The sequence below is a fragment of the Daktulosphaira vitifoliae genome, unplaced genomic scaffold, assembly GCF_025091365.1.
Source record: "Daktulosphaira vitifoliae isolate Bord-2020 unplaced genomic scaffold, ASM2509136v1 Scaffold_1, whole genome shotgun sequence".
Taxonomy (NCBI): Eukaryota; Metazoa; Arthropoda; class Insecta; order Hemiptera; family Phylloxeridae; genus Daktulosphaira; species Daktulosphaira vitifoliae.
In genome coordinates, this window is record NW_026099572.1 from 38,489,450 (window position 1) to 38,561,538 (window position 72,089).

A 72,089-nucleotide genomic window follows, 5' to 3' on the forward strand; every position below is an offset into this window, starting at 1 on the left:
AGATCAATTATTTGTACTATTTTGATCATTGCTATTCGTTTTTTTCTTAATATCGTTCATTTCTTTTTCAATGTCATCTGAATCATACTTGTTATTCCATTTTTGAACTTCTGAATTTGCAAAAAGAATGTATAATAATCCAGTTGAACAACAAATTGCTGATGATATATAAAAAACTTTACTCCACTGGCCTAAAGTTTGCTGGAAAAAAAAATATATGTTATAGCTTAAACATTAAGGAATCCATTTTTTCGTTAATTATTTACCTGATGATAAGTGAATAATCCAATTATTATGGGCGATACAAAGCCGGCGAATACACCAAAGGTACTGGTCAAACCTAAGATTATACCTAAAAAGAATAGTTGTCATGTGCAATTTTAGGAAGTTTGAAAATAGCTTCTGAAAAGTATTAATTTAAATAATAATAATAAAAATATATTGAAATATTAATTAAATTGATTATACATACAGAGTAATTCTTTTGAATTTAGGTACAAATCGTATTGACGTATATTTGTAACGCATATAAAACCTGAGTTACATACCAACTGTATGTATTAAAATGTATGTAATTCATATTTATTCATTTTGAAAAATGTTATTAACGCATTAATTATTTTTGTATGAAGAGTGTTTATGAAAATGGTTATTTTTAATTTTTTAAATATTTTAAAATTTTAAAAATTATTTTTATTTTTTATTATTAAAAACAAATAATAAAAAAATATGATTTTAATGTAATTTAAGAACGCATAAATTATTTTTAAAAAAATTATAACGAAATTTTGATTGTATCAAAAGTTGTAGGTGTTTCTGTTTCATTCTGTATATTTATCCCTATACTATTGTATATTTAGTAATTTAAAAAAAAATCAAATCTATAATTGAATCAGTCATTTCAAAAAAGGATATAAGTGACCGATTTTTTAATAATGACTTTTTGTCAAATTAGATAATTATACACCTAGTTACGCATTCTGTGTAAAAACTTAATTTGTCAGACTCATATTTAGTACAAACATTTACTACAAGAAACTAGAACCACAAGACATTGACTTGTGTAGTTTTTGCAGTTACTCAAATATCTCACTGTTAGCAATGATTATTTTATATCATATGTTTTTTTTATCAACACCATCATAATAAAATAATAATATCATAAGTTTTAAATTTGATTGAATAAAAATATCTCATCAAACGAGTCAGAAAGTGATCATGAACCCAAAAAAATAGGTCATGCAATATTTCAAATTACAACCGAAATGTTATCAGACAGCTTAAAGTCAAAAGCATTGAACATACTAACTGGAGTGGAAAAATAGTACATAGTAGAAAAACATTCCAAAATTACACGTAAGTTATTTTATAAATGTATCGATATCAGAGCTCCTACAATTGTTCTATACTTAATTCTTAAAATAATGCAGGTTTAAGAATGTCTATTTCGCTTAATTTTAAAATGAAGATTATCAATTCTGCTTTGGTGCACTCAATAAACTTTTGATCAAAATTATTTAAAGTTATGTTGCTTTTTGCCAAGTTAAGATTTGTTTTTTTTTTAATATTATTATTTTATATTAAAAAATTATTTCAGTTTATATCATAATATTATAAATTTTCTGTGTTCATCTATTAAATTTTATTTCTTGATTTAGATTTTTTATTATAAATTTCTATTTTCTGCAAAAACAATACAAGTCAAATATGTTTTATATTAATTTAATGCATTTTGATAAAAGTTAAAGTATTTTAAACTATGGATTATGAATATCATATACCTTAAAAATAAATTAGTAAATAGGTGTAAGTGTAAAAAAATTAAGTTTCTGGAGTAATTCATTTTTTTTGGTTCCGGTAAAATAAAAATTTTAAACGACTTATGTCGTTTTTGAAAAGCTGATTCAATTATTACCAATTATTAGGTATAATTCTACAAAAACAATACATTAACAATATTTTAGTCAACGACCTTATGCAATACATTGACTGGAACAAAAATTACAGATTTTATAAAAAAATATTTAAAAATTATTAATTGTAACATTAAATTTCGTGTTATACATATTTAATAGTGTAGGTAAGGGACCATAGAGAGAGAATTTCTCTCTAATTGATCGTAATCTCTAAATGAAATGACGAACAAAAGAAAATAGACCTCAAAATTGTCTCGTAAAAGAAATTTATAACTGTAGACCCTTATTATGAAATTATGACTATACCTATACTGCACAGGCCTGTATTTTTCATGATATTTCTGGAATGTAAATTCTCTATACGTTCCAAAAATATCAGAACTATATAAAATGTTGGTATTTTTTATCAAGAATTAAAAAGCTTCAACGCAAAAAGTCTTGTTTAATTTTTAAGATAATTGAATTATAATAAATGTACTATTATGTAAAAGTTTGTTTTTTATTAAAGAAAAACATAATTGAATTATTTGGAATTCTAAAATTTACAAAACTAACCAGCATAATTCGGGGCTAGATCTACACTGCCTGCTAGCACACCAGAAGCTGAACAGCCATTTACAATTGCTGTTAAGGTTACCATTGTGATAGAAGCTATTGCATTACATCCACAAAAACTAATTCCTAAAATAAGCAATCCTTGAAGAATATTACCTGAAATATTTTATAATTTCACTAATTTTTAAAGCGATTAAAGAACAAAATTTCTTCTTACAAAAGAATGTAGATAATTTGCGTACATTTGTCACAGACATAGTTTTGGATTTTATTAAATGATCACAAAAAGTACTAAAACCAAATGCAAATATCCATCGATTTATGTAAGGTAAACCTGCCCAAAATCCAGTCTAAAAATAGTTATTTCTTTTAAAAATTAGTTTTATAAAAAGTACTATTTGCAAGTACTGATTAAATGCTCATTTTCCCCATTTATCAATTACTCAAAGAAATGTAATAATTTTAATTACAAAAACGTTCAACTATTAAAATTATTGCAAAATAATTTGCAAAACAGAACTAACCGTTAAAAATGATTTTCATAAAATATTAGTTGATGATTTATTAAAATATAAATTGTAATCTATACTTTTTTATGAAAAATTTAAAATTATTTAACGAATAAATGGGACATTGGTATACTTCATAAATCACACTGTATAAGAGAGTAAATATAATTTTATCTGTAACACTTTATTATTTGTTAGTTTAATTAAAAAAGAGATAAGAAGTAGTGAATTTTTTTCTAATGATGAAATACAGAATCTGAGATGGTGGTATTCTATGGGTATTGGTCCCCACAAAAAATGAAAATGACATATTAGTTTATATAGAAATATATTTAAAGGGAGAAAAATTAATTTCTTTAAATATTTTATTCAATTTACACCTATTTTAAATATTATCTCTTACAAAACTATTCAAAAAGCAAACAAATAACTCTACATAAATACCTGTTTTACACTTAAACCTAAAACAAAATTGAAATACGTTGGAGCTTGTGTTGATATTGTAAAAAGTCCCCACATTCCTCCATTACTTGTTAGTACGTTCAATATAAGAGGTTTTGATGAAAGTAATGATTTCCAAGGTATTGGTAGCTACATTTAAAATACATATAATTAAAATACTGTAAGTAGTTTAGATATAAATAAAAAATATACTCTTTGAACGTTATATATAATATAAATAATTTAATTTTTATAAATTTAACGTTAATAATTTTCAATTTTATTTTGAAAGTATGCAACAATAATTTAAAAGAAAACAGTTAAAAGGTAAACTGGTGAGAAATTTGGGTCAGGAAATTAATGTTTTAACAACTTTCATTTACTACTAGAGTCCACGACTTTTATTATTCGATTGCTTTGTCTTTAATTACAAAGTTTTAGCATTTGTAACATTGTTAATAGGGGACAAAATAAAATTTGCCCTTATAAAAATGTCCAATTATAATTATGGAATAAAAATGTGTTACATATATATTTAATTATATGTGTTTTCTTAAATAATAAATAATAATTTCCATTTTAATTATTATCTCCTATGTTATTTTCAAATATCTTATTTTCCCTCCTAGATATAATATTGTGTTTATATCAGAATTATGAATTTTATAAGTTAATAAAATAGATTTCAAATAGAAATTTTACTGAATTCGAGGAAATTTTAATCATTTTAAAAAACTTAAATGAGTTTTCAATTTTGAACACGTATATACAGGGGGTGGACAAAATAATATGAACACCATGCAATATAGTTACATATTGTTGCAAGTTGGCTACACTGTATAATTTTTGGATAACATGGCGTAAAATTAGTATATTATTACAATATAGTAGTTATTTATAACATATTAGTGTATAACACAGGTTATACTACGAACGTTAAAATAAATTTAAAATAAAATGCGTGACCTCTCGGACTTCCAAAGAGGGCAAATAGTGGGTGCTCGATTAGCGGGAGCGTCTGTAACGGAGACATCTAAACTGTTGAACGTGTCAAGAGGGACAGTATCCACAGTAATGACAGCATACACGAAATACGGAAAAACATCATCGGCGAAAAGTAATAGTGGGCGAAATCCAAAGTTGACTGACAGGGACCGACGAACATTAAAACGGATTGTGACAAGACAACATAAAACTACCGCGGCTAAAGTTACAGCAGAACTTAACGCTCATTTGGATAATACTGAATCTATTCCGCGAAGGATTGAAGCGGTTTTAAAAGCAAATGGATTTAAATGAATTAATAAGCAACATCTTATTAATAAATAAATATTGAGTATATGTCAGGTGTTCATATTATTTTGTCCACCCCCTGTATATAATTAAAACTTAATTTAAAATAGTCAGTTGAAGCAAAATTAGGCGTATGAATTTGTTTTATCCCACTAATAAAATATTATCATTTATAATTAAGTTAATTCTAAAAATATCATTTTTGTTACTTAAACTACATAATATTTGTGATTAAATGATGTTTATTTTATATTTTTAACTCGATTATGTCGTAAGTTATGAATATTCAAATCTTAATGTTCCCGTTTTTCAACTATTACACCCTACTTAATAGTACGCTACCCACAAAACTATAATCTATATTTTATTACATCAGTGCTTATTTCAATAAGTATTACTTAAACTTACATAAATAAATTTTTCAAAGCTAATTTATATTAATTTGAAAAACTTCCAAACATCAATATTTTGTTTTAAACTGCTGAAATTTACTATGTATTTACATAAATTTACTTGGAAGCTTTATAAAATTTAATAATGGAATAATATATTTACTATAAATCGAGGCCTTCAGTTCTGAATTAATCTGATACCTGTATATTAATAATAACTAATAAAATCTCAAAATCTAAAACCAAAAAATACTAAAAATTTCAAAGCCATTATTGTAAAAACCGAATTAATTAAACTAATACCCACAGAAAACAAATTGACTGTATGGCACTACTTCAAAGTATAGTATTTCATGGTAATAAGTAAAAAATGTATTTTACAAATATTAAGGTTTAATTAAATTGGATAATATTCAAATTTCTTTATTTTTTAATTTTTTCAATGAAAAAAAATTAAATCATAAGTCTTTATTTATCTTCAGTGATTAGCTGCAACCCCCATAAAATATTAATAATTCGTATTATGCTTATTCGCACATTTATATTCTAAAAATAATATAACATAATTAAACAGGTGAATTGCGTTTAACTTAGCGCTGATACTGAAATAGAAATAGTCATTAGCTTTTAAACATTAGAGCTAATATGCTTACTGGTTTTGAAGATTTAATTTGTTTTCCAATACTGCTTTCTATGTAAGATTTTTCTTCTTCGGTAATTGTTGGATGTACAGCAGGAGATTCATATACAAAATATGTCCAACAAATGTACCAAAGTAAGCCAATAGCTCCAGTTAAATAAAATACAATTTCCCAATTATATAAATCAATGAGATATCCGCACGTCATGTAAATTACGGCTGTACCAACCGAATTTCCTACATATATAATTAGTAAATACAATTTTGTTTATTTATAGTTCATGTTTTAAAAATGCTTGATGTATTCTATCAAAGACATTAATGACTGTTTATTATATTTAACGATTTCTAGCTAATGACAGTTAAAGGTAAAATACTTAAACACTTAAATTTTGCATATTTTTTTACCTATATAAGCTGAAACAAACCAACTTCGTTCATGTTTTGGTATCCATTTAGCTGTCATCGTATGCATCGCAGGCCATGTACTTCCCTAAGTCATAAAGCGAATACTATTTTCAAATATTGAAGTATTCCTAATTATCAAATGATGAACACTCTGATACATACCGCTATAAACCCTTGAATCAATCTTATGCCAGTTAATGCTTTGTAACTAATTTTTGCGGAAGCTGGTATTGCAAAAGACAATATTGCTGCGAGGCCGTTACATAATCCAAAAACGTATTTTCCTCCATAGTGCTGTGCTAAGATTCCTCCGGGTATTGGCATTATCATGTGCAACATAAAAAAAGCACCGAGAACGATACTTTGTTGATGTTCGTCCCATTCGAACTTGTCATCCTATTAAAACAAATTAAATAATTTGTTTCATTAAACAAAACACGATTAAACTTATTATTATATGTCTTCAGTTATATAATATTTTTTGAAACATTGATTTTATAATGTACTAACATCATTACTTTTCGTTGGTAGAATTACTTGAGAATTATTGTTGTTTGATTCGATGATTGTATTATGTTGAAAACATTCACTTATAAGAGTAACATTGGAAGCTTTGACTGGGTGCTTAATCATTGAAACGATGGCTATATTTATATTCATTCGATAAACGGAATTTAGAGCAAAGCCCCAAAAAGTCATGTACCATAAAACAGTTCTCTCTACAACGAGTTAAATATTATAGCAAATATTTTTACTGTTATTTAGCTTAGTATCACTTACTCTCCATGTATTATTCACAATTATTCTAACGTTTAGAAATAAATGTTACCTAAAAACACATGTAAGACAAAAATGAGTAGATAAAGAACTGTTTAAATAGTCAATTGCAATTTTTTATCATAAAATTATATTCAATAATTATGACGTATATATAGTGTTTTCAATATATATACAATGGTATATTAAACTTTAATTATATAACAAAGTATGTTAATAAATCATTTTGTAAATAATGCATTATAAAATAAAATATAATAAACAATAATTAATTTACATTTTTTGTGGGTAAAAATTGTAGCAATTACCTTTTTTTATCATTCATTACAGCCCGACCCATCTTAAATTTCAAATAATTGTTAATGTGTTTTTTGCAAAAAAAAATTATTTATGAGATATTCAACAATTTGCAATTACAAAAATTGTTTTATTACTCTCCAACTTTTATTTTTTAATTTCGACGCGAAGCTGAAAAGATATTTGTAGCACTAAAACATGATTTTCACTATAAATAATTATTTCATGTAGTTAGTTGATGTATTAAGTACAAAATTGAAACTATTATAACAGTTGTACCCGTGTAATTATACGCAAAGTTCATTCATGTTTTTTAAACTCCACTCTCACAGAAAATAAACTATTCTATAGGTCAGTTGTAAAAAGACTGTAAATATTAATCCAATTAAATTTAAGTACACATTAGTACTCAATATCAAACTTATAAGTGTTTGTATTGTACTTTGTAATAGTATATGACCATCTTATCAGTGGTCAAGATCATTTGGCCTTTATATTCAAGAACAATATTTCATTAATGTCAGATTAAATTTTACAGATTTAACTTTATTGCTTCATCTATAATTACTTTTATTTGTGTTGTAAAATTTAAAAAATATATAATTTATTCACTTAAAGATTGCTACAATTTAATTTAAAAAAATACTTAAACTTAATTATAATTTAGTCAATTTTGTGACCGTTATCCAAGTGATAATTTTTTTAAGTTTAGAAACTCTTAAAATAAATAAAAATATTTGATTTATATGTTTTAACTATCATAAAATATTGATATATTGTATTCTAACATTTATTGAAAAGATTTTTACACTTTGAAGTATATAAAATATAAAATTGATACTGTGAACCTTGATTACTTATCATTTATTAAAAAACTAAAAGATACCAAAACTAATTATCAAAATATCATTGATTTTATTTCTAAGTATCGAGGAACAAAAACATATACATTAGAGAAAATTTATATATATATACAGAGTGATTCATTAAGGGATATTAAAGATACTCATTTTCTCGGATACAATTAAAATTTTAAAATTTTTGTTATGAAAAAATTTGTTTGATTTAAAGAATTCTACAATACGTAGTTAAATCATTTTATTTTTTCACCATTTCAGGTTTAATAACCTTAACATTATTTTTTTTTTTTTATGAGAATGAACCCCTATTTTACCTAGATAATTTGGAAAAATGTACAGTCTTATTCTTATGATTTTTTTTTTATCTGATCAGTCGTCTGTTTCAGCGTGTTAGAGTTTAGTTTTTTTAAACCAAATTTCTATCATTATTCTACTGTTTTGTAGACAAAATGATAAAAGTCATTAATATCTAGTAATAGACGCATACAAGTTTACATTATTGAATGATCAAAGTGAAAAAAATTTTTGATAACTACTATAAAAATATTTTATGGCCCATTGAAACAAATCAATGTTCACTCCAGTAATAATTAGTAATAATAATTATAAAATAGTAATGAATTTCTATTTTGAATCCAATCTTTAAACAATTTAAAAAGATGAACAAAATTTTAAAAATTACAAAAACAAAATTGTTTGTAAAATTTTTTTATCATATTATCAAGATAAAAAAAGGAATTATCATTTAAGAAAATTTATGTTAAGGTTTCGCACTCCTAAAGGTATGAAAAAAAATTATTTAACTACATATTATTGTACAACTTTTTGAATCAAACAATATATTTCTTTAGAAAAATTTTTAATTTTCAATGGATTCTGTGAAAATTAAAGTCATATTCTTAATCTTTCACTCTGTATATAACCTTCTTTTTACTATCAATTGTTATCATAAGAACATAAGTAGGTTATATGGTACCAACACTACAAAATAAATATAATAGGTCATATAATAAATTATATGACCTATTATATTATTATATCATTATTATAAATATAATTAGTCACTTCATTACGGCAATAATGGTATGTTGCTCATATCGAAATACTTAACAAATAAAACAGTAGCTTAAAAAGTTCTATTCTATTAATATTTTACTTTTCCTATAAGAATAATTACTTTTATATACAAGATATTTTTTAAGATTTGGTTATAAATTTAACTAAATTAAAAAAATGATTAAAAATATACAGACTGGTCCACGATGTTTTGACATATCTAATAATTTTTGATCTACAAAATATGTTATATAACTTAATAATCATCAAAATTTACTAAAAACATTAATATTTGATTTTGTTACCAAATTTTTTCTTAAAATCTACTCTACAAAAAGGTTTTCTTGAATTTTTTTTTACATATTTCGTAAATTAAAAGAAAAAAATCCAGCTCAGGGGGGTCGCGGCACAGTGGTGACGTGGCATAGTTGGATCAAGTATAATGATACCTGACAGTGATTAAAATCACTATCAAAATAAAACGCTTCGATGAAAATCTTTAGATAGTGTTTAATTTTAGTAATAAAGTAAATTACATTAGCTTTAATTTAAGATATATATAAAAGTGTCAGACCTTCTGGAACATTTTCAAAAGTTAAGTTGAAAAAGATAATTTTTTGTGAAAAAGTTGTCATTTTAAATCCCCCCCTGTGGGCAGATAAAGGATCAAATTTACAAAAAAAAATATACCAAATGATAAGTAAAGACATCAAGCATCTATAAAAAAAAAATTATATTGATATGTTCATTTTTGAAAAAGTTACGGCAGTTTTTAGTAAAAAAAATTGGAAAAATTTCGAAAATTAGCGATTTTTAAAATTGTAATTTTTTTAGAGGTTTCCCCCATTTACAGGGAACGAGGGAAAATTTTTAATTTTTAAGGGTAATGTCTTCGACTAGATACGATTTGTGATCTAATCGATTTGTGTATAATTAAAATATTAAAGTGTCAATTAAGTATCCTAACCCTAAAAGTATAATAATAATTAAATATTAGTAATGCAAAATATGTAGTAGATCAAAAATGATTAAATATATCAAAACATCGTAGACCACATTTTAGAGATTTGTGGAGAATAAATTTAATTTTCATCTCTTGAAAAATAAGTCATGCACGCACAATATTTGTTTATGTTGTGAATCAAACCACATTTGTGTAATATTTAATATTTAATTATTAAATATAATTATAGGTACAAATTTAATCCATAAAAACAAGTTTAGTTGTTAATATGATTTATAAAACTAATTGTAGCGAAGAGTTTAAATGTTAAAATTTTATATCCAATAACGTAACAGATTGCGACTATCATTTATATTACAAACTATAGTTTCTTATTAATAAATAAATTAAAACTATAAAAATTAATATATATTGAAAATTAAATTATAAGATATATATATTTTTTATTTGGAGTCGAACAATCTGTAATAAGTTTAATTACAATAAACACAAATCATGTTTATGTTAAGCAAATATAAAAAGCAATATACTGTATATATATATATATATATATATAGAGAGAGAGAGAGAGAGAGAGAGAGAGAGAGAGACAGTAGGCTTGATAGAAGAGGCCAACCAGTACTGGTACTTCATGACGTGTGAAAATTTGGATAGTCAATTAATAGATCGCGTCACTAAGTTCTCTTAAGACGCCTTCTAGGGTCATCAAGGATAAAGTTAACGGATACATCAGAAGGTATTGATGGTTTAATGTTTTGAAGTCTAAAGGTTTGTAGAATGTTTTAGCAATATTTTGGATTGTTAGGATGGAGGGATCATTGTGGAGGGTACATTGGAGATGTAAAATGAGGCTTTTGTTATTTGTCGGAGACATTTGTTTTGGAAGGTTTGTATTTTATTGATGTTGAATGATATGGTGGGTCCCAAAAGCTGGATGTCATATGTCCATATTGGTTCAATAAGTAAATTGTATATAAGAAGTTTATTTTTGAGATTGATGTATTGTGATGTGAAAACGATAAGATATATTAAATTATAAATATATACATTATATATAAAGTACTGGACGTTGATGAATTTCGCTACTCGTTAAGTCCTAAATAACTTAATCATATTATGATAGACTATAATTATTTAATCAATATAATATTATAATTAAGTGTGACTTAGGTATCAAAAACTTAAAAACCAATATTATTAGAATTATAGGTTAGCTTATACAGAAAGTTACTTGATTTAGGGGAAAGCAACTAGGTTAGGTATAGAAGCAAAAATAGAGTATGAAGTATCGTTAACAAATATCTTTTAATATGCAATAATCTCAAATTTTTTATTTTTACCTTGGAGTTAATTATAATTGATATTCATCTGTAATAAGTTAATACAATATTTTTAAAAATTAAAAATTATTCACTTTGCCTGAGTACGCTTTCAATTAATTCTAACAAATTTATCTTATTTGAATCTTAAAATCTAGTAAACATCCCTCTTTTATCTTTTATACGCAAGACAGCTCACTTTCTTAATCTCAATTAAATGAGTTGTTAATTGAAAAATAAATTCATAAAAATGTATTCTATTAAGTATTTTAGAAAAAACAATTATTTTTCTCACCATGAACATTTTTACTAAATTATTAAATTATAGAGAATTGATGACTATCCACATGGCCATTAACTCTTTGGAAGCCTGATGTACATATTGATTTCAGCTTAATTTTAGTATGTTTACAAAATTAATTTATGACATTTAGATTTTGAGTTATTAACATTATAACTTTGCTCGGACTTCCCCAATTTATCATAAATAATTCAATCATTAACATATTTATTTATTTTAATTCTAAAATTCAATTCAGCTTTATCATTGTCAATGCCATAATTTAATTTATATCTGGCTTAGACAAAATTTTGGGGGATAATCGTTTCCGCCAAACCTGTATAAGGTCGTTTTTTCGTTTCCGTCAAACTGATCTTCTACCTATCTACTAAAAAATTTGAGAACCATTTAGCTTTATCCATGGTAGGCAGCTTCTCGTACTAAAATGTTCGGCATTTATTAGTTATAGAATTCAATGTTACGTTCAGGTCTGTATTTATAATTTTTGCGTGGGGTATTAATATTAATGAGCAAAATAAAGTAATTTTTTACAATATTTTTTCCCATCGCCATCAATTGACATTTGCCCTCCTTAACCACTCCCTAAATACAGTCACATTGTTTTAGATAATTACTTATTTTATCACATAAGTACACTTTTATAAACAAAATATGGCGTTTTACCAAAAGGTAAATAAATTATAATAGATAACTGTCTTAAGTATGTATTTATATTTTTGTAATAAATAATAAAAATATAGTTTATAAGAATATATAGTCATCAAAACATTGAAATAAAATTCAAATATTTATTATAAGCTTAAAAAATATCTAATATATGTAATAATATAATAAAAAATAGATCTATGATCTATACGTTTTTCGGTAGTTGTTGGAAACTAATTTGACAAAATCATGTCTGCTAATTTCATTTTTATTAAACTTATCAATTGCCTCTTTTGTTTTATTGAAACGGATTTCAATTTTATTCCGTACGCTTATTGAGATTGCGTTATTAGATCTATATATTTTAATGTAATTATAAGATTGAACGTTTTCTATTAAAATTTTTAAAAATATATTAATAGAAGGACGTGTCTTATAAAATTTTTCATTAAAATGTGAATGGAATGATTCACAATTATTTGTTGTCCGGGCCAATAAGGGGTCCATCAATGCCCAAATTTTTGAAGGATATTTGCTTTTCTCAGAAATATAATTGTCGATTAAGTAATCAGCATACTCAATAAAAGCTGTTCCCTCAGATATTGATGTCATGAAGTCATCAACGAAATTTTCTGGATTTAAAAAAGTTAATCCGAAGGTACCTTTTAACTATTCATTGTGAATATATGTTTTATAAGCATTATTCAAACCTAACTCTTGAAGTTTTCTGTACCAAATCTGGGTTAAGTCAAATCTACAACCAATTATAGTAACTAATGGCCACACAATTAGAGCAGCTTTGTGAATAGAAACTTCGAAATCGGCAATTATATTTTCAGGATACAGTAATAAATTTTTTTCACTACATTTATATTTTATAACCCCAAAAGCTTCTTTACAAGTCTCTATAAATTAATTTTTTTTTTTTTTGCACCTCAACATATTATCCAAGTGGTGCGACACCTGGAAAATAAAAATCAACGAACTAAAATCTACCCACATCACCTTCACCCTTCGTCAAAATGTCTGTCCTAACATAATTCTCAACAACACTATTATTCCACAAGCAAGGGAAGCGAAATACCTGGGCTTGCTATTCGACAGAACGATCACATGGGGTCCTTATCTTAAAAGTAAACGGAAACAGCTGTTTCCGTTTACTTTTAAATACTCGTCTTCATCTAATAAGACCGCTCATCCAACACAATCAGCACATATCCTATCGTCTACTTCTTTACAAATTCCTCCTCCAACCAATATGGTCATTCGGTATCGCGCTCTGGGGTGTTGCAAAGCCGTCTAATATAAGGACAATACAGGCGTTCCAGTCTATTTGTCTCCGTATGATAACCAAAGCACCGTACCACGTCACCAACAACTCCCTCCACGAAGACCTCAAAATAGCAACAGTTAAAAAAACTGCACACATATACTACAAAAGACTACATTCCAAAATGCAATCCCATCCAAACCGTCTCGTTACTCAGCTACATTCAACAATTCTCTTCCGGGCAATCCAAACAGGCGCCTCAAACGCAACTGGTCAAGAGACCTTCTCAATATTATTTAACCCACTTAAAATTAATAATACACAGGTGGCTCTAATGTGAGCTTCCTCCTCACCGCCATATCATTGTCTATTTTATTCCTATTCACATATTTACTTATTGTACATATAGNCACATATTTACTTATTATACATATTGTAAATTTTCTAATAAACGTTCTTAAAAAAAAAAAAAATTATTTTTTAATAAACAAAAAACAAGTGGTACATAGTAATTGTTTAATATCCGTGTATAGTAAATAATTGTACAAAATGTTATGGACAATACTGAAAAGTTCCGTCTACATAATATGTATCAATATATTATATTGATTTGGAATTGCAAAGAAATTTGAGGTATGTATCACAAGAAAAAATAATAATATTTTTCTCATGATCGCTGTGTAATAAAAACTGTTCTCCGCGCGTAGTTAATATTTTTATATTATCAATAATTGCATGTAATTCATTTATAGATTCTGGATTAGTAGGAAAAACAGTCGTCTAGTGCGATAAATAGTTTGGCGAATACATGACACATCCGTTGTCGTAAAATTATTATTACTTAATGTTTGAATTTCCCCTAAAATTATTTTTTGCGGTCTTTGGCAAATATCGTCTACGGCTTTGCGTTTACAAGCGCCTGCTAATTTTGTCTCATAATTAAGGGATCAGAACAAGGGCCATTACATGTATGTTCTATAAGAATATTAAAACTAATTTAAAATAAGGTCAGCTTTAATAAATTGAACTAAATATTTTAAAAATACCTGTTTTATCAAGCTCATTCACGTAAATGGTACCTTTGCATTCTTTTACAAAACAACGCCAACGTATGTTACCCGTTTGTATTGCTTTATATCCAAAACGAAACTTAAAATTATTCAATAAAATCATTTGTTGGCCCCGCTTACTTCTGATATATTCAAATGACATTTTAATTAAAAAAGTAAAATAAAAAAGAACGGATGGCAAAATATTTATCGATATACCGATCAATACATTGCTATCTAACTAACAATAATAGAATAGGAAAATGTTCGATTAAATAAAAAGTAGATAATTATTATCGGGTTATTTTGGCAAATATTTTAACTAGTGGTTCTCAAGCTTCTATTTGTAGACAGGTATAAACTATTTGTTTGGCGGAAACGAAAAACCGACCTAATTCAGATTTGGCGGAAACGATACGGTCAATTTTGGCGGAAATGATAATCTTTTATTATCGTTAAATTTACGTTTCCGATTGATTTTCTACCTGACATTCTATTAAAAAATTGAGAACTATTTAACTTTATCCATAGGTCACTACGAAGCAGTGACAGTTTTAGCAACTGCCCGTGCCAAAATTTTTGGCATTTATTTTTGTCCCCATTAATCATGCCCTAAATACGGCCCTGGTGACGTCATTTTGAATAATTTTTTTATTATTTTGGCAAATATATTAACTAGCGGTTTTCAAATTTCTATTTGTAGACAGATATAAACTATCACTCAGCAAAAAAGTGAACGCCCAAAATTTTAAACGGCTATTTTATAATATTTTGGTAAAAAAAATATCCAATTTTCTAAGCTACTAAAAATCCTTGCTGCCTTTTAAAAAATCATTTTGAAAATGAACATTTGAACATTAAACCAGGGACGTTAACTTCTCCGGTCTAAAATATCTTATAAGTAATATTTGTGACTTTCAAAATTATATTTTCTGTAAAAGAAGAACGTTTAATTCCATTTTTTTTTTTTAGGAAAACATGAGTAGAAACAATAAAGTATAGACTCTCTTTATCACTGTACCGCAAAAAAGCCACATATTAAAAAAATATAACAACATAGATTATTAAACACGAATTTCTACATTTTCTATAAATTTATGTAATATTTAGCTTTTACCAAAAGCCTTGCTTACAAATTTCTAAGATACTTAAAATATTCGTATTAATTGAATTATGAAAATATTTAAAACTCTATTAAAAATATGCAACATTTTATGTGCTTATCATACTCTATTATAAAAAGTAGTTAATATAGCTATGTATTAATCAAAATTGTAAAAAAAACTTTATATCATAGGTTTAATTTCTTGTTTGTTTGTTTTGTTATTCCATGATTGCATTTCAGACTTTCCAAATAACACGTATATTAAGCCGGTTATCCAGCAAAATGCTGCCGATAACATAAAAACTTGTTGCCATTGTTCAATAGTCTGCTATAAAAATGTAAAACATTCTAATTATTAGATTATAGTAAAAAAAAATATACTTTAACTTAAAAATGGGGAATTTTTTTACGTTTTATTAAAATAAATTGACGAAGTTCAACATATCATAAAACAGAGTTAAATTCTGTAGTTTGTTATGAAATATATATATATATATATATTAAATATGTTTTACGCAATATCTCTAAAGACTTAAAAGATAACAAATTTTTAGTTTTTAGTATTAAATTAATTAATTCTTTTATCTTTCAATTAAAACTGGAGATTATAATAACTTGTCATTTTAATGAAATCGAGAAATGCGTTATGCATTTATCTAGTAATACCTTGTTAGTATAAATAAGTATACATATATTATAAAATCATATCTGATAAAAATATCAAATTTCATTTGACGACAAAGAAAATTTTAAATAAAATGTGATTAGCAGGCCTATATTAATAATTAAAAAAAGAAATAATTAAATACATTTTAATGACTCTTTTATAAAAAAAGTAAATCATTTTATGAATGGAATATTTGCTTTCGGTCAAAATATTTCCGCACTATTTCTTCTAAACCACCAATATTAGTGAATAAATCTATTTAGCTCTTAAATTTGATTTATACATCACGCATATAATTAATTTTTATTAAGAAAACATTCAACTTTTCATGAAATAACAATTTATTCATTAAAATTATTCCACTTAATTGCATAAAACTTAAACTTATAAGATTTAGTAAAAATTATTAAATCAAATAAAAATAATAATTTTTTTGAAAATTTTGAAAGGTAGCAAAAAAGTCAAGTGGGATTTTAAAATTCTGTTTATGGGCTTAGTTTGAATAATTCGTCTGGAGAGGCCGTTGCATAATTTTAGATAATGGACCCGGCGGGAAGCTTATTTACCTCATTAATTTATCTCTCCCTCTCTCTAAAAACTTCAATTAATTTATGAGAGATATGACTGGTTTATTATGTTTCTATTCTTAGTCTAGTTATGGGGGCTCCACAGCCTCTATGTAAACTATGCAACTGATTATAAAAATAATACAACATAAAAATGGTTTTTTGAGATTTTTTTGTAATTTATATACAAAATAAATGTTTTGTCATATGAAAAAGAACACGAATCAAATTTGAATGTGTTAAAACTTTCATAGATTGTCTTGTTTCTTGAAGTGCTTGAGAATATATCCATATTTACAGTTGAGTCCGAAACGTCAGAACTCAACTGTAAACATGGATATATCCTCAAGCACTTCAAGCAACGAATCAAATTTATCAAGAATGTTTGTTTCCTGTGCTACAAAATTGTAAATTTGCGTAAGTCACTATCAAAAAATTTTTTTATAATAAACCCATTAACTTTTGGCAAAAAGCTACCGAATTATTGTTATACAATTATATAAAAAATTAAGTAAAGAAAAAATTGATTACACTGATAGTAAACAAGAGCCTGGAATACCACTATCTTATTAATCACCTAAGCTAAATTTTAACCACTTAGTTTCTTAAAAACTATTACTTAAAACTAATTATTAACCAGTTAAATTTTTTAGGCGATAATTTTTTTCCTTGCCTTATTCCCAACTAAGGAACCACCCTTATCCTGAACTTTCATTTGACACGATCTTCTACATCATCTACGCACATATCAGTCGTCCTCATTTCGCATTCAATAACATCCCTCCATCTATTTTTTTGTCTTCCTCTAACTCTTCATCCTTCAATATTCATTTCCATAACTGTTCTTATTGCTTCCGATTCGTCTCTCCTCATAACATGACCAAACCATCTAAGTCTATTTTCTCCCATCATATCTACGATTGACGTTACACCTCTACTCCTTCTTATATGTTCGTTCTTTATCCTATCTTCTCTAGTTAGTCCACTTATCCATCTAAGCATTCTCATCTCTATTACAGTCATTCAAATATCTGCTCAATTCTCTTGTCAACTACCCAATACTCTGAACCATCCATCGTAGCTGGTCTCACTACAATCTTATAGGATTTACCTAACTCATTGAAATTCTCATATCGCATAACACACCAGACGGTTCTCTCCATTTCAACTACTCGCATTTAATCCTGTATCTTACATCCTCGTCAATACCATCACTCTTTTGCACAACTGTATCTAAAAACTTAAAACTTTCCATTTCCCCTATCACGTTTTCGTCTATTGTCACTGAACTTCTCATTTCACCTACCTCGTGTTTTCCTTTGTCAAACTCGTACTCTATATACTCTGTCTTACTCCTTCTTACCCTTAAACCTATTTCTTCAAGAGCTAATCTCCACACATCTAGCCTTTGATAAATTTCCTCCCAATTTTCTCCTACCAACACTATATCGTCGGCGAACAACATGCATCACAGTAACTCTCCTTGTATTTCTCTAATTATTTTTTCTATCACTATAAAAAATAATTAAGGGCTTAAAGCAGAATCTTAGTATTCTTCTACACTTACCCTAAAATATTAATTTAATTAATAAAATTACATTCAAAATCCCATTTAATTTTCTTAAGCTCCACTCAAAATTAATAAAAAAATAATATTTTATAATAAACGTAATATTTGTAATAAAAATTAATAAATCTTTATATATTATATTTTAATAAAAAAATTATTGTCTAAGTAAATAAAAAAAGTAGTGTTCTTCATTATATTACTATTAGAGAGTTTTATAAAATTTTAACCCTTAAACAGTCGCGTGGGGGTCTAGCATACCCCCACATAAATAAAAACGGATGTATTATATTGCATAAAAGATGTACATAGATATAAATTTAGAAGATGGTTTTTATAGTAATATTGAATCAATTTTCATAAATAAATACCTTCAAAAAAAAAAAATGTATGACTTAAAATATTCATCAAAATTGAAATGTGTCATATTTACCTCCACGCGACTCGTAACGTTATAGTTTTTTTTGGACTTGTATTTTTTTCAAAATATCGTTTTATCGTAAATGCAATGTTATAATCGATATAATATTATGGAATTGGAATTATGTGGATCTACCACCGACTATGCAATTAAGTTTTAAAAATAAATAATCTATTGAGAATTTCCACTAATCGATGATACGGAACAAATAAAAACAAAAGATGTAATAAATACATCGCGTATATTAAACAGTATGCAAAGATTTTTCGGAGAAAAATTAATATTCAATAGATTCATTTATTTTTTAATTTTTATTATTGAATTTTTATCTATATTTATATATCATATGGTAACAAATAATGTCTTTGAATTTAAAAAAATTAAGATTTTTATACATGTTTTATACTTTTTTAGAAATGGAGTCTGATTGACCTCCACGCGACTATGAACGTTTAAAATAGACATGCGCCTGCTAAAGGGTTAATAAAACTGTCTAGTAAATAATTTATTAATTAATTAGTTTTCTGCAATAGTATAATACATACTCGTTGGTATGTCAATAGTCCTACAATAATTGGAGAAATACTTGTGATGCCCATACTGACTATTCCAACTAAACCTTGTAGAATACCAGCATAATTGGGAGCTAAGTCCACTATACCGGCAAATTGTCCCGAAGAAGCTGCACCCACCATCGCCACAGCTAAGACTAAATTCACTATAGCTAATACATGATTGCAACCTGAATAAGCTAGGCCCAAAATAAATAGACCTTGTGCTAAATTACACAACATGCAAGCTAATTTTCGAACATTTGTTGTAGAAAGCACTTTATTTTTTATTAAATAATCACACACAAAACCACAAACTAAGGAAAACAACCAAGAAAACAAATGCGGAACTCCAGTCCAAATGCCAACCTACAAAATTCCAATAAATATAATTTAAATGAGGATTATTGTGTTTTAATAATAGATAATAGACTTACTTGTTTTAGATTTAAACCTAATACAAAACTAAAGTACGACGGTGCTTGAATTGATAAAGTATACATTCCCCAGGATACTCCAATTTGAGATATAATATTAACTATCAATGGCACAGAAAATACTATTGATTTCCAAGGTGTTGGATGCTAAACGAAAGTGTAATTAATGACACACAGAAAGTTTAATACAATATAATGCACTATGAATGCAAGTAAACAATTATAACGTCTTTTATAACATCAATTATAAAATCTCCCACAACACCAATGTAAATAATGAAAATGTCATTGTTTTAAACACTGTGGTGTTTATATGTAACAAGCCTGATATAAATACTAAAAACAAAGTAATACCCAACGTAACTCTTATGAAAGGTCGAAACTTTGAAATGACTTTTCGAGATTGCAGTCTTGCACTAACAGTGCGATGATAATTTTATAGTTTTACTAACTATTTGAGTTTTCCCTGAAGATCTTCCCAAACTTTTTTCAATATATAAACGTTCTTCTTTTCCAATGGAAGGATGTTCACCTGGTGAATCGTGTACTAACAAAGTCCAAAATAAGAACCATAATATGCCAAGTGCGCCTGTTATATAAAATATCATTTCCCATCCCAAGAAACTTGAAATATAACCGCAAGTTACATAAGTCATGGCAGTTCCAAAAGAACAACCTTAAAAATAAATATTTTCAATCAAAATAATAGTCAATATTTACAAATCTATATTTAAAAAAAAATAATAATAAATAGAGATGAAATGTAAATGAATAATAGGAATTTCCATAATTGTATAATTATTTAAAAAGAAAAAATTATTATTTTTTTTTGTCTATCAGAAATTTCTAGTAATTGTGGTGACTACTTTAAATAATTTGATTTAACAGCTAAATCATTATTAAAAATATTATTGATATTTTAAGTAATTTCTTTATATTTTATATTTTATGTATAAACTTTAAATTTTACATACAAAACATCATAGTGTGTCATGGAAATTTTATGACACACTTAAGTATTAAGTCCTTTATTATAAGCTATTGCTATCAGTATCTTATTAGCTTATATTGCTACACACCTATCGTCTTCGATATTTTTCAATATTGTGAACCCATAGTGAATGGGTTTTCAAAATTCCTCCACATCTTTTGGTGTAGAGGAGTGGTGGCATCACTGCTCTGCATTCTGTAAATTACCAAGAAGACATTCCTCTTCTAACTAATCACTAAATACTATTGGGAAGGGCCCAATGAAAATTATATACTAGGGAACCAAACATGAGTCAAGTCGACACAAATTACTTGTATTAGAGAGAATAAATTAAAAATATAATTTTTATATTAATTAAATGTTACTATTAAAACCTAAGAAGAATATTTATGAACATAAATACCTAAATATGCTGACATAAAGTGACTTCTTTCATTTGGTGGTATCCATTTACCAGTTAATGCATACATAGCTGGCCATGCAGCTCCAGCAACAAAACCCTGAATGATTCTTATAAGCACTAAAGCTCTATACTTAAAATAAGCAGATAATGGTATGAAACAAGTGAGAAAAGCAACAAAGCCATTTGAAAAACCATATATTGTTTTCGCACTATATTTTTGTGACAGTATACCTCCAGGAATTTGCATTATTATATGTAGCCAATAAAAAGCTCCTAAAACTATATTTTGTTGATTTTCATCCCATTCAAATGTATTCTCCTAATAAAAAATTAGTAATCTATTAAAGTTCAAGTAATATCTTAATAATTTAACAAATTTAGTCATAATTTTCGTTTTGTATCACAAAATAATTCTAAAATTTCACAATAATCTAATACAATATTATGAAAAAAAACATATCAAAAGTTTATTTTAAATCATAGACATAAATCATAAGGAGTGGTAGGGTATAACTCCCCAAAACTTGTCTTAGCCTATTAAAATTAAAAAAAAAAAATTAAGCCGCCCAAATTTTTTCAATAATTTACACCTATGTTTTAAATTTCTTTTAAAGAATATCTGAAAATTACTCAGTGTTCAAAATTTTGTTGTGTTTTTCAAATGTTTCAATAATTTTTTGCACAAAAATAATATTGTTTATATTATGATTTATAAACTTACTTTTTGAACCGAATTCATGTTAATTACTAAAAATGTTGAGTTTAAAAATTCATTATTAGGTACTTCTTTGCTAATGTAACATTGACTAAACTTAGTTAAATTCACATGTTTAGGTATTGTTTTAACCATAGATACTATTGCTATATTTAGGTTCATTCGGAGCATGTAGTTCATCGCGAACCCCCAAAAAGTCATATACCACAAAATTGTTCTTTCTAAAAATTGTAGTTAAAAAACTTTTAAGTTATAAAAGTTCTCGATCATTAAACAAATATATTATAAACAATATACTAACTCAACATTATTAGTGTCCAAAATACAAAGTGATCTGAAACAAGTCCAGTAACTAAAGTAATTAACAAAGAACATTTTTACTTAAGTTTAAAAATCAACTGCACTATATGTATAAATTTTAATTACGAATATTACAAAAAAAATATGTATTATTGAATTTAATAAATAAAAACATTGTTATGCATAATAGATAACAGATTTAAAGCCCTTATACGTTTTTCATAGTTATTTATCCCTTTTCAGTAATTTTTTATTATTTCATTATTCTTTAATAAGTTGATTACCAGATAAGTGAATTTTAAGATATTATTTCATAAAAATTTAGTTTTTTAATTGTTAATTTTGTACATGAAAATACCAAAAAAATCATTAAGATAATAGATGAGATAAGGTGGACTATCGATTCTATTATACAACAATTCGAAAAAATAAAACTTTGAATTTTGAACTCTATTCTATTATTGCTGCTTTTAATTTCTGCAACTACTGAAGTTCAGGTGCACAGCATACCTTTCGCAGATGCTCTAAAGGCCACTTTATGTTCATTTTTATAATAATAAATATTTAAAATAATTATAAAAAAACTTATCTAATTATGTACCTGTTTTAAAATAAAATTAATAACTTATGTTCTGTTTTCAAATTATATTGTCAATTACAATGGTGCTTCAGTATTAAGTGGTACTAATTTAGGAATAAAAAAAAGAATTTGTGATATAGTTCCCAGTGCTTCGTATGAATTTTACAACTCACTTTTTTTTTTTGAACTGTTAGGTTGGCTAATACCAATTGGATTATACCAATCCAGATATACCATCCTGTGGAAATTTTATTATATCTGATATTGTCTAAAGCTTATCAAAAGTATCCAACTTTTTTTAAATTCAAAATATATTTATTTTTTAAAATGTGTCCAGATTATTAATCTGGATTATTATCATTATCATTTAGTAATGATTTAATAAATAAAATACGAAAAAAAGTTTTAAATATTGTCTATAATACAAAATGCGAAGCTAGACATTCATCTGTCTGATTGTTGTAGGGAAACTATTCCAATGTATTAAAATCTTTGACTAATATTTTATAAACTAGCAACTAAAGTCTTAAATTAAACAGAACAAAATATCTTTAAAAAAAAATTGAATTTTTAAAGAATGTTTTGTATAGTATTACTTAGGAATATATTTAAAGCGCTTATTTGTGGTAAGTAAAATGTTACAGTTCTCATGAACCAGTATCCATCAAGCTCGTGCTTTTTTAAAAAGTATTAATAATTTAATTAAAAATTTAAGAATAATTATAAAGAATTGATAAAATTAGCAAATCAATTGGTCTAATTAAAATAAAATCGACTATATACGATTTGTGATCTTTTGACGTATCGTTGAAAGAAATTGGTTCGGTGAGAGCTGAGAAAAAGTGGTAACAGACACAAAAAAAAATTAAAAAAAAAAAATACATAATTGTAAAATTAATACCTTTTCAGCAACGCATCGAACTTAAAATGGTAACTAACTTATCAAGAAAATCACAGACACAAAATATGAAAGTAATATATAAATAGTATAAAATATCATAATGTATGTAAAAAATAGTTAGTGTTTTTCACAAAAATATACCTTTTACTATAATAATCACAATAAATAACTTAACATAATAAAAACTGTTGCATTTGATAATTAATATAATTTAAAAACAATTAATAAAATTCATGATGAAATATAAAATAAAAAAACTAATATTGAGAAAAATAGAATTAAATTCATTAGCACTAAATACTATAGCTTTTTAATAATTAAATTATCATCAATTTTAAATAACATTAACAATAATAATAATAATATAACAACACATTCAAAACACAAAATAATAGATTAAAACCCATAAATTATAACAATGTTCAGGTAAATTCAATTAACAAAAATGATAAACCAGGGATATATACATTACAACGTAAATGCAATAAAATTTACAATATAAATTTTACATTGTTACAACAAACAAATATTTTAAAACAATATTTAAAGAACATAAAACTAAAATAAAATAAAATAAATCAAACCCTAGCTCAAACTTTTCTTAATATAAAATTACACAAAATATAGATAAAGGACTTCATAATTAATTATAATTAGTACACTAATCAATAAATATTTAATTTCAGTTTAAGAAAGTTACCATATTCATTATGCAATAAAAAACAATAAAATTCATTAACAATTTAAACATTCAAACAGATAAAAAAAATAACTCATTATTTGAATTCTTATACTCTCTAAAAGATAATACCAATGGTAACATAAAAATAATAGTCAAAATCATTTTTTCACATGAAATAATAATAATTTTTTTACATATTTCTTAACATTTTATATCTGTGATTATTTTAATAAGTCATTTACCATTTTTTATTATATTGTAATATGATAATGAAGTAATGATTCGAAATTAGTAGTTATCAATATTTTTAACATATAATTTTTACGTTTGATTTATATTTATAATTTGGTTGGGTTTATGGTGATATTGATAGTAATAGGATATTGGATATTATAGAGGAAAGAGTTTAAGTTTCAATATTTAAATAATTAAATAAAGTGAACATAATAATATAATTTTATGATTTTATTCAATTTTTCAAAATTAACGTCATATTTGATTTAATTAGACGTTTTTAGTCTTCAAAAAAATTTATAAAAAATAGAAAAATATTGACAATTAAAGAATTATGTTTATGTATAAAAAAACGGTCTATCATCTTTATTGAACTATCTTAAAACAAATGTATTAATATATTAATCAAATAAAAAAAATTGATTTTTATAATAATAACTGTAGCAAAAATATTCAAAATTCATGTTTTGGTTATTAATCAAGACGTAAATAATGTTCTTAATAAAATATTATTGATTACATCATATTTCACGATTACTTGCTAATTATTTATTATAGGTATATAACTTAAAATAAGTGAATATAATAAGTGGATGCGACTTTAAATATAATACCACTAGTCATAGGTGTGAAAAATCTTCAAATTAATTATTATAAAATAAAACACAATACTCATATTATTATTATAAAGGTCGCAGTAGAAATGAAAATCATAATAATAGCGATTCTACTATTATAGCAACCGCTAACGACGAATAGTTCATTCTAAAAATAAATTACTCGATATAGTAATATACTAATATTTTATCGACGCTGTCCAAAACCGTTTATTAGATCGTAATTGAACTGCACCGACACACACACGATTGCAATGCCTCATTTATAATAAACGTTTCAGAATATTTCTCCGACGACGCTGTCGGTCGTCCAAACATTGATCGTGTGTGCATGTGTATCCACATATACAGATGGTAACAACTTAAATGTTCGCACACGACAAATGTATTATAACTATTGTACTATTTAAAACTTTGCATTTTTAATAAAAATATATAATTAAGAATATACAATTAATTTTCTTCTTTCAATTAATTTTAGTAGAGAGTGCGATCGTCTAGTCATCCAAACTACGAGTCGCTACTGTGAATAGGTAATTGAGTATGTTATGCTCAATCCTTCATCGAAGGAGTAATTTTAGCAAATGGCGGAAAAAATCCTAACCAAATTTTTTTTTCAAAAAAAGTTGAATTATGATATGTATAATGACATACTAAAAGTCCTCATTGATTGGAATTGAGCTTTTTTTTTACAGCCTTGCAAAAGTTCAAAAATATGAGCTTTTTTAATTTTTTCAAAAAATATTTAACTTACAAAAAAAAATTTCGTACAAAAGTTGTTTAAAAGACAATATTAAACAAAAAAGGTATCTTTTATTTTTTCATTTAAACAAATATTTTTCGAGTTACATTACATTTAATATGAGTACTAAAATTTATTTTCCATTTTTTCCATTTTACGGATACTTTTTATCATGTTATACTTATATTAGATACAATTTTATAAATGCGTATGTGTGTATGTGTGAGTTTATTTATTTATAGTATCAGTAAAGTGTAGTGTATATTAAGATACAACCGATAGAGTAGGTAATTGATTTGACGCTATATTGTTTAAACCCAACCAAACGCTAAATTGTACATTTCCAAACAACAATTATATTATATCAATTGCCACCGGAATTTCTGGTAATCTTCTTCTTTTTCTTCGCCTTAATCCCAACTNTGATAATGATAATTGTCATAAAGCGTATTGGCCTTTGTTCAGGTGCTGAAGCTGGTAAAAATTGTGGCTGCCGAAAAACAGGACTTAAATGTTTTATTATATGTGAACATTGCAAAGGTCAATGGCGTACAAATTCAATAAAAATAAAGATTGAAGATTAAGAAGATTGTACTTTTGTTGAAGATATAGTCTATTAAAATTTAGAATAAGAAAATGGAAAAAAATTTTGTTTGATACATTTGTCAAATAACTTTATAGAAGAGAAATCCTCCATCGATTACGTACTTAGCACTGGTAATCCATATAACTTGTAATTAGGATATAAATAAGGAAATAGGAGATGATATAGCTTTTATAATAATCCATTAATATTTTAAAATTAAACACTATCTACATATTTGCATCAAGGCGTTTTTTTATGATAATGATTTTAATCACTGTCACATATCATCTATACTGAACCAAATTATACCTACTGTGCCAAGACAATAGAAGTTATTGAAAATAGAGTTATAACTTCATTTGACCTTTTAAATTTTATATCATGAAAGTTATTATCCACCATTGAGTTTACTAGAACAAGACCAATTTTATACACTTTATGACAATTAATTTTATCATTACCAGAAATTACGGCTGGGTTGACAAATGAGAATATGAGAAGATCAGTGACAATAAGTGAGAACGTGATTGGGGAGATGGAAAGTTTTAAGTATTTAGGATTAGTTGTGCAAAAGAGCGATGGTGTTGACGAGAATGTAAATAGAGTATTCATGTATTCAATGTAAGTAGATCAGAGAATGAGTGTAGCAGAGATGAGAATGCTTAGATGGATGAGTGTAGTGACTAGAAAAGATATGATAAAGAACAAACATATAACAGGGAGTATAGGTGTAGCGTCAATCGTGGATAAAATGAAAAAATAGACTTAGATAGTTTAATCATGTTATGAGGAGAAAGAAATCGGAAGCAATAAGAACAGTTATAGAAATTAATGTTTAAGGAAGAAGAGGTAGAGGAAGACCAAAAAAGAGATGGAGGGATGCTATTGAATGCGATTTCAGGACAGCTGATGTGGGAGATCGTGTCAAGTGGAAGTTTAAGATAAGGGTGACCGACCCCAAGTAGTTGGGATTAAGGCGAAGAAAAAGAAGAAGATTACCAGAAATTCCGGTGGCAATTGATATAATATAATTGTTGTTTGGAAATGTACAATTTAGCGTTTGGTTGGGTTTAAACAATATAGCGTCAAATCAATTACCTACTCTATCGGTTGTATCTTAATATACACTACACTTTACTGATACTATAAATAAATAAACTCACACATACACACATACGCATTTATAAAATTGTATCTAATATAAGTATAACATGATAAAAAGTATCCGTAAAATGGAAAAAATGGAAAATAAATTTTAGTACTCATATTAAATGTAATGTAACTCGAAAAATATTTGTTTAAATGAAAAAATAAAAGATACCTTTTTTGTTTAATATTGTCTTTTAAACAACTTTTGTACGAAATTTTTTTTTGTAAGTTAAATATTTTTTGAAAAAATTAAAAAAGCTCATATTTTTGAACTTTTGCAAGGCTGTAAAAAAAAAGCTCAATTCCAATCAATGAGGACTTTTAGTATGTCATTATACATATCATAATTCAACTTTTTTTGAAAAAAAAATTTGGTTAGGATTTTTTCCGCCATTTGCTAAAATTACTCCTTCGTTGACTGGCCTAATATAATAAAATGTAAAATAGCGTATTCAAAGTATTGAGCCTCAAGTCATAACTACATTCAACTTTTCTACATCAAATACGGTTATCCGTCGTTTTATCATAGTTTTATAGAACTAAACCTTTAAATATATAATTTATAAAAAATATCATTGTAAAATCAATACTTAGTCAAATTTTCATCAATATGCCACAAAAATCTATTTAAATATCTTAAGCCTATTTCAATTATATTTTATTAATTTGTACATTGGTTATGTACAATTTATTGGTACGATTTTGTATAAAATGTATGGTATTATATCATTCCTATGTACTCAAATAATGCACTTATATTTAAATATAGAAAAAGAATAATAAAACTATGCAGATATTTATACTTCATTTTTAAGTATTTTATTCTAATAAAATTGAGTGATTAGAAAAAAAGCTGATATTTTTGACGTTTGTATGATTGTTTATATAAAATAAACAAAACCAAATTGGTTTATCATTTTAGCCCAATCATTTTTCTATCATCATTTTAAAGGCTCCAAAAAAATTTGTAATTTATATACACTTAAAATTAAATAAATATGAGAGAAATATGTTTGGAAGAGGATAAATTTATTGAAAATAAATTAATAAATAGATATTTTATGTCTACGAGTTGGTAGATTTAGTTGATAGTTGGTCTATCGTATAACAATAAATATAATTTTTTGAAGTGAGAGAGGAGAAATTCCTAAGGGATTTGAGTTCCTTCTTCAAAGTGGAAAGTGCTTAAACACCTCTCTCATATTGAGCCTGAGGGATATGCATGCGATAAAAATTTGGATATTCCTATGCACGAGTATAAAAAATGTTTGTAAATTAATATTTTTCTTTATTTGTATAGTTTATTACATTTTATATGTTTTAATAGATAACTTCAATTGAAGTTAACATTTTTATAATATAAATTTTTTTGTGTGATAGAAAATCTAATAATATTATCTTCTATTTGACATACTCAAATATTTCTATGAATGATTACTTTATATGACATCAAAGTTTTCTTTTATTTTACAAATGTAGTAAGACATTTATTTATATTTTTAAATTATTTCTTATGGAATTTCTTTATATTATGTATTAAAATATATAATACTATTTTATTAGTGGCAAATATCAAATTCAACGGCAGTATACATTAGTTTAATAATGTTTTTTTGTAAAATTATAAACCTTTGTTATCGCTGATAATACTTAGTAATTATACAGGTCAAAAAAGAAATGATGAACATTTCAAATAACCACAAAAATAATTCTATGAATTGTTTTTATTATTGTTATCAGATTTTCTTTTAATAAGGACCATTTCTTTTTCAATGTCAACTGAATCATACTTGTTATTCCATTTTTGAACTTCTGAATTTGCAAAAAAAATGTACAGTAATCCGGTTGAACAACAAATTGCTGATGATAAATAAAAAACTTTGCTCCACTGACCTAATGTTTGCTAAAGAAAAAATTATTTCATGTAATCATTAGATTAAAATTATTGTATATTTACCTGATGATAAGTAAAAAATCCAACTATCATCGGTGATATAAGACCAGCTAAAACACTAAATGTACCAACCAAACCTTGAATGATTGCTAAACAGATAAAAATTTAACTTTTATTATTTACTAAATTTTTATAACTATAGTCTTAATATTGTTTTTAAAATTATCATGAATGATTATATAACTAGTTTTAATATTATGAAAATTATTGCTTTTTTTCATATTTTTACTATAATTTTTCTTAAATGACTTTGATTTGAAAAAAATAAAAAAAAACTATATATTTATTTTGACTACTTTCAAAGTTTAGGTAATTAAAAAAAATTTTAAGTGAACTTAAAAACATTCTAGAAAACTTCATCTAAAACTATTTCAAATAATAATGATTTTACTACAAAACTGAATTATTGATAAATTTCAAATCCTTGAATTCAAATTAAGCCAATACCGTGTAATACCAAAACAAACACCAAAATAAAAAATTTTGCTGATAAAAATAAGTCCAATTCTAGTATTGTGAAAAGGCTAAAATAAAAAATAATAAAATTCAAAAAACAATTTGTTTAATTTGATTATAAAAAAATTATTCGTATAGCATTAATTAGAGAAAACTTTATACTCGTTGCCTGATATCACATAACTACTAAATAAAAGCTAAAAACCCCTAGTATTGTAGGGATCCAATATAGTGTCCACTATTTTAAATATAAATCAGTCAATGATAGCATCACTGTTGTATAATATTTTGATAAATTTTTTTATGTAGAATGTCTTGAAAAAAAAATGTTTGCCTAAAGTAACAAATAACTTATAGATATTCTGAATCATTGTCAGATCGTTTTTTTATTTTAATATTATAGTTCACTTTAAAAGATTTTATTTTGTTTAAGTTAAAGTATGCTCTCGTTTTGGAATATTTTCAAAAATTGAAACTAAATTATTTAGTTTGTAATGGTAAACCCTTTCTGTACGTGGAAATTAAATAAGATATTTATAAATGGCATATTAGAAAAAAAATTGTTCTCTTTAATATAACCGATTAAAATTTAGTACAAGTGATTGTAATTATAAAAACAAGAAAAAAAATTTGAATTTGTAATTTTTGACGTCTGTTTAATTTAAGACTTTTTTTTAACTAAGAAGCTCAGATAAAAATTACTAAAATAACAAAAAAAATTCAAATTAATAACCGAAAATGATATCTATTTTAAGAATTCTTATCAATAACAAAAAACCAAAAACTAAAATGTATCAAGTAGCTTATATAGATATTACACTAACCAGCATAATTTGGGGCTAGATCTACAGCACCTGCTAACGCTCCAGAAGCTACGCAACCATTTACTGTAGCCGCTAGAGCTACCATTATGATAGAAGCTATAGTATTACATCCACAAAAACTAATTCCTAAAATAAACAATCCTTGAAGAAAATTACCTGAAATATTATATAAATTCACTAATTTTTACAACAATTAAAACACAAAATTGCTTCTTACAAAAAAACGTAGATAATTTTCGTACATTTGTTACAGACATGGTTTTAGATTTTATTAAATGATCACAAAAAATACCAAAACCAAATGCAAATATCCATCGACTTATGTAAGGTAATCCTGACCAAACTCCAGTCTGAAAATAACTTTCTTCTTCAAAATGCAAATAACTTTTTTCGCATAATTACCTCCTTTATGTTTAAACCCAAAACGAAATTAAAATACGTTGGAGCTTGTGTTGATATCGTAAAAAGTCCCCAAATTCCACCGTTTTGAGTAAGTACGTTTATTAAAAGAGGTTTTGATAGAAGTAACGATTTCCAAGGTATCGACAACTGTAACATTTGAAAAGAAATTTTATATAAGTATTTTCATTTTTAAAACAATACGAACAATTTTTAATGATTGTAAAATACATGATTATGATTTATTTTACAATAAAATAAAAAACAAACTTGTTTTCGACAAGAAAATGACTTTATAAACCTAGTAAGAACTAATATGCTTACCGATTTTGAATTTTTTAACGTTTTCCCGATACTACTTTCTATATATAATCTTTCTTTTTCAGTAATAGTAGGGTGTTCAGCAGGTGATTCATATACAAAAAATATCCAACAAATGTACCAGAGTAATCCAATAGCACCAGTTAAATAAAATACAATTTGCCAATTATACAAATCAATGAGATATCCACACGTCATGTAAGTCACGGCTGTACCAACCGAACTACCTTTGCATATATAATTGACATAAAAATAATTGTTTTAAATAATTTTATAAATAAACAGATTATAAGGAAGCTTGGGAAGTTAAATTCCTTGCTGTGAAACATTTTAATATAAATAATTTTTATGTTTACAGCTAAATATATGTACAGGGTAATTTATTAAAGATAAATCATTAATTTTTTTAGAAACTATTTAACATTTTAAATATTTAAAGAATTGTTTGATTCAATAATACTACAATAATATGTAACCAGAATGAATACACATATAATTTATGACTCATTGAACTAGATTACTGTAGTCTCCAGTATCGTGAAAACCTAGTTAATGGCAATTAATAATTATTAGTTTTACATTCATTTATTTTCCGATCTTAATATGCTACAAAGGATGATGGCTCTCTTTCATGTGTTTGAGAGTCAAAGATTGACTAGGCCAATGAAAAACGGTACGGATATTGTGGCCGTATTGCAACAGAGACAACCACTAATGAGAAAATCACAAGAAAAATCTTGTTGGCACCCTAGGGATCGATCCCGGGACCCCGTGCACCAAAACATACGTTTCTATCCACTAGACCAGGCCGACCTATTAAAACAAAATTAATGAAAACTTTAAATCTAAATATTTGATCAATTTTAAAATACAAACAGTAAATCAGGTAAACGAAATTATTTGAATTTTTTTCTATCAAATCATTAAATTACAATTAGGAGTTAAACAAAATTAAAGTTTATGTTTTATGTCCCTGAGGGGCGAAAAAAAATTATTTAACTACATATTATTAATATTTTTTTGATCAATTAGATATTTCCTTTATGAAAATTAAAAATTTTCAATAGCATCCAAGAAAGCGAATATCTTATCTTGAATAAACAGAGTGGTCTAGCTGGTTAATTAAAAAAAAGGTCCTAATTTAACAAAAAATATTGAAATATAAATTGTTCCTGTATTATGTATTAAAAACATTTCGAAATAGCCATCTTTTACAGTAAAATTGTTATAAATAATTTGATAAGAAAATAGGATGGAAAACGCTAGCTATGTTACTAAGAAAAAGGAAACATAAGCACACGAAATATTAATTGTAGGTATACAATTGTTTCCATTAAAATTATCATGACATGGATAAATATTAATAAATGAAATGGACACAAATAGTGATGTTATACAACTAATTTCAATTCGTTATAAATATTATTCAATTAAATTATGGATGTTTAATTTCTACAAACTTTAAATAACTATAGTAATTTATCTTATTTTTTTACCGAACTAGTCCTATTAATCTTTGAAAAAATGATATTTATTATTAAAACGCATATAGTATGCGGGTGTCAGCCAGTCAAACTACCATAACATACCTGTAGTCTGGCAAAGGCTGACAAAGGTGTGTAATTTATATTATCACTCATTATCATATTTACATATAATATGATAGTATTGTTTGTACATGAATGTCACCTATTATAAAGATATTAGATCACCAAAACAGGATTCCTTAATAATATAACCAGCTAATTATGGGATAAAATCTACTCACTGTAAAGATTTTTAAGTAAGCCTATGCACAGTTCCCCTTTTGTAATTAACCAATTAGAATAGAAGGTTTCAGCTTCCAAGATTACGCTAGGATCGCTAGACAAACCTCTTCTCTCCGTAAAAAGCTATTTTTCCTGTCAAAACCAGTTCTATCAGTAACTTCAAAGATCATAAAATCTGCGACATTCTACTCAAGATTATCACTTTCTAGGACTTAGTCGTATTTTTAATTAATTTAGACTCGGAGTATTTTTTTTCCAAATAAAATAAGACTTAAAATATTTAAAGTGAATTTGTTATGATAAATATTTTAATTTAATTTTACTTGTTCTTTAAATAATAATGTTTTATTTTTTTATTACTATGGAAATAAATGACAATTAACATTTTAAACATTAAACTTCTTTTTTAATTATTTTATTTTAATAATAAATCCAACCTAACTTTAATTTTTTATTTAATAGTAAAAATTTATTATGAACTTTTCTTGTTGAGTAACTAGTTTTAGTGCTTAATGTCTTTGTTTTAACGAACACGCGCCGGCGGACAGTGCTTTAGATCACAATTTTCTGAGTTTAAACTAAAACTTAAATTAACTTAATAATAATTTTATTAGAATAAATGCATTGCAATCCTATACTTATTGGGTAGCTAGTCTCTGAGCTTAATATCTTTGTTTTAACGAATATCAGGGACAGCGATAAGAAACTTACGAATATATTTTTAGTGTTTAATTTTTGTCTTGATGGTCATTGTGTCGCATCCTTTTAATACGTCAGTGCCGGGACACATTGGGTCACCCCACAATACTGCCTTGATTTTTAATTAGATATAAATATTTTTTAATTTTTATTTTGGCTAGGTCAGAGGAAAAAATACACTCTCTCAAAAAAATGTTTATTCAACAAAAATAAAATAAATAAATAAGGGCGGATTATAAAATTATATTTCCAATAAAAAATATAGTGTTTAGAATCTTTTACATTTAAAAATCTATCGCACATTTTGTGCAGTGAAGTCCTATTATTTAAAATTTGAATCGTTTTCGTAAATAATTATAATAATTATACAACGCGTAGCCTAAAACGTATACGTAGTGCATTTAATACATATTATAATATCAACGTTGGATTACTTAAAATATTATTGCGTAACATTGGACATAAAGTAAGTACAATTTAACGTAAAACAATCTATTGCGTAATAAACCATGAAAGAAATTATAAAACTTTAAGGGATGTTTAACATCATTTATATAATATTATTAAATCCCAAGATATAAATATTTATTCATTCCATAATTTTATCCCTTTTACACATTCATTAAACTTTCAATATTTTTGATACTAAATTATTTACTTTTATTTTATTTTTATTTATTTGTTTATTTATACGGACAAATGTCTAATTTAATATACATCAATAAATAACGAAAGTGAATAAATAGGTTAGTAAATGCAATAAAATACAATAAAGATTAATTAGTAATTAGGTTAATTAATTCTACGTGTTTTTCAAGACTCTAAATGTAATATTCCTAAAACGTTCTTGTAACCAGTTTGGGGAATTCTTGCTATATAAATTATTATAATTAATTCATTCATTCATTTAGCATATAAAGCGAATGACTTTAATTTTAATTTTTTCATGTTGATTTTATGTCCAATTCTATTATTATCCCAAATTATTAGTGCATATTTTAGTAAGGAACGAATAAGAGAAGTATACAGACATTTGAAGGTGAAAGGATCATTGAATTTTGAGAAATTACGTTTAATCATACCAATTAAGGATAAAGGTTTATTTTGGATTGTTAATATATGGTAGTTAAAGAGTAATTTTGAGTCAAACAGTATACCTAAATCTTTGACAAGACAGGAACAAAGTAGATTTATATTAGATAGACTATAATTACTTAAAGTTAATTTATTTAGATATTTTTGAGCATGAGATAACTTGACATGTTTTAATATTTAGAGAAAGATCATTTAAAGTACACCATTTATAAAAACTGTTTTGATCATTTTGTAATAATTTACAATCTTTGATAAATGTAATGGTATTGAAATATTTCGCGTAATCAACGAATATTAGAATACTATAATGCGAAATAGAAAAAAAAGTCATTTATGAATAAGTTGAATAGGAGTAGAGAAATGTGATCACTTTGAGTAACTCCAGAAATTACAGGAATAGGAAATGATATAAAGTTTTTAAATTTAACAATATGGGTTCGTTTGTGATACGAAATAATTTAACTAGGACAAAAAAAGGTATGTTAAACCAATCTTAGTAAGTTTATAGATTAGTAGATCATGGTGAACTCTTTTAAAGGTTTTCTAGAAGTCGATATTAATAACATCAATTTGATAACAATTCGTAAAGATATGGTGTTTAAACGTTATTAGATTATTAACAAAAGATTTATGACTACGGAAACCCTGTTGTTAGGGTAATAAAATGCTATTAATTGTTTTTTTTTTGGTTTATTACAGGTGACACGGGTTGCTAGATCCNAAGTAAAAATGCTATTAATTGTTTTTTTTTTGGTTTATTACAGGTGACACGGGTTGCTAGATCCGTTTATTAAGAAGCGACGCAGGACCATGTCACATCAAAAAAAAGTTCCTAATATAGCCAGACAACATTTACAGAAACATTTTGAAACTTTAGAAATATGTTTAAAAAATTAGAAAATTAATGTAAATACAACCAAATCAGTACATGTCACATTCAAAATGTTTTTTCTAAATTGTTCTTCCGTTTCAATAAACGGTATTATCATTCCTCAATCATCCCATATAAAGTATTAGGTTTAAAATTTGACAAGCGTCTCACCCGGTTTTCACACTTAAAAGAAAAACGTTAAACACTCAACTACCGTCTAAATAAGCTAAGATCAGTCTACGCTTAAAAATGCTACTCGAAAACAAACTTCTCCTCTATAATGTTCTACTGATGCAAATATAGACTCATATAATAATCTGATGTTCAGCTAAGGCATCAAACGTTAAAAATATTCAAGCTTTCCAAGTAATCTACCTCAAAATAATCATAAATGCCTTTTTGTATGTTCAAAATGTCTCCCTTGATTTCGATCTGAACATAAACACAATCGCAAAATCTGTAGCGATTTATTATAACAATTTCTACTCCATATTATAATCAAATGAAAATTAACTAATATTACAAGTATCAACAAAAAATTGTAAAAAACTTCCTAATAACTGATTAAAAAATCTGAAAAGAAATTGACCCAGAGATCTGCTCAAGAGTGACTAACAATTGTAATATTCATAGTAAAGTATTCATGTTTTTCATTATACAGGGTGATTCATTAAGGATAAGACACTCGTTTACTCAGTAACTATTGAAAATTTTTAATTTTTGGTAAGAAAAATATTATTTGATTCAAAAAACACTACAATAATATGTAGTAAAAACATGATATTTTTCATCCCTTCAAGGTTAAAAAACATTAATTTGAGTTTTTTTAAATAAGAACACATATTTTGAATTTAATAAAATGTTTGAGTTTTTAATTTAATAGTAAATGACATATAAATTTTTAATATAACTTTATTCGTTTATTAGATATAAACACTTAAAGTTTCAAATTTTTGAGTTAATATACATGTATAATACACAAGGGTTTACAAATACAGGTAGCTAATTGGTTTTTTATGACATTACTGTCACAGTCACGGATTGTTCATTATCAATTATGACTATCAAGAGATATACTTTCTGTGTTATCAGTTAGTGTATTTATAAACTCACAACAATGTGCCTTACTACCATTGATAATAACAATGCTGTGTACCTGCTAATATCAATGTCATAAAAAACCAATTAGCTACCTGTATTTGTAAACCCTTGTGTATTATACATGTATATTAACTCAAAAATTTGAAACTTTAAGTGTTTATATCTAATAAACGAATAAAGTTATATTAAAAATTTATATGTCATTTACTATTAAATTAAAAACTCAAACATTTTATTAAATTCAAAATATGTGTTCTTATTTAAAAAAACNTGCTATTAAATTCAAAATTCAAAATTTTTATTAAATTCAAAATATGTGTTCTCATTTAAAAAAACTCAAATTAATGTTTTTTAACCTTGAAGGGATGAAAAATATCATGTTTTTACTACATATTATTGTAGTGATTTTTAGATCAAACAATATTTTCCTTACCAAAAATTTAAAATTTTCAATAGTTACTGAGTAAACGTGTGTCTTATCCTTAATGAATCACCCTGTATATTTCAAATTAGTTAACTAAGTAACTTATTGTTTAAATTAGTAGAGATTATTAATATTCCTGCTGTAAAATTATATGTATATATACACACATCGTAAATATAATTTTCTATCAATATTTTCATAAGCAGAATAAGAAAAAAATATAGGAAAATTACGCCCATCGATGCATAATTATTTAAAAATACTAATTTATAAATTAATTTTATATTAAAATATTACTATTTCTGTACATTCCACAAAAATACAAAAACCGATTTGATACACTGATTTTTGTTTTATGGCATAGGTCACTTTTGCGCTTAGCCTCAATTTACAAAACTCTAAGTTGATTATAAAGTTTTCTTTCACAGATAATAACCTAAATAATATTCAAATGCTTAAAAGTAAAATTATCTTATATCCAACTTTTCATTGTTTAATATTTTATCTTATTATTATATAAAGAATGTGTTATTCAATACGGAATCGAAATTATATTAACCGCTAACATACACTATATGAAATATGTTTACCATTTGATTAATATTATTATAAAAATACTTAATGCTCTCTAGCTAATGACAGTTAATGGTAAAATACTTAAACACTTAAATTTTGCATATTTTTTTACCTAAGTATGCTGAAACAAACCGACTTCGTTCATGTTTTGGTATCCATTTAGCTGTCATCGTATGCATCGCGGGCCATGTACTTCCCTAAGTCATAAAGCGAATACTATTTTCAAATATTGAAGTATTTCTAATTATCAAATGATGAACACTCTGATACATACCGCTATAAACCCTTGAACCAATCTTACGCCAGTTAATGCTTTGTAACTAATTTTTGCGGAAGGTGGTATTGCAAAAGATAATATTGCAGCGAGGCCATTACTTAATCCGAAAATTGTTTTCCCTCCATAACGTTGGGATAACATACCACCTGGAATTGGCATTATCATGTGCAACATAAAAAAAGCAGCAAGAACGATATTTTGTTGGTATTCGTCCCATTCGAACTTGTCATCCTATTAAAACAAATTTAATAATTAGTTTCATTAAACAAAACACGATTAAATTTATTTTTATATGTCTTCAGTTATATAATATTTTTTGAAACATTGATTTTATAATGTACTAACATCATTATTTTTTGTTGATAAAATTATTTGAGAACTATTATTGTTTGATTTGATGATTGTATTAAGTTGAAAGCATTCACTTATAAGAGTAACATTAGAAGTTTTGACTGGGTGCTTAATCATTGAAACGATGGCTATATTTATATTCATTCGAAAAATGTAATTTAAAGCAAAACCCCAAAAAGTCATGTACCATAATAGTGTCCGTTCTATAAACAAGTTATTTACATAATTTATTTATTTTTATTGTAATTTTTAACAAACTTATTTTACTTACTCTCCATGTTTTTTAACAAGTGGTCTGATGTTCATAGAGATGTAATACCTGCAACACATAAATGAGACTAAAGGATGAGTACTTTGATTACAGGTTCATGAATCAAGTACGATTTGTTATCACTTGGATATTTAGTTTTTATGTCAAATATTTACTGATTTGATACATACCTATTGGTATTATAAATTGTAACTCTTCAAACACTTAAGTTAATATTTCATTGTATGTAACATTTATAAAAATAAAGGATCATAAGAAGCACTTAATAAAATCACATCGATATACATATATAATTTTCTATTTTTTAAATAAAAACTTAAAAAATTGCTTAATCACTGTGGTTATAAACTTTGGTCGTATAAATTTTTTTTTTATTAATATCTAAAATTAATATAATTTTTAAAATCTAAAATGATTATTTTTCGCTAAGACAAACTTTTGACCTATAATTTTACAAAACCACTTGTTTTCCTTACTATTTATCTTCCATAATTATACCAATAAACTAATTTTATACATAAAAAAAAAAAACATTTTCAATAAATAGATTTTAGATTTTTGCACAATTTTAACATACGTACAATGTGTTTTTAAATGTTATTACTAGTTTATAGAGTTCTGAAATATAATTTTATGTGTTAAAAAAAACACTTAGTTAAATTATTGCATACATAAAATCGTATAAACATTTAATTTAAAATCATGTGATAACTGAAAACAGACGATTGGACTATCTATGATTAGTGTTAATACAGTGATTCAAAATTGAGCAATTCATCAAAGTAATTTAAGAAAAAATATTTTCCTTATCAAATAAAATTTTATTTACACGACGAAAATTTAGAATTTTACTAATATTCTTAGATTACATCTGTATGATGTATGATTAGGCTTAGTATGAGAAGAGCTCAACCGGTACTGATTTATACTGAAATTTTAGATTGTAGCAAATACCCACGATGCCCTCTTATTAAATGACGCCATTAGAAGATACAAAAAACATATTAACATAAAAAAAATAAAAATAAAAATGTATATTATAGTTTTACTAAAATATATATTCTACTATATATTTACAGTTTAGTTAGGTTTAATCATTAAACTAATAATTTTAATATATCAGAAAATAAAATGTTGATGATAGTTCTTAGTTCCAAGTATTGCTAAATGGTGCAATACAAGGTTAGATATTTTAATTTAAATAATAGTAAGTTATTTTTCAATAAATTATGGTTTAAAAATATATATATATATATTCTTCATTTAACGAGTAAAAGTGTTCTATGTGCCGAAAAAAATCAATTAAATAGTACAAGATGTATAGCATTATGGTAGAATTTAATTTTAATTTTATAGTTTGGTACACAGAGTGTTATCACTGTCGAAACGTGATTTGTATGTTACTAAAGCACTAGTAATAAATGACCCTATTTTAACGTACTAGTAGTGAAACGAAATAAATTAACTTATTAATTATGTATTAAATATAATATTTATGGGAAAATTATTGGATCATTAATTGTTTGAATTCAAATTTTTAATTAGGGAAACTTTATTGATTTCTCTGTGATAAATGCTACATAAATGATTAAACTATTTTTTATCCACAATGCCTATTGCTACACCCAGAGAAAAACCTCGATCTATATAATAAATTCATTGTTCAATTTGATAAATATATCATTACTATTAAATCTATGATATATTTATCAATATGATGATTTTTTTTCTTGTCTTGCACAATAATTATTCATAAGAATAGTTATTTTGTTCGTATTAATAAAACATTATCATAAGCCCTTGATAAAATTTCTCTATCAAAATTGATTGAGGTTTTTCTTTGGGTGTAACATATAAATAATCATTTTATTGTTGTTAATATACAGGGTGTTCAGTAAGTCAGGAAACGGGTTTCTATTGTTCTCATTGTTTATAATAATTGACCTGTTTCTTTACTTACTGAAAACTCATTGTTTCAAAAAACATTGTTTCCGAATTTTTTTTTGTGGCTTTTTGAATTTACTATTTTTTAATTTTAAATATAATATATATTTTATAAAAAAAGTGTAGAACTTTAAGATTACATACAATCATTTAAGTCATTTGAAAAACAACAATAAGAAAATAATATCTTATTATACAGAGTGGCCCACCACTCACTGACAACTTAAATAACTTTTGATCCAGTTAATATTTTTAGCTGATTACTATAATTTGGAGATGTGTAACTTTTTCCATGAAAATGACTTATACTTTTGAATAAGAGTGATAACTAATAATTGCCTTATCTAATTTCTTATCATGGTATTTATGCCAAGTTTGTAATGTATACACATTATCATCATATGTATACACAGTAATCATGAAAAGATAGCGTTTTCTTCTGTCCTTTTCTCAATACGTATTTCAATGTTTAATACCGTAAAATAATACATGAAAATTCAAATTTTCACAAACTTCAAAACGCTACAGAATATTTACTACTGAATATTAATAAGATATTTTTTTACTAAAATTTTTCTTAAATTCTACTCTACAAAATAGCTATCTTAGATTTTTTTTTTACATTTTATTTAAAATTTAAAAATAATTAATATTTTTAATAAAATGTAAAAAAATTAATTATTTAGATATAGCTATAGACCTAACTAATAACTATTATTTAAAAAAAAATCAACTAAAAATATTAACTGGATCAAAAGTTATTTAAGTTGTCAGTGAGTGGTGAGCCACCCTGTATAATAAAATAAGGAAAAAAGTAGTTTTTTCTTTTGAAAATTACTTAGTGTGCTCCGATTTTCAAAATTTATATTTTTCAATGAAAGTACTGCCACGAGACTACGGGAAAAATTATGAGTGAAGGTCAAAAAATGTGTGTAACTCGACCACAACAGTTTTAAAATTTCGACTTTTTTCGAAAAAAAAGTTCGTTGATAACAGCATTTTATGACTTAAAGTTTGAAATTTTCACCAGACTTACGCAAAGACATTTTGGAGATATCAGAAAAAAAGATTTCCAATTATTCTGAAATATTAACATAATTCTTATAATTAAAATATTATTAATTATTGTGTATATTAGAGATGTATCTAAAGGAGGGATAGTGGCGATCGTCCTCTCTATACCTGTAGTATCATTATTTTTTAGAGCCAAGAAAATATGGCTCTATTGATCTTTTTTTCAATCATCTCTTTGATTTTTAGCTAGAAATTGCAAAAATGATAAAAATAAAAAGTTAAACATTTAACACAATCTAATCGGGACTAAGTAGGGCCTGAGGCGGAGCCTACTTCTTTAGAAACACAATTATTTTACAAAAAAATTGTTTTAAAATATAATACAACAGTATTAATACGACTTTAAATATTAATATTCAACATTTTATTATAAAAATTAATTTTTTCAATTTATTTACAAATTACTCTGAAAAAATTAAAACTGAACTATGGAAAAGTGTCAATTAAGTTTTATCTTATATACATTTTTTTTTTCTTGAAATTGTAGTCCTACTAATTTTTTTTTAATTTCACAGATAATTTTAAAATAATAAAAAATTTATGTTTTTGTTATCTTTTATATATTACTGTTGGGCCACTTACTACTAGCGCTTTTTGTTCACGATAAATACTACTTTAACGCGATTAAATCATTAAACATGTAGCACAGTTTTCAACCTGAGTAGATAAGCGTTATCATCACTTAAGTTGAAACTATGTAATATATGCAACTATATAATTTATAGTAATCAATAAGAAAACAGATTTCTATTGTTTTTATTGTTCATAACAATTGATCTGTTTCCTTATTTTGTGAACACTCTGTATATGTGATTAAGCAAGTGTAAAAATTAAAAATAAATAATTTTAATATGATTTTAATTTTAAATAATATTAGCCGCAAGTGATCAATTTTTATTATACAGTTGTTAAAAAATTATTTTAAATTAAATACAATTCAGTTATATCTAGTTAATATTAAATTTATTATAGTAAGCCGATTTTACTAACAGATCATAAGAGTCTAATACTATTGAGCAATAAAACAGGTTTTAAAGGTTTTATAGATTTTATTATGTTTATAAAATATAGACACTTTTTTCATTCCGTAATATACAGTCAAAAAAAAATAAAGTATAAGAAACCATAAACAATTCGATTTTCGAATTTAAATAACAAAGTAAAAATGATCAAACAAAAAAAAAAAAACCCAGCACAGGGGGGTCGCGGCACAGTTGTGACGTGGTATAGTTGGATCAAGTATAATGATATCTGACAGTGATTAAAATCACTATCAAAAATAAACGCTTCGATGCAAATCTTTAGATAGTGCTTAATTTAAAAAAAATTGGTGTTTTATTCCAAAAGCTACTTGATCTGCTGGTTCCTTATTAATATCTCGATAAAGATAAAGTATGTCAAATGAAAAAGGGTTTATTAAAAAATATTATTTCTCATAAAAAAATTGTGTGGATCCATAAACTTTTCAATAAGTTATAGCATTATAAAGTTAAATATTATATAAATAATAAAATCGAGAATTTTCACACGAAAATAGCATTCGGTAGCCATTTTCGCCGTGAAGACAAATCCAGAGGTCAAATTTTTTTTTTTTCAAATTAAAGTATATTACATTAGCTTTAATATAAGATATATATAAAAGTGTCAGACCTTCCGGAACACTTTCAAAAGTTAAGTTGAAAAAGTTCTACTTTCTATATGCATTTTTTATATTTGAAGCCCCCCCATATATAGGGAAATAGCCTGATTTAATAAACAAGTATATCCAATGAAAGATGTATATAAATACTACTTCTCATGAAAAAATTGTATTGATCCATACATTTTTTAAAAAGTTATAGCACTTTAAAGTAAAAAATGTAAATTATAAAATCGAAAATTTTCACACAAAAATAGCATTCGGTAGCCGTTTTCACCATGAAGACAAGTCCAGAGGTCAAATTTTTTTTTTTCAAATTAAAGTACATTACATTAGCTTTAATTTAAGATATATATAAAAGTGTCAGACCTTCCGGAACATTTTCAAAAGTTAAGTTGAAAAAGTTAATTTTTTGTGAAAAAGTTGTCATTTTAAATCCCCCCCTGTGGGCAGGTTAAGTGTCAGATTTACAAAAAAAATATACCAAATGATAGGTAAAGACATCAAGCATCTATATAAAAAAAAATTATATTGATATGTTCATTTTTGAAAAAGTTACGGCAGTTTTTAGTAAAAAAAATTGAAAAAATTTCGAAAATTAGCGATTTTTAAATTTGTAATTTTTTTGGAGGTTTCCCCCATTTACGGGGAACGAGGGAAATTTTTTCAATTTTGAAGGGTAATGTCTTCGACTAGATACAATTTGTGATCTTTTGACGTATCGTTGAAAGAAATCCGTTCGGTGAGAGCTGAGAAAAAGTGGTAACAGACACAAAAAAAAAAAAAAACACATCATAGTTAAACCAATACCTTCTCAGCTTCGCATCGAAGCTAAAATATGACTATTTACATGGTAATACAGCAGAATTCTTAAAAAATTAACAAATTTTAGAAATATGTATATAAAATGCGCTCTAGTTATCTCTTATCAAACTAAATATTGCTTACATAGTATTATTATAGATCTCAGTAAAAGACTTCATAATTTTTTTAATAATTAAGAAAATTAAAATTATTCCTCTATTAAATATATATAATAATTATATTGTCGTATAAAGTGTTTTCTACCTTTATAAACTAGCTTAGTTATAGAAATAACCATATGTTTATAAGCTTCCTGTTTTCTCTGGTGAAATAATTTGATCAAATTACACATAGAAATGTTTTAGTGATATTAATAAAACATAATATAAAATATTTTGTATACGGGAGGTAATAATTATAGATTTTGTTTATATATGTTTAAAATTTACATACACTACCCCAAAATACAGATTTTTCTTTTAATTGTATCAAATCATTTTTAAACGATTTTTGTAAAAGTAATATAAATACAATAAATGTTCATATAATTAAACTTTTTCAAAAACCTCATTACAATTTCTATACTTTTATATTTGATACATTTATTCTATTACTGTTCTATAAAAATAATGCCTAATCAAATAAAATACATGCATACATACATATATAAATATATATATAAATTTTATATTTATCTAAAAATTTGCAAAATAAAAAAATTAATTGTAAAATATAAAAACTATTATATTTCTTTATTTTATTAATTGATAAATAAAGCTTAATAAGAATCTTAACTATGTAGTAGAAAAAATGTCTTAAGAAATATAATATTTTTTGGTTCAATATTTATTAAATAGCGATTTTAATCAATCGAAATTGATTTGTTTTTTCTGGCATTTATTTCCAATTCAAAAATAAGACAGTATTGATTTTACAACTATACTTTTTGTTCAAAAAATAATAATAATTAAATAATTCTTACGGTTTTCAAGCTAATCACCACAATTAAATTAATTATTAATTAATTAAATATTATTAGTTACATTTTTTCACATGCGTACTAAGATTTTATACCTCAGAGAATTCATAACTCTATACGCTACCATTACTTAACTACATTATCAATAACAAACATATCAAGTGTGGAATTCTAATAAAATGTATTGCTCTTCCATAATCCCAATTAATTATTATTTTGCTTTTAAAAATAAATTAAAATTAGATATTTAAATTTTGGTGTAAAAATTATATTTTATCGGATTCAAAGTTTGATGTGTATGATTTTTGAAGTTAACAAATTATACAATATAACACTACTTTTTAAATTTATGTTTTTTTGTACATCACCAACAAAATTTTCAAGAATCATCTCAGAATTGTAATCTAAGAAATGTTTGAGTTATTAACTTAGAGAAAATACAAAAAATTAGAGATGTTTCTAATTTGATTTTAATTGTTAACAGAAAAAAATGTCTTTCTTAGTACGCGGCAAAAGTTAACAAAAAATTGAAAATTGTCCAATCGATTTTCGATGTTTATTTTAAAATACTACATAAGCTATTTGCTTACTTTTTTTTAACTTTCTATTGATTTTATAAGTCACGCAAAACCAAATTGTAAATTTTAAAATTTATTTTTCACATTCCAAACTTCAAAATTGATGTTAATCAGTTTTTTTTTCTTATTAACTACAAATTATAATTATAATATTATAATAAACTTTTATATTCATAACATATTTATTATTTCTAAAAAAAATGTTTTTTGTAATATAATTTTTTTTAAATAGAACTTAAATACTTTGTTTTTAAACAGTTTTAACTTTAAGATTTACAATAAACAATCATTTTTATAATACTTATTTTGCATACATTTTTTTTTATCAAAATAATTTATTTACTCTTTATAGTATAAATATGAAATATTAAATTAATACCAAATCTAAAAAAACCTATACATTAAACAGATATCAATTGGCAAATTACCGAGTTAAAATGTCACACTCTTAGCTATAGAAAAATACTAGCAAAATATTTATGGAATACAAGTTTTTAAAAAAATATTACATACCTGTTTGGACTGAATTTTAACCTTATGAAATGAGTGATCAAAAACTAGACTAACAATATTCTGGCTTTCATAAGGAAATGTGTAAATTTGTAGAAATTACAGATATTTACATATACAGAATATATAACTTTTATAGTTAATTAAGTTTACTTAAAGATAATAGGTATACTTTGTATTTTATATTAGTCAATTTAAAATTACGTGACCTAAAATAAAAAAGTACTAATTGATAGGTATATAATATATTCTAAAATTTACTATTTTAGTCACGAAAATAAGGTTTTTTCTTATGAATGACATATTTAATATGGTCGAATCAACCAATGTTCGTTATAAAACCAATGTACCAGGGTTGCAGCAATAGAAATTTAAAGATGCGTATGAATTACTATCAGTATAATTAGATGCCGTATGATCTCCTGATAGAGCCATATCACGTAATATTCAAGAAAAACAGAAGAAAATAGACGAAATTCAAGAAATATTAATCTGATTAATTTTAAATATTAATAATCCACTTCTTTTATGCTATTTTTTTAGGACAATAGTAACATAAAAATTATATATTTTTATTTTATTAAAAAAAAAGTAAAATTAAAAACAATATATTAGAACTATTAAAAAAAAACAAAAATATTTTATAAAGTATATTTACTCTATTAATATATACTATACTAAAATACACTAAAAAAATATTACTTTATTTGTTATGAAATTTTAATGTTTGTTCAATTTTGTATTTTTGTACTATTTTCCTATGGTACCAAAAATGACCATATTATGTAATGAACGGAAATAAATACTATCTTATTACATAATTTACTAGTAACAGTATGCAATTTCTTTTCCATGAAAGTCATTAATGTTTGAATGAACTTTTTATAAAAATAATTATGTCAAATTTTTCTTACAAAATAATAGAAACATTTTTATATATTAACTACAAGTCTTTAATGTGTGGTCAAGTTAAAATCAATAACAATTATTAATTTGCGTAATTTTATCATTGATATCATTTTATAATAATATATTCTTTTCAATTCTTTTTACTTAAAACTGCCATAATTTTTTGAAAAATGTATGAATCAATAAAATTTTTTTTTATAGATACATGAAATAATAACTTGGCATTTTTTATATATTTTTGTTAAATCTGACTCTTTACCTGCCTACAAAAGAAATATTAAAATAACAGCTTTTTCACAAAAAAGTAACTTATTTAATTTAATTTTTAAAAGTGTTCCGGAAATACTAATATTTTTATATACAGTTTAAATTAAAGCTTATGTAATATATTTTATTTTGAAAAAAAAATTCGAACTTAATTTTGTCTTCATGGTGAAAACGACTACCGTATTTAAAAATATGTTATAAAAATGTTTCTCGATTTTGTATTTTATTTTAAAGTACCTTAAAAATATTTTGAATGGTTTTTTTAGTTAAAGTAAATCATTAAAATTAATTAAGTTCTGAATATTTAAATTTTAGAATATTTTTAAACACCAAAAGTTCCATATAAATTATTACTATGATTTCTATTAAAGTGTTCTATTATAAAAAAAATGCTAAAAAAAATTTGAAATTTTCTGATAAATTTACAATAAATAGTAATTATACAATTTCCTGACTGTATATTAATCTTAATAATACTATTTTTTTTAATTCTCATGAAATTTTCTATTTAATAATGTAAATTTCTTGAAATTTACTCAACTTGAAGTTGAGCTAAAAGTTATGGTAACAAATTCACTTTTTTTTTTATATAAACTTTCAAAAAATCAATTTAAAAAAAATAAGTTAAAAATTATATTTTGCACTGATTATTCTTAAAATATTCCTTGTTAAAATATTATATATTTTTGAAATTAAAATCTGTAATAATTTCAAAACAATTTTATTTGTTTTTAATTATTTTTTTATCGTAATAAAAAAATTCTATGTATTTCTTGGTGTTTAAATAACTGATACAATTGAAATATACAGTACTAATTTCTTTATAGTTATATCCTATAGTTTTAACTTATCAATAATAATATCAAAAATTATCGGTGATAGAAAAAGTATAACTGCTGATTTAAAATTAGTACGAAAAATTGAATAATAAAAGTATATTTTTGAAACTGATGAAAATTTTTCGCAGACCATTTATTCATAATTCTTCTTTTTCTTTTTCCACGCTTTAATCCCAACTACTTGGGGTCAGTCACCCTTATCTTAAACTTCCACTTGATACGATCTTCCACATCATCTACGCTCACATCAGCTGTCCTCATATCGCAATCAATTACATCCCTCCATCTCTTTTTTGGTCTTCCTCTACCTCTTCTCCCTTCAACATTCATTTCTATAACTGTTCTTGCGGCTTCCGATTCTTCTCTCCTCATAACGTGACCAAACCATCTAAGTCTATTTTCTCTCATCTTATCCACGATTGACGCTACACCTATACTCCCTCTTATATGCTCATTTCTAATCCTACCTTCTCTAGTCACTCCACTCTTCCATCTAAGCATTCTCATCTCTGCTACACTCATTCTCTGCTCTACTTTCTTATAAACCATCCAACACTCTGAAACATACATCATAGCTGGCCTCACTACAGTCTTGTAGAATTTATTCATTACCATTTATTTATAATTAACAAAAAACTATTTCTAAGTTTTGTGTTAAGACCATCAATTTTTATACACGTTTGACATAAAAATATTAACTACTTTATAATATTTTATCATTTATTTTTAAAAATTACAATAATAAATTATTAAATATCAATCTCATACTAATTTAATTGTCATTATAAATATTTATTTATATATTATATTTCTTAATCAAAAAACTACTAATCAGGAATAATAAAGGAAATAGGAATTCTTTTTGTTTTTGGTTTAATCCACGAACTTTTTAAAACTAAACACTATCTACAGATATGCATCGAAGCGTTTCTTATGATAGTGATTTTTATCACTGTCAGATATCATTTATATTTGTCCCAACCATGTCTTGTCTATACTGTACTGCAACCCCCCCCCTGTGCTACTGATTTTGTTTTAATATGCTAGAACTCAGGCTTGAAAAAAGCAAAACAAAATTTTTACAAAATAACGACCACATGTGCAAAATGAATGTTGTATAAAAATTTAAAATTTATATACAGATTTTTATTTTGACCAATTATGGCAACCCTAATTTCAAGTACATCAAACCTATCATTAATGCATAATTTTTTTTTCTGATTAAGTCAATTTTTTTCAACTTTTTATCTTGTCAGTTTAATGAATCAATAAATATTTATTTAATGAAAAATTACCATGAAATTATTAAAGTATACCTATAAAGAGGTATTTTATTGGTACAATGGTATATGTTCCTTGTTTTACATAAGCAACAAGGAACATTGTATGATTAAGATATCCCATGTATATAAAATATTTCTAACTATTTTATAATTAATTAGTAAATTAACAAATATATTAGTTGATATACTATAAATTTATATACTATAATTAGTATTTATTCATATAATACACTCATACATCAATGCACTACTAATTAATATATACAGTGATCGAAATCTGGTAGGACACTCATTTTCTCATAAAATATTGAGAATTTTAAATTTTATTATAGAGAAGAAAAATCATCAAGTTCAAAAAACTCTACAATAATATGTAGTCAAACCATTATTTTTTTCGTCCCTTCAAGGATAAAAACCCTTATTTATAATTTTCTTAATTGGGAACCCTTATTTTTAACTTTATAATATGATAGAAAAAAATTTACAAACAATTTTATTAATTTATCTTATAATTTTTTTTTATGCGATTAACCGTTCGCCCGTTACAGCTTGTTAAAGTTAAATGATTTTAGGCCAAATTTCTATTGTCATTTTACTGTATTAAATACAGAAGTCATTATTAGCTTTGATGCGAAACTGAGAAGGTATTGGTTTTACTAAGATGTGTTTTTTTTTGTTTTGTGTCTGTTACCACTTTTTCTCGGCTCTCACCGAACCGATTTCTTTCAATGATACGTCAAAAGATCACAAATCGTATCTAGTCGAAGACATTACCCTCAAAAATTAAAAAAATCCCCTCGTTCCCCGTAAATGGGGGAAACCTCCAAAAAAATTACAAATTTAAAAATTGCTAATTTTCAAAAATTTTTCAATTTTTTTTACTTAAAATTGCTATAACTTTTTTAAAAATAACTAAATCAATACAATTCTTTTTTTTATAGATGCATGATGTCTTTACCTATCATTTGGTATATTTTTTTTTTTTATATCTAATCCTTTACCTGCCCACAGAGGGGGATTTAAAATGACAACTTTTACACAAAAAATTAATTTTTTCAACTTGATTTTTGAAAATGTTCCGGAAGGTCTGACACTTTTATATATATCTTAAATAAAAGTTAATGTAATATACTTAATTATGGTAAAAAAAAATTTCGGACTTTATTTTATCTTCATGGTGAAAACAGACATCAAACATAATAAAAAAAATATGATTTTTGTAAAAAATTCTTTTTTATATTTTTAACTTTATAATGCTATAACTTTTTGAAAGATGTATGGATCAATATAATTCTTTTTTACATTTTTCTATGAGTAATACTATTTTTTAATAATCCCTTTTTCATTCGACATACTTTATCTTAATCAGGATATTAATAAGGAACTAGCAGATTATGTAGCTTTTGGAATAATCCACCAATTTTTTAAAATTAAACACTATCTAAAGATTTGCATCGAAGCGTTTTTTTTTGATAGTGATTTTAATCACTGTTAGATATCATTATACTAGATCCAAGTATGCCACGTCACCACTGTGTCGCGACCCCCCTGTGATGGTTTTTTTATTTGATGTTGCATAAACCAAATTTTATTTATCAAATTATGACAGGTAAATTAGCTATAAAAATTTACTACGCACTAAATGAGTGATAACAATAATAGATTCAAACCGGGTTTTCGGTGTATTATTAATAACTAAGTCTATGGTTTTGTAAAACTAAAGGATCTAACAAAAATACCAGTTGCACTGCCACTGATATTATGAAACGTAATAAATGACAATATTTTTTCTGGAAGTCAAAATCTTTAAACAATTATAAAACGTAAACGGTTGTTCGAATAAAAAAAATTATAAGAACAAAATTATTTGTAATTTTTTTTTCTATCATATTATCAAATCAAAAATAGTGGTTCCCATTTAAAAATATTATAAATAAACATTTTTATCCCTGAAGGGATAAAAAAAAATTTATTTATTTTCATATTATTGTAGAGTTTTATAAACTTAATAATTTTACTTTTTACAAAAATTTTTAATTCTCAATATTTTCTGAGAAAATAAGTGTCTTACCAGATTTCAATCACTCTGTATATTAGGAAATAGGAGTTGATGTTTCTGTTAAAATAATCCACTAATTTCATAAAATTAAAAAATTTTGCATCGAAGCGTTTTTTATGATAGTGATTTTAATAACTGTCAGATATCATCTATACTTATCCCAACTATCCTATGTTCACATTGTGCCGTGACGCCCTGTGCTACCGTTATTTTTATTTTAGAAGCTTTAAGTCTAGTTGTGAAGCTTATAGATAAGCTTCACAATGATTACCCAAACTGTAGGAATTAAGTTTTATTATTACAAAAAAAAATAAATAAAACGTTCATATTGTATTACATTTAATATAAATTAAATGTTTAATAAAAAAATATATTTTAAAATATACAAAAATATTTAATGATCAAACGTCATTTATTAATATTTTTAAGAATTTCGTATATTTTAGCTTACGCTAAAATATGAAAAGAGGCATAAGTTTTTAAAATTAGTGAATATTTTTTTTCTACTTGTAATATACATAAATGTGAGTCAAATCGCATAAAAATAAAAAATTTACAAAATTTTAAATCTACTTAAGCCTTACTAGAAGTACACTATATAATGAAGCAAATTATAAATGTCCACTTTATTAATTTGCAACTTGAAATTTTGAAACTAAAATAATTTTATTTTACATTAAAAATTAGACCATTTTAAAAGTAATAATTATAATATTTGACCTAAAATTGAATAACATAGAACATTTATTGTTTTGTGGTCAAAATACTAAAAACATGTTGAGCGACCTGAAAATTTTTTTTTTTAATCACAAAATTTTTATTTTAATATATATATAATAAAATGTTTTCATTAAAATTATGATAATCGAATTTTTTTGATACACCCAGATGAATTTTAAGGTTCCGTTACTGGATGGTTTCCTCATCATGATATTCATATCCACGTAATTAAAATCGTAATTATCATTATTACTTATTGGTTTGTTTATTAATAGATATTAACAACTTGTAATATTCCATTACGTTATGAAAAAAACATATATTTATATAATACATATTTTATTCTTTACTACCAACTAGTTCGTAAATTGTCTACTACGGAGCGCCCTACTTTATAGTCTGCAGGGAGACTATCATAATTTCATAAATATTAAGTTATTTCAATAACAACATTTATTTTTGCTTTTATTATAGAACAGTTTCCCACACTGATGGTTAATGGCGGTAGCTGGGGGGATAGTACGCCCGATGCGAACTCTAACGTGATGACCGGGGGTCTCATCGATCGGCTCTGTCGGGGGACTGAACCGATCCCGTATAGTGTTGGGTGGTGGTAGCGGTGGGTTTGCGCGTCTGCACAACGTCGGCGTTTTGCAGCGTTGGCGGTACCCACAGCAAGCGCTCGGTAGTCGCACCAGTAGTAGTGTGCGTCCACATTGCCACCGCCACCGCAGTACCCCTATCTTTTTATCGTGTTCACTGCCGCAACCGGCCTGTCGCAACATGTCATACGACAGCCAGCGCAGACGGACCGACAGTCTGTGCTGTAGAGGTCTCACGTAAAAACCGGCCGCGACGCTCATATTCCATTCGGCACACACGCACACCTGTTCTCAGGTAAGACGTTCAAATTTATGTTGAACTTGTGTGTTTTAAAAATCCACTGGCTAAGATGCACCATAACTTGAATCTCACTCTTACATTAACTAGGTTGACTAATTTATGATAAATATTCTCAATGAATTTCACAATAATTATCCTTTATTGAGGTTATTTTATATTCCATATTATTTTAATTATGCTTATAGTAGGCCGGTTATCGCATGACCTGGAATATATTGTGTATGTTTGGATGACACAAAACAATCCTTTCATCTGTAATCCTAAATAAATGTGTGCATGTATTTTTTGTAACCATAAAACTTGTAAAAGTTGCAACCAACACCTCTAACAGTAGTGTTTAATTGTCAACTATAGTAAAGAAAAATACAGAAATGTGTACAACTGAAACCTACTTTATAATCATTAATTTCTTCATAATCATTTAAATCAATTTTTTTAACACGTGTTCTATTAGAACCACAAGTTTTTTTTTAGATTTAGTTAAAAACAAACATATGCCAATAAAAATAACGATTATTCAATCCATTTGAAGAGCGTATCTTAAATATTCATAATGTAAAAAAATTGTTTTTAACAATAATCAAGTATTATGAACTATTGGATGTATTCCAAGTAATTCGACGACATTCATACAGACTTACACCTCCACTTTGATCAAATTTCCTGAAGAAATGATAATTTGTGGTGCCAAATGACAAATTTATTCATGGTTAATGTTAATGTCAATGTTGAATGCAAAAAATCGGTTTTATTTGGCTGTGTTACAATTATTATCCATCTACATTTGTTAAAAAAACTCATGAATCGTGGAAATCACACTCAAAATTAAACCTCATTTTTGAGGTTATGTGATATGATCATTATACTTTTTTTTCAAACATATTTTACATTTAATGCTTTGATTTTGAAATATTTTCATCTTAAAAGCATTATTTGCTATGATTATTCTATGTGATAAAATTTTTTTAATATCTATTAATATTTTAAAGGGAATTTATTCTAATAAATTATTTAACAGTAAAACTAATTTTTAAGTCGGATTCGTGTCTAGAATAATGAATTTCCTGACTTTATCAAATAAGTATTTAACTAATAAGAAATGTCCTAGATTTACGTGTATGTTTTATAAATAACAATGGCCGAGAGGGCCATTTGGAAAAGTAACAAATTATTTAAAAATTACTACTTTAATATTGATCGAATAGCTTGTTTGACTCCATCAGTTTTAGAAGAATTATACATAATACATATTATTATACATTAATATGCATAACAACACATTTTTTTTTTTTGCTTTATTCGATCTTCATCTGTTAGTATTAATTTTATATTTAAATAAAAACAAAATTTTAATAAAATGAATTTATTTCTATTCTTATTTTTATTATTAAAAACGTTAAATATTTAATTGTATAATACAAATATTTTTGATTTAAAAATTAAAGTAACATAATTTTATAATAAGAATATTTTATTAAAATAATTATTTATTTACGGGGAAGTCGATGGAATTCGTACTTCCTTTTCAATCATCTAAATACGCCTCTGTCTTATCAAAAAAAAAACGTTTGAGTGAAATATGCTATGAATTAATATTATAAATATTAAGATAACAATTTATAACACCCAAAATAAACATTATTTATATAATAAATACGGTAGTTAATACATTACGACCACATAATTCCCACTGGTTCCACCACTATACTAGTTAATATTTTTAAAATGTAAAATCTCTAAATGAAAGACCTCCATAATTTATGCTCATAATAAAAATACGCTCTGGTCCATTTACTCATTTCCCAATTTAACATTAAAATGTGTTGATATAAAAATTTATAATTCATGATAAAATACATGACTAATCTAGAATTCATAATTATTTAATTATTTAATTCATAGAAAAAAGTAAATACTTTATAATCATATATGATGATCTGTTATATATTTGTATATTATAGTTTTATTTTAAGTGACCGAAATTGTGCTCGACTAAAAATTAATTAACATTCTTGATAAAATATTTTACTATAGATAAATTATGAAATAAAATAATCATAGAATCAATTGTAAACATAGGATTTTTAGATTAGCTAAAATTAATTTAATATTTATTTAACTTACTTTCATTTTTTTTTAAATAACCTACAGTCAGAAAGTGTAAATAAGAGCAAGAAATTTTTCTTATTAAGAGTATTACACACACACACAAAAAAAGAAACGTTTAACTTTATATCCATGCTTGATAAACAAAATTTTATCTGTTTTTCTGAATTTTAGTACATTTTTCTGTTTTATGTTTTTAGTAGTTTTATACGAAATTTATTATTATATTAATCAGCAAAATGTCATGGTCAGGTGTCCATCACTTTTATATAATATTCACGTTGGCGTTGTAGGCATAAATTATTTTTAATGCTTACACTATTCAAATTAGAATTAGTATTTTGATTAAATCATAAATTATTTAAATTCATCAGAAATGTATCTAATATACTATTTAATTTAAAATTGTACTGAGTGTCTCAAACCTAACTCAAAACTCTATTAACTTTTGATACAATTATTATTTTATTAACATTTTTTTAAGAGCAGATTTCGTTTTATTAGGCTAGATTTAAAGAATATCTTTTAATATTTTCCTATTATTATTATTACATATAAGAAAAGTTATTTTTTTATTTTTAATAAAACTTTGACAGTTCTGGCCATTAGCCTCAATATTTACATACTATAAGCCATTTTTACTTAACAACCTGGGGTTTATAATAGGTTAATAACAAAAAGAAAAAAAATATGCATATATATGATTCTCAATAATTTAATTTATCTTGTTTGTTTTAAGTATGATATTACATTTTTTTTACTATAATAACAATATTATGATAATATTTTTAGGGTATTTATTAAAGTTACATGTAATTTAATGTATTGTGTGAATATAAAACGCTATTAAAGTATACATACTCTAATACAGGCTGCACCCACCCTTTTTATCTATTAAAATGTTTGTAACTAAATGAATACTTGTCCCAAAATTGTTATCAACCCATTAACATAATTTGTAAAAAAAAGATTAAAAATAGTTCTTTAAACATTTTGAATAAAATAAAAATACATTTTTTTATATTTATTTTTATTAGTCATAAATAATAAAAAATATGTTTTAAAAAGACAATAATAATTTTTAAAAAAATTTTTTATATTAAAACTTGTGAGCATTATTATTAAGTCTGAGACGCTCTGTATATAGTTGTGCCAACTAGAATTTGACATTCTTAATAACTTTTGATTCAGAAAATACTTTGTATTACTTTGTTTAAATTATTTTTACAGATTTTGACTACATTAAGAGCATATATATATATTATTACTTACGTCTAATAAAAAAAAAAAAAAATACAATTTCTATTTTTTCAAAATTTAAATAGTCATTCTTGAGCCTTTTTCTTATAATACTTTTGGATAACATTAGAATAAAATATTTGTTGAATTACAAACATTTTAATACATAGAATGAGTATGATGCAAGGGTGGGTATAACTCGTACTGTGTTTGTGTACTCCTCCCGCGATTCATATTAGTTATATTTATTAAAATGTATTTAACTTAATAAGTACTTATCTTAAAGTTGTTATAGGCTGGTCAANTTTATTAAAATGTATTTAACTTAATAAGTACTTATCTTAAAGTTGTTATAGGCTGGTCAACATATTTTGTAAAAAAATAGCAAATAATGAATAATTTTGAAATTAAAAAAAAAAAAATTAAAAATTATATTTTTTTTTTATTAGAGGCAAATAATAAAAAATATTTTTATACCGTAATCTAAAAATGTAAAAATTATTTAAAAAAATTGCTAGATCAAGTTATTAATAATATCAAAACTGGGCGGGACACCTTTTTATATTTAAATTAATTTATACAAAAAAATTAAGTGTATATTAAATTTTAAGCTATGGTTTCATTATATCATAACACAAATTTTATACACAATGGCGTAAATACGTTCTTGTGGCTTATGGAGGAAGATAATTAATGATCCCCAAAGTTACATGGTGGGTGTGAGGGAAATTCGTATTCGACGATGCCAGTGGTATTCCTGCATTTATTCATATTTAGTTATGTGTACAAATCAAAGATTAGTGTACTAATTATATTAGTATACTAAAGTTTTGTTTTGGTGTAAAAACAAAAAATCGATTTTTAAATTGCGACATGCTAAATAATATATATTAGTATGCTAAAGTTTTAAATGAACTTATTAGAGTGGATATCTATCATTTTAATCGAAATTTTATCTTACTAATAATTAGTGTAATAACTGTAATTATCAGTTATTATTGTATTTTTCAAGGATTAAATTAAACTTCTTTTTTGTTTAATGTTTAAACAAATTATAACGTTACATTAAAATTCAGATTATATAGATTTTCCCGTCCTCTCTAACTCATAGATTTTTAGAAATCGTTGAAGATTACAAGAGTTATAATAAATGTTATAACATTCTTCCTTCTTTATTTAACGTTTTTAAAATTAATGTGTTACTACATTTTTGCGTATTGTTATGTTAGGTTCATAACATGTTTCAATACAGTAGGTAGTTTTATGAATGGCCTAGTGATTAAGTTATTCCAATATAGAATTTTTTTAATATATCGTTTGACAATAATACAGAGGTGTATTTAGAAGGACGGGTCCGGTTAAAATATTCTTGTTGAGCTAAACTAAATTGAGTAGACTCAGTACCATATCAGTAATATAACCAGATATTTTTTTGAGAGGGATTATAATTTTAAATAAATTTGTTCTAAAAGCTACTAACAATCAAAATTATTTCCAGAAAGGATTATGTTTTAGAACATTTTTTGCTAAGGATGGTTGATAGCAAAATAGTTTTAAATTTTCTGACGACCCCTAAAAAGTACATTTTTAATAAAAATAATAAACTTTATTTTTTTTTTATTAATTAGTTATTTAATAGTATTATGCAACGATAGTTTAAATTTTGTATAATATTAACTATAATAATTAGATTAAAAGTTAAACGAATAATCAATAACATTGAAGTAGTTTAATTTACTTTCATTTTCAACATTATGAAAAAAATTAAATTAGACTACTTTTAAGTAGACACCACTAATGCAATTGTAATTTAAAAATAGTAATAGTGTCAGAAATTTTAAAGTTTGCTTTGTATAGAAAATAACTTAAAATTAAATTATTTGAAAACTTGGAAAAAACTAAAAAATAGTTTAAAGATTTAAATGTTTTTAATTAATTCTAATATTATTACTACTATTCAAAAACTGAAATACACATGGGTTTACAAATCTAATTTTTTGTTGTTATAAATATTGCTTTATAGATGTCATTTCAACAAAGTTTAGGTAGGCTAATTTGATTCTTCTTCTTAATAATGTTTCTCTATAAATAAACATGAAATTTTCTTAATTTTTGAGGAATCATGACAGATTTTGAGGGAATTAAGTCCTCTTTAGACTCTGTAGATTCTGTCTATATTTTTTTATTTAATAAAAATGTACTTTGTATAGTATATCAAAAGCAATTACAAAAATATTTATTAGGGAAAACGTATGTAAGACATTTTTTTATTACTTCTACAGAGAAAAATTGTATTTTTATCATTTTCATCCATGAAAATGTAAATTATGAACCCCTAGTTTCTATCTTTATTATGCTACGCTAGTTAGTAGAAAAAAATTTTTTAAAAAACACTATTATAAGTTGTGTATAAAGATTATGAGATAATTATCAATAAGCGTATTAAAAATAAACTAAGCTATATTCTTAATTTTATGAAAATCGATTTACAGTTTCCTTTGTTGTAAGTACTATAATAATATTCCATTAATTGTTATTATTTTAATCTTATACTTGTATTTATTTAACTCTTCTTATTTTTCCTCGCCATTATCCCAACTACTTTGGGACGGTCAGCCTTACCCTAAACTTCCACTTGACATTATGCCCCAAAACTTATTTTTATTTAATTGATAATTTAATTATTTATTTAATACAACGAAAATTAAAAAATAAGCGTATGCCTTTTTTCGTTATTGCCCTCAACAATTTTTCAGTAACAATAATCAAGTGACATAATTTTTTACGCTGAAGTTTACCTTTATTTATGAAATATAAATTTACATATGATGAATAATGTAATTTATGACGTCTATGATATTTTATGAATTATATTTTGTTTAACAAGAGAAGCAAGGATTATAATAAAACTTTTTTATTTGAATTTGAGACATCTGCAAGTAAGCAGTTTTTGTGGTGGGTGATGATGTGTGGGTATTTATCCAAAATATTAGATATATATCTTATTTAGCAAGGACAAAAATTAATATACATCGTAAAGCTAGAATAAACTATTTCATCACTTTATGTTTTTATAAGGTTACATAAAATTAAGAAGAAAAAACTCAAATAACTAGATATGTTTTATTAAATCTTTTTTATTATTATTCGAGGAAGTTCTATCCTCCAAAATTTTTCCTTGAAAGTTTCTTTTAATCTATTAACTGTGTAAATATATTTTCATAAAATAAATTTTTGATCTATTTACTATTTAAATATTAACTCTTAGTTTAAAAAATATTTATTTAGTTTGATCTATTATCGAAATAATTATATTATTTTAAGTTAGCATTAATTTTTAACTAATAAAAGTTTTAATTTCAATACTGCAATTTATTTGAGTTAAAAATTTTGTTATACTTTATAATTAATATCAATTAAATCATAATATGCTACCAAAAATTAATTTACATATCTATTTATTTTCGTACTTTCGAAAAATTATTATTTTTTTTTAATTTAGTTATAATTCTTATATTGTTTAAAAATAAACAACTGAATTTTAAAATTTATAATAATGAAACTGGATTCATTAATTTTTATTAAAATAATTTTGAAACTAAATTTTTATTTTCCAGGGTTTATAACAAAAAATGAAAAGTAGAAATTTAGCTGATTTTATGATAAAAATTTTATTAAGAATAATTTAAATGGAAATAATCCAAATGAAATAACAAATTAATCATCACTTAATTAAAAGTTATATTGTATTATATCCAAGGCTTTCAATATAAAAAAAGTTATTAAGTTTTAATTTTTTTATTATTATGGAAGTTTTGATCAATATTCAACTAACTTTTAATCAAATGAAACTAAATTTTTTTATTTCCAAAATTGTTAAAAATATGTTTTTTTGACTTCAAACAGTTTTTAGGTTCCATAAAATTAATGTAAATTTTGATAAATTTGGTGTTTTAAATAAGCTGTCTTTAAAACGTAACAACCTATGTTATTTTATATAAATTATTTTAATACCGTTTAAATTATTCTTAATAAGTTATCTATGACACAAAACTTAAACTTGCAAGTTTTAGATATTCTTCTTTTTTTTTTAATCTACTTTTTATAATAGTTTTAAACCCATAGGGGGCTACTATAGCAATATGGCCAAAAATAAAAATATAAAAAACATTTGGGATCACCTTAGTATATGTATATATATAGTAAATATTTTACTAGGAGTTTTTATAGGAAATTAAGAAATAAGTTTATAATATAGGAAAAATTGAGTATATTAGCAACGGACACTTAATCATTCTCAAAATTATTAACAATATTATATTGTAATAGTATTATATGAGCATTTCCTATTTTTTATATGTAAAAAAAAGTTTAAATGAAGTAGAGTAGTTAACTATTTGTTCAATATATTTCATTTTATATAATGAAAAAAAATTTGAATATTACTCACTGAGGGAACCAAATTTAAAAGGCTTTTAAACTTTGAAGTGTTAAAAACAGAGGCATGGCATTGTTTGATAAAAAAAAAAAATGGTAACAGCTGATACGACAGATAATGAGAAATATGACATGTGTTCATATATTTAGTACACTTAAGCTACTATACATGTGGTTGACAAAATATACGTTTTTTGTATGGTTATTCAATGTAAGCGCAAATTAAAACAAAAAAGTAATAGATAGCAAAAATATTCTAGAAACTATAGAACCAGGTCAAACTCCCATCTTAATTTCAGTCTAAATAAAAATCATGGGCTATATTGTTTAAATGGTTTTTAATCAAAAAATAAAACGTTTTTTTTTATTTATTATGTGTCATCACACAACTGTTTTCATTTTTCATGAATAAATACATATTTTTTTATAATATTTAGTAATACATGTTTTATACAATACTTAATTTAAATATACGGACTATCTAATTAGTAGATTTTAATGTTTGCAGTCATAGAATTTAGTTTGTTTTATTTGAATGCGACAGAAATTATCTAGAATTTAAAAATAACCTTTAACACTGTAGTAAGGATTATTTAAATTGAACAATAAAAATGATATAATAAGTACAATTCAAATTATTGATTAATAATCTTTGTCCGGATGCTTAATAATAATTAAGTTGTTAAAAACAATCAGTGTATAAACTTAATTGATAATTATAAATCTTGTAAGCTCAACCGTTTTTAATTAAAGAGTATGTTATTTTAATTTTGTGTAATTAGAACACTCATAAAAAATATTAAATATTTAAAATAATTATGTGATTTATAGATCTTATCATGGTCTAAACAAATGCCACACCAATGAAAAATATTTTTTTAAAGACTAACTTAGATGGTTTTCGAATCTAGTTCCCTCAAACCCTAAAAACAACACGATTTAGATCAATTTAAATAATAATAAATTAAAAAGAATTGTTCATTTTTTGCTTAAAAAAAAATAAATAAATAGTAATTTTATAAATATATCATAATTATATTATAATATATATTGTTTAATATAAAATGTTTATCAAATACTTGGACGTTTATAAAAACTACGCTTTTAAATTATTAATGTTAAAATATTTAGTTAATTATTTAAATTTTTGTTGTTTTAGGTTGTAGATAAATAATACTAATTATAAATATTTATGTTTGTTATTAATCCACAGAAACGGGCAACTACATTTTAAATTATAAAATAGTTGGCTATCCCTTTGTTTTAGTTAAATTAAATCTGGGGTTCGATGAAAAAACAAATATATTAATAAATAATAACAACGATTTTCACTATATTAATCTTCTAAGAATTTTAACAGGAAATTAACAAAAAATAAATAAATTTATTTGCTTGATCATATGTATAATCTCATTCACACAGCCTATTTAGGAAAATTACAACAATTATTTATAATTAACCAATGTTACAGTAATTTAATATAATAAGAACATGGACAAATCTGTTAATTTAATAATAATAAAAACTTGAATTTTTAAATTTAAATTTATGTAATAATATGTGTCGTACTAATATGATAACTTTTTTGTAATCACAAGTATATGTTGATACTTTACCAGTAAGTTTTAAGAGAATTTTTTTGACCTGTTCGTATACTGGTTTTCAACCCACTGTTGCCAGTTGTAACGCCCTTCCTACTACAAAAATAGGCTACAACGAGTTTTGAATGAATATCACAATCAGAATCTAAATAGTAGACGCATGTACTTGGTGTAGTTTTCAACTCTTCGACTCTGTCGCATGTGCGGTTTATAATCACGCATGTTCGTATCTGCCGGTATTTTTTTTATTTTAAACGTGTTAAAAATGTGTTGTTCGCTAAAATAACATAAAATTATTATTCTGGGTATTTTTGAACTAAAATTAAAAAAAAAAAAATTGTGATAACAATTTCAAAAACGTATAAATTGGTAATTATTATTATTCATACTTAAAAAAATGTCCAAGCATTCAATGATATCCTCTTGTGTATAAATAAAAGGTAAAACTAACATGAAGAAATTCATGAATAAATTATAAGCTACAATTGTTGCTAAAAACCTTTTATTATTCCATGGAAAAATTTTAAAAATGTATAGATTATCTGTATAATTTTTTCACGCTAGATTACAAATTATTAACAGTTTCTTATTATTGTTTGAAATATAAAACACATAATTTCACCTAAATTATTTTACCCTATTTAGTGATCATTTTAATTGTTAATAGCTATTATAACTAAATCAATTTAAATTTTGTCTTGATTGAATAAATAACTGAAACTTAACATTAATAGAATAAATCCTTAAAATCGAACTTATTGATAATCATATTAGAGGGGTGTTTTGCATTAACGTAGTTCACATAGGAACTGTAGGGACTTAAATCCTCACTGAAAAATTCGTAGACTTCAAAAATAAATTAAATTTTTTGTAGGCAGTTGAATGTGAAAATAAAGAAACTCCCATCGGCTCTATTAACCAATATTATGAAACTCATTAATAGAAATTTAGTTCAAGCTACGCCTATGGCGTTTTGTGTTTAGTTCTTAATATTTACTAAGAGATTTTTGGATAATATTTTTTGTCTTTATATAAGTTGGAGCATATCCAGAATTAATAGAAGAGTTGGTCGAAATAAATTTAATTGACGCGATCCGCCTTTTTTTGTTATAATTTTTTTTTTTTAATACAAACGTATTATGTTAATATATATTTTTTATTTTGTTATCTCAAGGCAAAGAAATAGTTATTAAATTATATTAAATATTTAGGGTGGTTAGACTTACCAGTTAAGTAACCAATACTGATTAAGTAGACGAATTTCACAGTTAATCTAGATTAATTTAAAAGGTATTTTTGTTTTTGTTTCAAAATCAAGTATTTTATTTTATGAAGTTTAATCTAAACTAGGAATATATATCATTGTAATCCTTAATAGAATTTTTTTCTTTCCCATTTTTATCAACTAATGAAAAAAATTATAAAAAGCAAAAAAAACGTTTTAAATTTTTATAATCTAAGTTTTTTTAAAATAAAATATCGTATTTTATTAATAAAATCTACTAATAAAACGATAATATATTAATTTTTTTTTTTGCTATAAATATCAAAATGACAAAAATGTATTCGTGTATTGTTAATTTTCCTATTAAGTTGAATTTAGATTTGTACCATACGTTAAAAAGTGGGTCTTTGAAATAAAAATGACTGTGGTAACGGTATAAAAAAATTGAACGTTATCAGTAACAATGGCGGAACAGAATTTTTATCTGCGGTACCACCATGTTTAAACCTTCAAAGAGATTTTCTATTGAATCTTAAAGTTCTTTAGTCTTTAAAATTTTGTTGTAGTGTAATAATTATTTTTTTTCTTTTAAGATAGCCACAGCTCACATGTTGATTCCCTAATATCCACTGATCTACATTTAAGTTTGAATTGTACAACCATTTTTTTAAAGAAATAAATATTAAAATTTGTTTAAACACATGAAGTATGAATAATAATACAATATATTTGTACAATAGAAGTAAACATATACAGATGAGCTAATCAGTAACAGAATTCTCATTATATATATATATTTATAAAAAAAATCATAAAATACGTTTTTAATTTTTTTTTTTACAAAGAATAGAATTTATATACTAGCTAGTATTTTTGTATACTTAACAACGTACAAGTAAACATGTCATCAGCAAAATTTGAACACATTATCAAATATTTAGTTGATATGGAAATCATGCTGAACTGTAGACGCAAAAAAAATATATACATGTTAGCATTTTATATAATGATATGTTTTACTGTAAAATATTGTATGAAAAAACAGTTTATATTAATATTTTATGGAACTCCATAAGTAAATATACTATTACAACTAAAAAATGTATTAAATTTATAATTCCACTAAGACGATTACAAACTAGGAATGGGATAGGTAGAAGAAAATAAGCATAAAATTATGAATATACAATGTTTCACTAAGTTTTTACATCTTTCATCTTTTTTACAACTTTACCCTAAAGTTGTTATTGGGTGGTTAACATATTTTGTAAAAAAATAGCAAATAATGAATAATTTTCAAATAAAAAAAAAAAAAAAAAATTATATTTTTTTTTTATTAGAGGCAAATAATAAAAAATATTTTTATACCGTAGTCTAAAAATGTAAAAATTATTTTAAAAAATGGCTAGATCAAGTTATTAATAATATCAAAACTGGGCGGGACCTTTTTATATTTAAATTAATTTATACAAAAAAATTAAGTGTATATTAAATTTTAAGCTATGGTTTCATTATATCATAACACAAATTTTATACACAATGGCGTAAATACGTTCTTGTGGCCTATGGAGGAAGATAATTAATGATCCCCAAAGTTACATGGTGGGTGTGAGGGAAATTCGTATTCGACGATGCCAGTGGTATTCCTGCATTTATTCATATTTAGTTATGCTTTTGACTCTACAAGAAATGTAGTCTTATTTCACGACCCTTATAAACACAAATTTATTTAAATCATTATGATTTTTTTTAAAGTTATAAAAATAAAGTTGAATTTTTTTTTTAGCATATTAAATAGCAAAATTGTGTTGTAGTGCTGTAGTCAATAATTATGGACGATTCAGAAAGCAGAATGCTGGGTAAAAAACGCAAACTTTGTTTTAGAAGCTTACAAGGTATATTATATGATCAAACATATAAAATATGAGTACATACTCATTTTTTTTAGTTATTTTAATTAAATGTATGTTTTATATAATTAGATATGATACCAGCTCGTGCAGTGTTGTATATGATGTCTTTTAGCGGCTTTCTAGTAAGCTTCATGATGCGCACAGACATAAATTTAGCTATGGTAGCTATGGCTAAAATGAAAACTAGAATTGAAAATTCCACTAATATAACTGAATTATATTGCTATGCACCCAATGTGAATAGCACTTTAACAGTTATTGAAGACAATAAGGCGATGGTAAAATATTATATTTTAATTTGATCGAACTATATTATACTAAATGTTACCTCTTATTACAGGAAGACGGTGAGTTTGAATGGGACTCTACAGTGCAATCGGCCATTCTCAGTTCGTTTTATTGGTGTTACATATTATCTCAAGTTGTTGGAGGTGTTTTAACACAGCGCTTCGGTTCTAAAACAGTATTTGGATTTTCTCAATTAGCAACCGCTATTGCTTCATTGCTCATACCACAAGCAGCTTCAATACATTATTCTGCTGTTATAGCACTCAGGTCATTACAAGGCATGGCTTCAGTAAGTTGAAAATAAATTTAAATGAGAGTATAAATATATTGAAGCCAAAATAAGCAGTACAATTTTTTTTAAAGCAGATAAAACAAATATTAAATATTTTATTTTTTAGGGGTTAACTTGGCCTGCTATGTATGCTCTTGTTGGTATATGGATCCCATCTAATGAACGGAGCAGATTCATGTCATCATTTCAAGGTATACAATTATTTTATATTTTATTTAAAAATGTTTATAATAAAAAAATTTAAATAGATAGTATAAACAGGCCCGTATTTTGAGATTAATTTAGACACAAAATTTCCCCCGGTAATAATTAAGCCAAAAATCCCTTTTTTTACTCACTAAATAGACAGGATAAACCAAAAAATTCTCAAAAGGCAAAACTGAAATTAATTTTTGTTATCCCCGGTAACACATTTTATAATACGGGTCTGAGTATAAGAAAATGTACAAGTTGGAATGATTGTTTTATAAAATCACTCTTGCAGCAGAATTCTAACCCCAGAAAAGTAATAGTTTCATTTATACATATATATAAATGTATATATATTGAGGGATAATAGTAGGATATAGGAATGTTAAGAATTTTTCTGGCTATACGCCAATTTAAAAATTGTGATCGAAGAAGTTTGTAATAAGTCATTTGGCACAACGAGGCTTGCGTTTTAAATTTCTATGTACTTTATTTACTCTGTAGTATGTTAATGTTATATTTTAAAATTCATATACAATTAAGCTCCATAAATCTGAAATTCTGAATTAATAAAAATATATTCTTATTTTTAAATATCTAGTCTCTGCAGACATGTAAACTAATATTACAACACATATATTTTTAGTTTGTATTTACTGACGTATTTTAACTCTTAAATTTGGAATAGACATTTTACTTTTTATAAGTCATTGAATTATAGATTCACATTCTGTTTCCCTAGGCATCGAATGTTTTAAGATGAGGTTAGGTTGTTTTAAAAATGATACGATGTTATAAAAGTTTCGTCTTAATATTTGTAAGAATATTTTAAAATAGTGTGAATCTTATAGAATCATAATCACATATTCTGGAAAAATATACATATTTTTTTATATATCACTCAATAAAATGTAATTTTAATCTAAAAAAAAAAAATTAAATTAATTTTGAGTAGAAAATGATCAAGTTATGAATTTGGTGTTGACATGCAGTAAGGGAGGTCGTAACGGGTAAACACGTACATTTATCTACCTGTCTATTTGTGATATGTGTGTAACTGGCGTCTAGGTTAGGTGGTAATTGAGCTGTTGCCTGGGTGACAGGGTTTAGCTTTGGAATCGGATTGACGTACATGGTATGTGGATTCATTATTGGTAATTATGGATGGCGAGTGGTATTTTACATGAATGGATCATTGGGCATTGCTTGGTGTTTACTATGGTGGCTGCTGGCGTTTGATTTACCTCACAAACATCCAAGAATTACAAGACGTGAACTGAATTACATCAATGCAAACATAGGCGAGAATATCATCAGCCCTAAAGTAAATTAATAAGCAAAAAATGTTTACAGTTTCATTAATAATTGTATCACAATATTTTATCCTAATCAAAAATGCATAGAGTAGTCTGTATAATATGTATAGGAATTCAATAAGTTAGGAAACCGGTTAACTATTATAAATAATTAAAATAATAGATTTTTTTCCTTAACTTTTTAATGCTGTATATAAATGGTGCTATAAGTTTTGAGGCTATTTCGAAATCAAACTCGAGACAATAGGTTTTGAAAGACTGATATCATAGATATATCAACACGGGTATTGTCTGTAGTGTCATAGAACTATCAACAAAATTTGTGACCTTTAAATAGGATCGCCAAGTAAACGTGGAGGAGGAAAAAATCATTTTTGACGGCTGAATATTTTTTTCTAAAATAATGATTTCTTCTAATTATTATCTTATGGCAGCATAAATTTATATTGGAAAATTTCCAACTATAATTATTAAATATTGTTGAGTGAGGAGGTGTGACACTTCTCTCGAGATTACTCTAAGTATTTAAAATAATAAAAAAAAGCTAGGTTAAATTTATTCTTTTTTCTTTAAAAAATTATATTTTATGTAACAATAAATATAATTTTTTACTTTGGTGGGTGGAAAGGAAGAATGGCAAGGGGCTAAAGTCCCTCCCTAAATAAGTCCTAATAACGCTAGTTTTTAAATAACAAATTTTAATAATAAATCGAATTATTTTGACAATTATTGAATATTTCTCAATAGAAAGATAGCACAGGTAATTTTAAATCATCAATGTAGTAGAATGTTCATTAAAATAATTTTTTTTAATAAATCATAACTTCTGAAATGGTATTGTAGTTTCTTTCAGGACAAAACGAAAATATCATTCTAAAACTTTAATAACCAATTCATTAATTATTAAAATATATAAAAAAAAAACCTCGTCTATATCACTATATACAAATCATACCACATTAATTACTAGTGATCTCATTAAATATAATGTAATCTTTGATAAATTATTGTTATCAATGTTTAATGACAGTTTTAAGTTGCTTAATATTTATTTTATGTTTCAAAAATATGTTAGTAAAATCACTTGTTTTTTTTGATTGGGATTAACAATATTGTCAATGATTCAACATAACTAATATATCAATTTCAATAATTGAATAATTTTTTAATAGGATTTAAAAGTACCCTGGTGTTCTATTATGACATCGATTCCAGCTTGGTCCATTGGAATCACAACTTTTGGACGAATTTGGATTCATTACACTTTTATTATTTATGGACCATCTTACATGAAAACCGTTTTAGGATTCAGTATACAAAAGGTTTGCTGTATATTTTAATATCTCCCCCTCACCTTCTTTGTATATAACAATAAGTATAATTTTCTGAATTGTTGGGAAGAGACTTAGCCTATTTAACATATTTGAAGTATATTTGTACTTTTATACTTTTAGAATGGATTCATGAATGGAGCACCATTTTTGTGCAGTTATTTATCTTCAGTTGTTTTTTGTTATATGGCTGATTATATAATAACTCATAAACTCATGAGTCTAACTAATGTGAGAAAGTTATTTACAGCCCTTTGTGAGTATCAAAGTTTTTTTTTTTAGCCAAATATAAAATAATTTTTTTTTATTTATTGAATAGCTCAAGTGTTACCTGGTTTACTAGTTCTGACTATTGGTTATATGGGATGTGAAATAACATTAATATTAATAATTTGGTTTATAGCTGTAACTCTAATTACAGCATCATATGCTGGTGCAATGGCCAATGTGGTTGATATTGCACCAAACTTTGCGGGTCCTATATTAGCTTTTGCTCAGACCATACATATGTCAGCAAGTTTTTTATCACCATTAGCAGCTGCCTTTATACTTCAAGACAATGTATGTAATATTTTATACAATAATTTTTAATTTGTAGCCTTCAATTATTAAATTAAATTTTTATTTTTTAGCCTACATTAGAAAGGTGGAGAAGGATTTTTGCTGTAGCTTCCTGTGTAGCTTGTGGAACATACCTTATGTTTCAATTTGGAGGTACAGCAAAAGAACAAGTTTGGAATAACCCAAATCGTAAAAATAATTCAGGATCTGTACGCATATCTCCAGAAGATAACCAATTGATAGTTAATAGCAAAAATGATCCTGAAAGAGGAGATGGTTAAATATTTTATTTTTAAATAAAACTTAAGAAACAATATGGTGTATATTTTAGGTTTCCTATCTAAGGAAAAAAATATAAATTATTTTTTATGAAAGTTATTGTGATATATATTATATAAAGAGCAGAGTAGATTTAATATAAATTTCCATTTATAACCGGGTATAAAAATTACATCATTCCAAAGAATGTTTTAGGCTTATACACATTTAACTAAATTTTAATATTTGTAACTATAGTTTTATTAAATTTGTGACCTTTGCGTCTTCTAATACGAATTAAGTAGAGTAGTCCTACCAATCAAAAACTATATGTTAATGTACATAAGTAATGATCCGCCATAGAAATTTAGATTTGTTTATTGTAACAGTTGATTATAAATAGATGATTTATTTACAACATATTATTTGCTTAGAATTCATAATGATATTTTGATAAAATTATTGGTAAATCAATAATGTTAAAAACAACATATATTTTAACAATTTGAGAAAAATAAATTTTTTTTTAATTTATTGTTATCTACACTTGTTTAGAAATGAACACAAACTTAACTAACTATACTATTACTGTAAATAATATTAGTTATAACTAATTTCTAAGCGTTATTTGTATATTTAGATTATTTTACTCAAAACGTAGATCAAATATTTTATGTGCCTTACCAAAATAATTTTAAACTAAGATAAATGAGTATAAATTACCATACTTCTGAATATTCAAAATTTAATTCTATCACAGTTTAGTTGAAATAAAAATCTGTACTAATTTACTGTTTAACTGCATTATCTGTAATAATACATATTTATTAAATTTTCCTTTTTATACAATTATTTCACAGTTTAAATAGAATAAAACATAAAACAACTAATCTACCTCTTCCTGAAATAAATTTTGTATTTCAGTTTAGATGATTGTATTTTATGATTTTAATCTAGGCATAAACAAGTTTAGAATTTAATTAAATTATATTTAAAATATTTTTATTTTTATAAAATAAAAGTGGGATTAAAAGTTGTAAGTATAATAGTTGAATGCTAATAGTTTATATAAAATAAGTGTCAAGTAACCATTGTATTTAATAGCACTCATTTATTGGATTTTTTCAGCAATGAATAAAAAAAACTATAGTTTGGAAAATGCCTTACATTATATACTGTTTTTTTTTATTGGAAATATCACATAAAAAATACAATAAATTAACATATTATAAATAAAATCTATGACAATTACATTTTGATAAAAATATTTCATTGTTAAGACATTTTTGAAATTTTGATAGAATATTTTTTTATAAAATTATAAACACTACCTTTTTTTTAATTGGAAATATTAATTTAAAAATATCTATCTTGTTGATATGTAGGTTGGTTAACTTAATTTTTGAGTGAATTATTAATGTTCTAATACACAATCATACATATGATATAAATATTATCTTACTTATGTATGAATGTTATATACTTTAATTTGCCACATCAAATTATTCTGGAATTAAACCAATTGTTTGTG

General features: G+C 24.8%; 4 protein-coding genes across 17 annotated transcripts in view; 1 reads left to right on the forward strand and 3 right to left on the reverse strand.

The window, feature by feature from the left end:
• Positions 1-7,615, reverse strand: part of LOC126910569 (sialin-like) — a 7,759-nt gene extending 144 nt beyond the window's left edge. Inside the window, exons 1-12 of one of the 3 annotated variants that reach the window (XM_050693228.1) lie at positions 7,508-7,615; positions 7,240-7,419; positions 6,935-6,983; positions 6,665-6,873; positions 6,317-6,550; positions 6,155-6,239; positions 5,760-5,983; positions 3,425-3,571; positions 2,689-2,821; positions 2,472-2,627; positions 267-352; positions 1-201 (exon numbers count right to left, since the gene is read on the reverse strand). The exon at positions 1-201 is cut by the window's left edge and continues 144 nt beyond it. In XM_050693228.1, coding sequence (XP_050549185.1) covers positions 4-201; positions 267-352; positions 2,472-2,627; positions 2,689-2,821; positions 3,425-3,571; positions 5,760-5,983; positions 6,155-6,239; positions 6,317-6,550; positions 6,665-6,873; positions 6,935-6,941 — 1,479 coding nt within the window. In that variant the 5' untranslated portion in view covers positions 6,942-6,983; positions 7,240-7,419; positions 7,508-7,615 and the 3' untranslated portion in view covers positions 1-3. Of the gene's footprint in view, positions 202-266; positions 353-2,471; positions 2,628-2,688; positions 2,822-3,424; positions 3,572-5,759; positions 5,984-6,154; positions 6,240-6,316; positions 6,551-6,664; positions 6,874-6,934; positions 6,984-7,239 lie in introns of all 3 variants that reach the window. The other 2 variants (XM_050693229.1, XM_050693227.1) reach the window with 2 other exon arrangements.
• A 7,943-nt stretch (positions 7,616-15,558) lies between these two features.
• LOC126910571 (vesicular glutamate transporter 3-like) lies at positions 15,559-46,941 on the reverse strand. 5 transcript variants are annotated; one of them, XM_050693230.1, is made up of 11 exons: positions 46,826-46,940; positions 39,295-39,342; positions 39,018-39,226; positions 38,670-38,903; positions 38,508-38,592; positions 31,864-32,087; positions 31,543-31,689; positions 31,358-31,490; positions 31,141-31,296; positions 29,864-29,949; positions 29,613-29,809 (listed from the first exon to the last, which is right to left on the reverse strand). In XM_050693230.1, the coding sequence occupies exons 2-11, from the start codon at positions 39,299-39,301 to the stop codon at positions 29,618-29,620; spliced, it is 1,473 nt and encodes a 490-aa protein (XP_050549187.1). In that variant the 5' UTR covers positions 39,302-39,342; positions 46,826-46,940; the 3' UTR covers positions 29,613-29,617. The 5 variants fall into 5 exon arrangements, with proteins under 5 accessions (XP_050549192.1, XP_050549189.1, XP_050549191.1 ...); XM_050693235.1 differs by lacking the exons at positions 29,613-29,809; positions 29,864-29,949; positions 31,141-31,296; ... (5 more) ...; positions 39,018-39,226; positions 39,295-39,342 and adding exons at positions 15,559-16,122; positions 19,564-19,938; positions 20,007-20,153; ... (2 more) ...; positions 22,122-22,336; positions 22,417-22,449 and having other exon boundaries at positions 46,826-46,941; XM_050693232.1 differs by lacking the exons at positions 29,613-29,809; positions 29,864-29,949; positions 31,141-31,296; ... (5 more) ...; positions 39,018-39,226; positions 39,295-39,342 and adding exons at positions 15,570-16,125; positions 19,564-19,938; positions 20,007-20,153; ... (2 more) ...; positions 22,122-22,336; positions 22,417-22,467 and having other exon boundaries at positions 46,826-46,930.
• Positions 46,942-53,504: 6,563 nt separating this feature from the next.
• LOC126910568 (sialin) lies at positions 53,505-71,729 on the forward strand. Of its 5 annotated transcripts, none has more exons than XM_050693226.1 (10): positions 53,505-53,796; positions 66,225-66,305; positions 66,393-66,601; positions 66,664-66,900; positions 67,010-67,094; positions 68,196-68,416; positions 69,581-69,730; positions 69,863-69,995; positions 70,059-70,300; positions 70,372-71,729. In XM_050693226.1, the coding sequence occupies exons 2-10, from the start codon at positions 66,242-66,244 to the stop codon at positions 70,579-70,581; spliced, it is 1,551 nt and encodes a 516-aa protein (XP_050549183.1). In that variant the 5' UTR covers positions 53,505-53,796; positions 66,225-66,241; the 3' UTR covers positions 70,582-71,729. The 5 variants fall into 5 exon arrangements, with proteins under 5 accessions (XP_050549183.1, XP_050549179.1, XP_050549180.1 ...); XM_050693222.1 differs by having other exon boundaries at positions 53,506-53,796; positions 66,197-66,305; XM_050693223.1 differs by lacking the exon at positions 53,505-53,796 and adding an exon at positions 63,401-63,554 and having other exon boundaries at positions 66,197-66,305.
• Positions 67,012-72,089, reverse strand: part of LOC126910576 (m7GpppX diphosphatase) — a 16,364-nt gene continuing 11,286 nt past the window's right edge. For 2 of the 4 annotated variants that reach the window (XR_007705271.1, XR_007705273.1), the window contains 3 exons: positions 72,021-72,089; positions 71,282-71,366; positions 67,012-68,411 (listed from right to left, as the gene is read on the reverse strand). The exon at positions 72,021-72,089 is cut by the window's right edge and continues 15 nt beyond it. Coding sequence is in view for 1 of the 4 variants with exons in the window: in XM_050693243.1 (XP_050549200.1) it covers positions 72,061-72,089 (29 nt within the window). In the remaining 3 variants the exon portion in view is untranslated. Of the gene's footprint in view, positions 68,412-71,281; positions 71,367-71,453; positions 71,512-72,020 lie in introns of all 4 variants that reach the window. The other 2 variants (XR_007705272.1, XM_050693243.1) reach the window with 2 other exon arrangements.

Bases quoted from the DNA above. Each gene is read 5' to 3' on its own strand.
- LOC126910571 (XM_050693230.1), bottom strand. The intron at 38,904-39,017 runs GTTAGTACATTA...TTGTTTTAATAG, and splicing joins TATCAACAAAAAATAATGAT to GATGACAAGTTCGAATGGGA. The intron at 31,491-31,542 runs GTAATTATGCGA...AGTTATTTTCAG, and splicing joins TGGGTTTAAACATAAAGGAG to ACTGGAGTTTGGTCAGGATT.
- LOC126910568 (XM_050693226.1), top strand. From the start codon at position 66,242: ATGGACGATTCAGAAAGCAGAATGCTGGGTAAAAAACGCAAACTTTGT. The intron at 68,417-69,580 runs GTAAATTAATAA...ATTTTTTAATAG, and splicing joins AGAATATCATCAGCCCTAAA to GATTTAAAAGTACCCTGGTG. The intron at 70,301-70,371 runs GTATGTAATATT...TTTATTTTTTAG, and splicing joins CCTTTATACTTCAAGACAAT to CCTACATTAGAAAGGTGGAG.